Source organism: Urocitellus parryii, chromosome Y, assembly GCF_045843805.1.
Source record: "Urocitellus parryii isolate mUroPar1 chromosome Y, mUroPar1.hap1, whole genome shotgun sequence".
Taxonomy (NCBI): Eukaryota; Metazoa; Chordata; class Mammalia; order Rodentia; family Sciuridae; genus Urocitellus; species Urocitellus parryii.
The window spans coordinates 22,046,194-22,118,008 of NC_135548.1; the positions used below are offsets into that span (position 1 = coordinate 22,046,194).

Genomic DNA, 71,815 nt, shown 5'->3' on the forward strand with positions numbered 1-71,815 from the left:
CCTCTACCACAGTCAAGTTCAGAACTTTGTGTGACTTGCCAGAGAAACTCCACACCCAAGACACCACCAGCTGGGTCCAGTGCTGATCCCATTAGGAGCAGAAGTTCTCTTGCCTTGCCGGTGAAGGAGGGAGGCCGCAGGCTGATGCTGCCCGAGGCTGCCCCCTAGTGCTGTTTTCCGGGAACTGTCAGAGGATGTACTCAGGGATGGTCCTCATCCGCAAGAGAGCAGTTGCCCATTTCCAGGTCTGCAGCTGGGCAGTAGGGTGGGCAGTGAGGGAAAGGACAGGCAGCTTGGCTCAGGACAGACAGAGGCTCACCTGCTCTCCCTGCAGCCATGAAGTGGGAAAGAGAGAACAGGAAGGGGCAATGTCCCCATGGGCAAGCAGCAAGGTTGACACTCAGATACAAAGTGGTTCCTGTTACACCCCTGGGCCAGTACTCCCAAGCCCTGGAGCCCACATTCTCCCAGTCCTAAGGCACACTGGCCACACTGACCCTGAATGATCCCTCATGCCCAGTCGCTGGTGCTCTTTGTTTCTGTTTATTTATTTATTTGTATTTTGGTATCAGGGATTGAGTCCAGGGGGCACTTTACCACTGAGCCATATCCCAGAACTTCTTATTTTTTTATTTTGAGACAGGGACTCACTGAATTGTTTAGGTCCTCATGGAATTGCTGAGGCTGGCCTTGAAACCCTCCTGCCTCAGCCTCCTGAGCCTCTGTGATAATGAGGGTGCAACGTCATGCCCTGAGTTTGCTGGGGCTGTCTTGCAGCCACAGCTACTGCTCTCATCAGCTCAGGTCAGCTGACCTTGCCTGGCCCAATGGCCTGGCTTTCATGTTCCCAGTCTGGGTGATGGGCCAGGCACAGCAGCAGCAGCAGTGTCTCTTGCCCTGCCCAGCCCTCTCTGTGCCCATGTTTACTGCTGGGACTTGGGTGACCCCTCAGTCATGCCAAGAGCCAGACTGGCCTCATGGCTCTTTAGTTAGCAGACTAGTGTCCACGGGGGTCTCGAGCATGCAGCAATGCTGGGCACTGCAGGTGTGTCTGGAAGATGGAGACCTCATATTCTAGGGGAAAAGTGGGAAATAAATGCTGGGATCATGGAGTCCATGAGGCAGTGTCAAGGGCCCACAGGAGCGTGGGGGTGAGGCGTTGGTGAGGAAGGCCTCGCTGGCATAAGGAGGGGGTGAGCCACGGAGATGGTGGAGAGGACCTAGGCCACCAGGACCGAGAGCGTGAAGCCTTCCCTAGTGACAAAGAGCGTGAGAAATGAGGCAGTCCAGCCACTCGGGCAAGGTGGGGGCAAGTCCAGGACAATGAATTCAGGCCTGGGAGTTGGTCGCCCATGAAGCACCTGGGCTTGGTACAGGATGACACTGGAAGTCCTGTCCTGAATATGGGGACGCTTGCCAGGACGTGCACGGCTGCATTGCGGAGAAGCACACTGAGGAGAAGGGTGAAGTTGGGGGGCGGCCACAGTGATGCACCCAGAAGCCGCAGCCGTGGGCGGGAGCACTGAGTTTCTGGCTGGGTTTGCAGAAGAGGGCGCTGAATCTGTGGACAGTGAGGACAGGACGCCATACCTGAGGGGTTACATGACAAATCCTTCCAGTCCTAGAGCCTGGTTGTGGGGTCGCATCGGGCTCTTGGTGGGGTCTGCCACCTGGGGTGTAGTGGAACCAACTCATTATAGCCACACATGGCTGGGAGACTGAGGCGGGTCTCCTGTCCCTCATGTGGCCTCTGAGTCCACTTTCGAGGGCTCAACTACGGGTCCTTGCTTTCTCCCAGAGGCCCCCCCTCCAGAAGCCATCCCGCTGGGGTCTAGGTGTCGGCACAGGCGCTTTAGGGGACACTCAGGTTCAGATAGTAGCAAGGCGACTCTGTGCTCTGACTTGTACACCCTGAAGCATGAGGTGGTGTAAATTGGGATGGGGAAGATGGTAGGCAGAGAGGTTTTCAGCAGGAGGTGAGGAATCTGCTTACGCAGACTGTTGAGACCCCACAAGGGACAAGCCTTCCTCCTCCTGACAGATGGCAGCACCCTGTGCAGAGGAGACGTGACTTCTGTCACAATGCCCACCGGCTGGGCGTGAAAAATGCTCCACCTGAGGGTTTTACTAAGGTGTGGAACTACATTCTTGGAAATATGTGGATTCATGCTAGAAAATAAGATAGGAATTTGAACAAATCAATGCAAACCCAAGCCAAATCCCAGCCACCTGGGAAGGTGGCCTGAGAGCACCACACTGTGTCTGGTGGACCCAGGCTTCAGGGCCAAAGGCTCTTGCCCCCAGCACCCTGATTTAAAATTCCTCACTTGGATGGAAATGAAGACCTTTATGCTAAATGAATAAGCGTATGTTACCACATGAATACCGTATGTTACAATATATATACTGTATGTTACCATATGTATACCATATGTTCTTAACTCACACGTGGAACCTGAATAAATTGAACTCAAAGAAAGGAGAGAGAGGAGGGCGGGTCACCAGGGAGGGAGAGAGTGGTAGATGAGTGCTCAGGGCTCGGAGCCTCAACACACAGGCCAGGTATTCGTGTCCCTGAGACCTGCTGCAGCGCATGATGAGCATGGCCAGTAACACAGCGCGTATTTCAAACTCCTCATGCAAGTCCGTGTCAAGAGCTCCCACCACAGGACAGCGCAGGGCGACGCGGAGAGGGCTGTGTAAGGTTGCAGCTCAGGTAACACACGTGTGTGCACCTTAACTTCCCTTAGAACCTCCTAAGTGTTCATGGCCACAGCTTGTCCATTTTCAGCTAAAAAATACAGAAATGGGGAGTTTAAATGGAAGATCTACAGAGAGACGTTTGGATGTTGATTAGAAAAGGAAATAAGACAGATGATATAGTCTAGCTCTGTTAGGGCTCAGACAGGCTGGATATGGGATGGGCATAGGAAAGGTAGCAATGGATACAAGTTAGCAGACAGTCCGTAAGAACGTCAAAGAATTTTAATTTTGGATGACAAATTTTAATTCCTAATAAAGAATGAGATACATAAATACGTACAGCTAAAGGTGCACCTACATGTATGTCTATGAATTTCTGTGTGTACATGTGTACAGAAATTTACCCCAAATCTTGAGAGAAACTGTTTTCCCATGACTTCACTCTGGGCAGAGCATGGAGTCACTCTGTTCTAATGCTCTGCTTGCTATGAACGTGCTCCTCCACACAGGACCCTTGTGAGTGCTCCCTTGACCTCCGAGTTTCTCAGGCTGTAGATGAGGGGGTTCAGCATCGGGGTGATCACCCCGTAGAGCATAGAGATGAGTCTGTCTCTGGCAGGGGAATGTTGGCTGGAAGAGGGGCGGATGTAGGTGAAGATGGCTGTGCCGTAGAAGAGGCAGACTACCAGGAGGTGGGACGCACAGGTGGAGAAGGCTCTGCGCTTGCCTTCTGCTGACCGGATCCTGAGGATGGTGCAGATGATGTATACATAAGAGACCAGGGTGGTCAGGAAGGCACTGATTCCCAGTGTGCCTCCTACCACTAAAACAAGCATCTCTGCCATGTATGTGGAGGAGCAGGAGAGGGCCACAACCTGTGGGATGTCACAGTAGTACTGGTTGACCAGGTTGGACTTGCAGAAAGACAGGCAGAAGGTGGACACAGTGTGCAGGAGGGAGTTGAGGAACCCAGCTGCCCAGGTCCCACACACCAGCTGGACACAGCGCACCTTGGTCATGATGAGGGCATAACGCAAAGGAAAGCATATGGCCACGTAGCGGTCATAAGCCATGACGGCCAGCAGGAAGACTTCACTCCCAGCAAGGGCCACCAGGAAATAGAGCTGCACTGCACACCCGAGGAAAGAAATGCTGTTCTCCCCGCTCAAGAGGTTGTGCAGCATCTTGGGGACAGTGGCTGATGGGCAGAAGATGTCCAGGAGGGACAAGTTTGCCAGAAAGTAATACATGGGAGTGTGCAGCTTTCTCTCCGTGCAAAGGGCCAAGAGAATGGCCCCGTTTCCCACCAAGGTGATCTGGTAGATGACGGCAAAGACCACGAAGAGAGGGTAGCGCACCTCGGGGAGGTCGGAGAGCCCCATGAGCACAAACTGCGTCACTGTGCTGAGGTTGCCCACGTCCATCTGCACCATGCACAGGGCCTTCCTGGAGGGAAGGAAGCCAACAAGCTGGGTTATGTCTAGAGAGCAGGGAGCCCAGGGCTGGGAAGCTCTGGGAAGCAGTGGGCATGTGGTGGACATGACCTGTCAGCCCCGCTGACCAGGAGGTGTAGCTATTTGAACCAGGAGGTGCAGCTATTTAAACACCTGTTGGACACAGCTGTACTCTTGCCATTTCTTGAAATAGTCCTGCTAGGTTCCTTTTCCAGAGGACACTGCCTGAGCACCTGGGGACTCTGGTGCCAGCCTTCACCACCCTGAAGTAGCAGTGGAGCGAGCTCTGAGCAGGGCTCTGTTTTCTGCTAGGACACTTGCCTCGTGCTGCCCTGGGTGGTACTATCCTTGGTACTAGATTCCTTAGAAGGTCCTGGACATTCATATTACCTGTTATAGGTATCCATGTCTCATATATTATCATTCTGATAAGGGGTGCAATCATTGATACGTGCACTTAAATCAGAATCAGCAGACATATGGAGAAACATGAGCTGAAGGAGTGGGTTGCACTAGAAGTACCCAGACCTGGAAGAAGTCAGCAGGAGCATCCCCACACAACTTCCAGAGCAGCCTCCCAAGTCAGCATGGCCCTGCCTGGCCCACAGAAGCCCAGTGTCACCGCCTTTTTTACAGGAAGCTTCATTCAATGCCACAAGTAAGCCCTGTGGATTTTTTCCCTCTAACACTACATGCATGCAATGGAAAATTCAAAGATAAAACTGGTCAGAAAATAAAATCCAAAAGTTACTTTCTCTGGTCCTCATATGATCTATTTAGCCGGGTGGCAGCTGGGAATGCTTTCTTTCTCAGAGAACAAGGGTGTTACCACTTAGACACAAGGATAGGTTTCCTGCCTGGCAAGAAATGCTTTTAAGTCTGCTTTTCTATTTCCTGAAAGACTTGGGTAAGAATTGCAAGAGTTCTATTTTTCCCTCCTCAAGTATCACCAGGTTTGTTAACACTGTTCTTTGGGGAAAAAAAAAAAAAAAAAACAGTTTTTAGTGATCTCTTCAAATCAAAACCTAGGGAAGAAAATTGTTATAAGTCATGGATTGGCAGTGATTGTTCTTCATCTGAGGAGGGATGTGTAATGAGGGAGAGAATGGTTCAGGGAAAAGCCACCTGTCATCTCAACTCTTAGGTCTGGAATGTTCTCAATTCCACCAGGTTTAAAACTCCTGTTTGCATCTTTATGTATGAATATCTTTAAAATGTACTTGTATGTTGAGAGCCATCCATGGGCTGAGTGTGGATTGTGTTGCACATCACAGCCAGTGAGGGAATGGGTCTAGCACTGGAATGTCCCATGGCCCCCCACAGGGATAGAGTGCCTGGTGCAGGTGAACTTCCTCCTCAGCTCTGCCAAAGTTCCCACATAGCACTGGAGATGAGGTGACCTGCTGTACCCGCACAGCCCCTCTGAGATGGGTGTGACCGGCCAAGATGCCAATCAACCTGCGGACTGCAAGACATAAGGAAGCAAGACTCCACCCTGAAACCTTATCCCTGCCTTTGATGTGCCCCATCAGTCAACATGGGAGCCATTCCTAACTGTCTGGCTCCAGCTCCTGTGTGGACTGGACCTATCAGGGACTCCCCTGGTGAATCTGTCTTTCTGATCTTGTCTTTTGTTCTCCACTAATTATTCTAGGCTTTAATTTTTCAGGTGGCTTACATCCTCCTTGGCAGGAAGAACCCCCAAAGGAGATTCTGTTGGCCTGGCCATATTAGTATTTTCAAGTGAATAAATAAGGCACTTTTCTAACCCGGGGAGCAGTAACTTGAGAAAGTGAACATTAACTTCCAAGATAGTTACTAATTTTCTTTTTACATTTGCAAATTTGACTTTTAAAAAAACAACACTATGAGCAATGAGTATCATTCAGATTGATAACATGCTCCATTCCTTCCTCAAAGCTACATAATCAACAATTATCCTCCAAAAACTGTTGCATTTTCATTAAATTTTGCACTTGATTGTTTAAAACAATAAAATTTCTTGATTTGACATGTGGAACGTAGAACTTGCTCATGTGGTGGGGGAACTTGTGTTTGGAGTAGCAATCTCCTTCTACTAAACTTAATTAAATCCTGTTTAATCAGCCATCTAATTAGAAAAATAAGAGTCATATTTTTTTCAGTGTTTTGCTGAGGAAGAAGTTCCAGAACCTTCCTTGTCAATGTGAGGAATCAGGAGTTGATGGACTAGAGATTAAGAAGAGTGCTCATGAAGTGCAGCCTTATAGGTGCTCTATGTGGCCGCCTGGTCACACACACCATGGGAACCCACATGGGGGCTGGCGGGCATCATCTCCTTGGGAAATCACCCAGATGTCCCACCCTCCAGTGTTTGACTTACCCCTCTGCATATGGCCCAAGGCACGTACACCGCACAGGAAGCTTTTCTCTTCACAAAAGAGTTATTTCAAGTTTCCACTAGCTAGAGAACAAGAGAAGAAAATCATGAAGCATGAATAGCCCACATATAACCTAAACTTCATGCAATTAAAATGACTTATTTTACCATATGCATATCAAGGCAATATGACATTTAAGTATTCTTTTGTAGGAGGTTATATTACCCATAAAAATACTCAACCAGGAGGCCAGATGATCTGGACAGCACATCACATCAGGAAAGAAAAGCAAACTCATCGCTTGCATTTGGACGCAGTCAGGAATTTAGCCTGGTTTATATTGCACCCCTTTTCCCCTAGGAAAAATGACAGTAACGATAATGACCCTAGAGGGAATACTCTTCTCTTGCACATGATCCAAATTGAAACCAACTGACTAACAGAAACTCATAGCTAATCAATCTCAGGAAGTTTAAAAATGAGTCTAAATCTTGTGAGTGCCATCTTTGATTCTAATGATGGTCCTGGTTGAGGTAAAGCAAGACATTTCCTGCTAATGCACTTGTCATCAAGAGCAAAGGGTGTTGTTGTCAAGGTGTCTGTATTCATAGCAATCATCCCTCCAAAGTAGGATTATATCATCAGATACTGACACACATGCAGCTCCATGGCAAACTCCACATGTTGTCCATGCACCACTCCACGTCTCCTCTGTGAAGCTGTGTGCCGCCCACACGACACCTGCGTGTGCAGGGTCAGACCTGTGAGTGTTAGTGCACCCCGTTCCAATGGTGACCCCAACTTGATTTCCTAGTTGGGTATTGATTGAGCAATAGAAGAATCTTTGCCTGAAAGTCAGATAGATGGCAGACAGATGGATGACCGAAGGACAGATGGATGATAGGTAGAGAGTGTTTGCAATGACTGAATGTGGTGAGGGCAACAAGTAAATGTTAACCCATTTCACTGTTTCAATAACTCATTTCAGACTCAACAGGACCAAGTCAGACACAAACATCAAAAGGAACAGAAATACAAGACCCCACGGCTTCTGTCTGCTCTATGGGGAGGGAGCCACGGATGCGCGGACACAGCTTCTACCTGAAGCAGCCTGATTCCCATCACCATGGGGTGCACTGCATGGGCGCCACATGTGTGTGTCGGCCTGGGAACCCTCCTGGACTGGACCTCAGGACACTCCCTCTCTCTCTTCAGGTCTCACACTGGGATCTCTTGGTACCTCTTTCTCTCACAAGCCAGGGTTGTGACAAGAGTCTCCCAAGCTGCCGTGGACATTCCAGTACAGTTATTCCAGCTTTTCAGAAGGGATGTTCTTGTAGAAGAGGGTGGTTCTGCCGCTCCTGAGTGGAATGGTCTGTGGTTCCCCCTGGGTGCCTCTGCTCTCCGCAGGCCAGATGGCCAGATGGTCTTCCCGAACGGAAGGAAGGTTCTACTGCAAAGTCCCTCCCGTGTCAGCGTGTCAGCTGGCTTTCCTCAGCCGTCAAATACTGGCAGTCATTCAGCTTAACGAGAGAAAGGTTTTGTTTTGGCTCCTGGTGTAGGAGCTTTCCCCAATGGTCATTTGTCCCTGTGGCTTTGGGGCCTGTGGCGAGGTACATCATGGCAGGGCTTGAGGTCGTCGAAATGCTCACTCCTGGCATCTGGGAAGCATGGGGATGCAGGAAGGGACAGGGCCAGCATCTTCAGGGCATGTCCAGGGTGGTGACCCTGCTTCCACTGGCCCTCCTCCACTACCCAAGCAGGCCACACTGCAGCCCAGGCTCTTACCATGCAGGCCCTGGGGACAATCCAGGTCCAGTCTGAGCACCGACCTTTACTTCACTCCTCTTGACGTTTGTGTTCAGGTGTGTCCATGTTCCTACGCAGCCCTTTCCTGTAGTGGGTGCATGTGTATTTAAAATTGCTGTGCCTCCTCTTGTCCTCTGTCAGGACAGAAAGACGCTGTCTCCAAAGCCGGTTGTAATTCAAAGTCTGTGGTGTCCAAGGCACAGGATCACTCTGCTGTCCTGTATTCACCACTAGGGCATCCTCTCCTTCCACCTCTGTAATGGTGCCATACAGAGCTCAGGTCTCAATGTGTCCATCTGTCTGCTCACGGTCAGTTTCCCCAGGCCTGCTCCAGGTAATTAAGCAAAGTGGACACTTGTCCTTTTCTCCACCATGTTCTCCTGCAATGACCACATCATTCTACTCCTCAGTATTTATTGCCTGTAGCCTTTTTAGTGATCTGCTTTGGTCTTTTCCTCTTTCTCTTTTGCATATCTATTTAAGGTTTATTCTGTTTTCCTGACAATGTTGAGTTATCCACAAGTGTGTTTAAATATATCTCCCTTATTGTCCTTGGAACGTTTACTTTTACTTTCTGTTAGGCGGTTTGTCAAACGCCCCCCCCCCTTTTTCTGATTACTTGCAGGGAATTGCTGTGTTCTGGGTTATTTTGGTTGATTCCAGTTTTAGACTGGTGTAAGGGCCACGCAGTCACAGCTTCTGACCTTGTAGCCAGTGTCTGCTTCTTACTCTTTCATCACTTCTGGTGTGTTTGAATCACAATTAGAATTAATTTTTATTCATATACTTGAAATTATTTAATAAGGATAATAATAATTCATGGTAGTTATAGTATTAGATATAACGCATTTATTATTTTCAATAAAACATGGAATAATTAGATCAAGCTAAATTATCTATCATGTCAAATATTTAACCTTTGGAAGGGGACATTTAAAGAAATATTGGAAGACATAAAATTCAAATTTTAGCAATACTCACCACACTTTCCAATTGATCTCAACAAAAAAAATTGAACTTTTTACTCAAAGCTAACTCCAGCTTTGTGTTATTCCTCCTGTTTTGTTATTTTTGCCCATAATTTCCTTGGCTTCTCAAGGTTTTTGTGGTTTTATATAAAATTTAATCTATAAAAATGACATTAGAAATTTGTAGGGATTACATTGTATCTGCAGATTTTATAATATGGTAATTTTAACAATTTTTTTTTATTTTTTTTATTGGTCGTTCAAAACATCACATAGTTCTTAATATATTTCACAGTTTGATAAGAGGGGGTTATGAACTCCCAATTTTACCCCATATAAAGATTGCTGTATCACATCTAATTTTAACAATATTAATTTCTCCTTTAATTCACAGAACATTTTAATTATGAATTCCTGAACTCCTTCTCTGTCATTCCTTCTGCTGTGCTAGCCATGGGTTCGAATCACGTAGCATCTTGATTGGTTTGGGGCACTCTCTTCCCTTGTCTTTTCATGTTGCTGTTTGTCTTCCCTTCTAGCTCTGTGGATCTTATATGTTACTCTTTTACCCTATAGGCTTATCTCCTGTAGGGATACCTCTCCTTTGAGGTGAAGGACAGTGATATCAGATCCCAATATAAACAATATACACCCTAAAAACTGATGTTTGCCATTAAGACAGTTACAGTTTGGTCACAATGTCCAGAAATGGTGAATTCAATTGTTATCTACAATATTCTCAGTAGATTTGTAAAAGGGTTTACAGTTTCTGATGGTGGACAAAGAACCAGGGGCGAGGAGTAGGCTGATATGCAGAGGAGGTAGGGGATGAGGACATAGAGTTGTTGTATCTTAGGAAGTGTGCAAGAGAAATCTAAAGAGGAAGGTTAGTAGCAGGAGAAGGGAGAGGAAGTAAATTTGGGTAGACAAGTAAGTGGGAAGACAGAAGAGTACATAAAACAAACACGCATTCATATTAAGAAAAATAAAAATGTTAAGATAGTAGAAACTGATGGGAAAAAAAGAAATAAAGAGTATACTACACAGGTGTAATATGCTAGTCAGAAGTCCTAGTCCGCGGTATCCTAATTCATGCAAAGCACTTGGTTTCACATATGTTGGGGATGTGAGGGTGGGAGAATAGAGAAGGAGAGGAAAAAAAAATTTGAAGGAAGACACAGGAATTGTTTGGTGGAGATCAGTATCTTTCCTGCTTCCCTTCTCATCCAATAGGGGAGGGTCGTCTGTTATTAACTGGTGTCTCCACCCTCTGAATGGTGAAGAAACTGAGTAGAAACTGGGTCCCTGGCCAGCCAGAGTTCCAAACTGGGAGTTGCCCCTACTGAAGATGGTGATGAAGGTGACCCAAGATGGAGGCGCCTGCTTTCAGCAGTGGGCTGTCGGGTAATGTGGGGGGAGCCGTGATGGCATTGGACGACGAGTTCAGAAACGACTCTGTGGTGTGCAGTGTGTGGCTGTTGGCTGACTTCAGAGCCTGTGGGAAGTTCTTGGGAGCAGGCCACTACTTGTAGGGGACTATCTCTGCTGCTGCAGAGTTCCAAGTTGGTGTGATGGGGCAGCCCCACGTTGGTAGATGGGGGTCCACACAGGAGTGCTGGCCAGATTCCTGTGAGAAGCGGCCAGGTGTCCTGAGGGGGAGTGGCATCAGGGATTTCTGCTCGGGTGAGTGGCTAAGAGTTCTGTGCGGGTGCTGATGGTCCCACTTGGTTGCCCAGTAGTCCTGTGTGGGCCAGTAATTGGGAGACCTACTCTGATGCGGAGGCCTAGAGCCCTGTATGGGCATGGTGGTTGTGTTTCCCGCCAGGGAGCAGGAATATCGCTTGCAAAGAAGCAGTATTCTCACTACTTGAGACCTAAGTCAGGGAGCGACACAGAATGCTGCCTCCCTTCGGCCCACCATCTTGGATCTCGCCCAATATTAATTCTTCCAAGCAAAGAACACAGTATACTTTGCAATGCATTTTTTTTATTGTTAAATTTTATTTTGGGTTGACACATCACAATCGTACACCAGAACTTCAGGGAGACACCTCATTTCCAAACCATAACAAGTAGTCTACTTTTCTCTTTTGTGAACCTCCATAGTCATTCATAAGAGTCATACTGCTAATTTAATTTCTGAGCAGAGGCTGTTTGGGACATAATTGGGATGCTCAGAATTGGGAAAAAAATATTTTAAAAAATAAATAATTGCAGACCAAAAGTGGTGTAATTAACATAAGTAGTAGTCTGGAAAGAAAGCTTTCCTGTTTCTACAGATGACAGAAGGACAGAATGAAGCAGAAATCACAGCTCTCTAGTCGCAGCCCATGAAAATGCTGAGACTCAGGGATGGGGAAAGCATGATGACAAAGTCACACAGGCGCACATGGTGGAAGAGTGTGGCAGATGATGACCAGGAAGCAGAGAGAGAGAGAGAGAGAGAGAGAGAGAGAGAGAGAGAGAGACTCCACTTACCAGATAAAAATATATACCCCAAAGCCACGGCCCCAGTGCCCCATGTCCTCCAGCCACACCCACCTGCGTCAGTTACCACTCAATTAATCCCATCAGGTGATTGATTCAATGGTGGGGTTAGGGCTCTCAGAATCCAATCATTTCCCCTCTGAACCCTCTCGCATGTCTCCCACATGAGCTTTTGGTGGACAGCTCACATCCAAACCGTAACATGGAGCATAGCAGGGTGAGCAGGTGAACGGCCAAGGGGAAGAGATGGAAGGAAGACACATAGATGGATGGATAGGACAGATTCAGACTCAGCAGCAGGTGGAGGCTGAGGTACGAGTACGTGCACGGTGGGCAAGGGTCCAGGTGAACATAGGATAGCCCAGCTTTCGTCCTGTCCACCCAGTATCAACAGTCCTCCTTTCCTCTCCAAGACGTTCACTATTGGATGCCAAATGTTAGGGTCCCAAAGTTTTGAGTTGGAGATACACATAAATGGATAGGTCAGCTGAAGTTACATGTGGGTGCACAGACAGGCATTGTAGACATTGAGAGGCAACTATTCTATGAATTCTTCCCATGACTTCACTCTGGGCAGAGCATGGAGTCACTCTGTTCTAATGCTCTTCTTGCTGTGATCATGCTCCTCCACATAGGACCCTCGTGAGAGCTCCCTTGACCTCTGTGTTTCTCAGGCTGTAGATGAGGGGGTTCAGCATCGGGGTGATCACCCCCCCCCGTAGAGCATAGAGATGAGTCTGTCTCTGGAGAGGGAGTCTTGGCTGGAGGAGCGGCGCATGTAGGTGAAGATGGCTGTGCCGTAGAAGAGGCAGACTACCAGGAGGTGGGACGGACAGGTAGAGAAAGCTCTGCGCTTGCCTTCTGCTGACTGGATCCTGAGGATGGTGCAGATGATGTACACATAAGAGACCAGGGTGGTCAGGAAGGCGCTGGTCCCAAAGATGCCTCCTATCACTAAGGCAAGCATCTCTGCCATGTATGTGGAGGAGCAGGAGAGGGCCACAACCTGTGGGATGTCACAGTAGTACTGGTTGACCAGGTTGGACTTGCAGAAAGACAGGCGGAAGGTGAACACGGTGTGCAGGAGGGAGTTGAGGAACCCAGCTGCCCAGGTCCCACACACCAGCTGGACACAGCGCACCTTGGTCATGATGAGAGCATAACGCAGAGGAAAGCATATGGCCATGTAGTGATCATAAGCCATGACGGCCAGCAGGAAGACTTCGGTCCCCATCAGAGCCACCAGAAAATAGAGCTGCACTGCACACCCAAGGAAAGAAATGCTGTTCTCCCCGCTCAAGAGGTTGTGCAGCATCTTGGGGACGGTGGTCGATGAGCAGAAGATGTCCAGGAGGGACAAATTTGCCAGAAGGTAATACATGGGAGTGTGCAGCTTTCTCTCCATTCCAAGGGCCAAGAGAATGGCCCCATTTCCCGCCAAGGTGATCTGGTAGATGACGGCAAAGACCACGAAGAGAGGGTAGCACACCTCGGGGAGGTCGGAGATCCCCATGAGCACAAACTGTGTCACTGTGCTGAGGTTGCCCACGTCCATCTGCTCCCTGCACAGGGTCTTCCTGGAGGGAAGGAAGCCAACAAGCCAGGTTATGTCTAGAGAGCAGGGAGCCCGGGGCTGGGAAGCTCTGGGAAGCAGTGGGCATGTGGTGGACATGACCTGTCAGCCCTGCTGACCAGGAGGTGTAGCTATTTGAACCCCTGTTGGACACATGTCCTTTACAGTACTTACGATATTTCTTAAAATATTCACCCTTGGTTCCTTACCAAGAGGAAATCTTCTGTATAGATGGAGAAATTTAAAATCTACCTTCTCCATCAAACATTTGAGGAGTTTCCGTTGTTCTGGGGATTGTAGAATTCAGTGGAAATCCACCTTCTCTTTGACACCTGCTTTGTTCTGCTTTGTATTATTTCCAAGTGTTTATTTTTATAGTTTGTCTCAATACTAAGACCTTGACATAGAAGCTGTGCATTGTTCCTAGGTGTGTCCACTTCTGTAGACACTAGGAATTAGCACTTGAAAGGATGGAGAGAGGGTGGGGTGATAAGTGGTGCACGCCCTGCTCTGACAGGCTCTTCCCATTCTGAAGAAATCAAAGGAAGGATGCTTCTTTATCTACAAGTCATCATCACTCAAACATAAACTTAACTCAATAAAATTAAACTCACCCTGAAGACATAAACCGACTTGTTTGAAAGTGTCTGTCTGTCCCCATTCAGGAATTTATATATATATATACATATATATATATATATATATATATATATATATATATGTGTGTGTGTGTGTGTGTGTGTGTGTGTGTGTGTGTGTGTGTGTGTAAACACATATATACTCACATTGTTCCCACGTATCTTTTGAATGTAAAACTTGCATACTTAGCCACATGCTTAATATATTTAGGGAAATAAGGTGGTTTAAATTACATATTCTAGAACATGTTAGTTTTATTTATTCTTATTTAATTTTCTAGTTTCACTAGTGTGTCTCATCAGAGTTCACATAATTGCAATTCTTAAAACTATTTACAACATGACTTTAAATGAAGGTCTACGTGTTTACACTTGTGTGGGGTTTTTCTATCCCTTTGAAAACTGGTTGTTTTTTTTTTGTTTTCTTTGTTTTTTAATTAATTAATTAATTTTTAATATTTTTTAGTTGTATATGAACATGATACCTTTATTTTATTTATTTATTTTTATGTGGTGCTGAGGATTGAATCCAGTGCTTCACATGTGCTAGGCAAGTACTTTACTGCTGAGCTACAACCCCAGCCCCTTTCTTTTATTTATTTATTTATTTATTTATTTATTTATTTATTTATTTATTTAATTTTTTTAAAAAAATTTTTAATATTTATTTTTTTTTTAGTTCTCGGTGGACACAACATCTTTGTTTGTATGTGGTGCTGAGGACCGAACCCGGGGTGCACGCATGCCAGGCGAGCGCGCTACCGCTTGAGCCACATCCCCAGCCCCATCATTTATTTTTTAACACACACATTTGACTGGAAATTGAGAAAAGGCCACTAGAACACAAAGTGCAGAAGTCCCTGTCTGTGACCCCCCTTCTTTCTGCATTGCCTGATAAGACGATTGATGACTTCTTTGCTCAGGTAAAATACATAATTAAGGCAACTCATACACAGTGATTTATTTATACAAACGGAATGAAACTACCTCCTCACCCTTTCTCCCTGCAGGATTTAAACAGGAATCATGGATCCTACTTAACACATCAGTCCTCCCTCCTCATGGAGCATCCACAGTGAACCATACATACATAGCACTCTCCATGATGAGCTCTCTGTCTCGTGGAACATACTGAAGAACATTGCTGTGATAACCATAAAGTCCTTGGGTATCATTATGCAGTTTTGAAAAAAAAAGAATTCCACTAAATGAAAGAAAATGTTAAAACAGGAAACATCTACTGGCTGGGGTTGTGGCTCAGAGGGTGAGTACTTGCCTAGCACGTGGGAGGCACCGGGGCCCACCCTCAGCACCACATAAAATAAATAAATAAAATAAAGGTATTTGTGTCCAAATACAACTAAAAATATGTATTAGAAAAACAGACCATCTACTGTGACAATTCTAAAATTCTCCAATGTCCATGAGTCTATAGAGATATGTAGTTTCAGCTGGCCCACCTTTTTATATGTTACACTTTGAAAACAAAATAGAAACATAAAGTAAATGAAGTACTTCTTATTTCAAGAAAATTGGTGTCTTCAGAGAGTAAATATTTATTTTGTAATAAATATTTGTTTTTCTTTATATACACACTGAACAATTTGACTGGTTTTAAAACTCAGTATTATGAGACATGAGTCTATAATATCTTCATAACCATGAACCAACTTTCAGTTACACACTCAACTTGTCCTCGCAAAGATAATAAATCTCCTTAAATTTTGCACTTGAATGTTTAAAATGTGTTCAAGCTCATGATATAGAGTCCAGATTTTTTCCTGTGAGGATCTTCCTACTAAATTAAACACAATTCAATCCTAGGCATTTGCCATCTGATCAGAAGCACAACTGACAGGTTGCTAATAATAATGGCTGGGGATGAAGCTCCTTGAACTTTCCCACTTACCTGAGGATTCCAGAGCCCTGCACACAGAAGAATCGGGTTCGTCCTCAGGACAGGCATGCCATGTGTGGTCTGTGGTCACTTGGTGAAGCAGGGGCGGGCGAGAGTGTGAAGGACACAGGCAGAGATGAGCTTGTTGGAGTCAGAGCCAGGGGCGTGGTGACTGTCAGGGAGAGGACGTGCAGCCAGGGTCAGTCCACCAGGAGCTACCCAGAAGCCTGTCACCTTAGCAGTTCTCAGCCTGCCCTTGGGCACATGCGGTCAGAGCACCGTGAACCATACGTACAGCTTTTCTCTTCAGCATGGGGTCACTTTTGTTTTCCAATTTATAAAGAAAAGAAAAGCATTGACTAAGCACAAACAACCACTGACAGATGCTAAGATAATTTAAAACATATAATTTTTAGTATAATGATATCAGAAAACATTACATTTAAACTTTCTTTAGCAAAGAATAATTTTCTTTAAAGCTTTATTGCCAAGCAACAAGTTATATAGCTTCCCTTTTGACTCTGTGGGTTGGTACTCAGTAAAAAAAAATTTAAAACACTTCTAAAGGGTACCTGCCACCTGGTTGGTGGCATCTTGGTGCCTGTTAACTCTCATGGTCCCGTTTCACAGGGACACACACTCAGGATTGTGGGTCAGAAACAGCGTCTAGAGACTTCTGTGCCTTACATGCAAAGGTGGTGGGAATGCACAATGGGGGCATGTTTTATGAGCTGAGCTGAACTATTTTTACACATTTAGGTACTCTAAATAATTGAAAATGTTCTCTTTGCTTGTTTAATGCTGTTTTAACCGGCTTCTTAAATGTGTGCATTTTCACCCTATATTATCTTCACAAAATCCAAGGGCTTACCATTCAACGTCCAGAATTGAACACTCAATTTTCCTACCTTTCCTGGTCCACAGGTGTCTTCAGCAATACCAAATTTCAGGAATAAAGCCAGGTGACCAGAGAACTAAAAGCACATCAGTTAACCCAAGCCACTCCTCAGCTCTACGTGAGGCTCCTGTTCAAAGTCGCACTGCAGACCCAGGTGGGAATACCTGCACAAGTCCCAGTTACTAATGCAGTCGTGGGCACTCACAGCTGAGCAATTTCACATAGGTGTGAAAATGGACCTGAACTGTGGAGCAGTGACAAAGGGCTTGTTTTAATTGCCTAGAGTGAGAGAAAACAAAACTTTCCCAGCTGATTGTATGACCAGACAAAAGTGAAGAAGAAATTGATGTTTTCACAATAGTTTGCTGTAATCAGAGTAATCATTCCTGTAAAATATTTCACTGCCTAATTGGTATATATTTCATTCATGTCAGATAGGGTGAACTTTAATACAATCTTATGCACAAACATTTACTTTTATGTTGTTAAGATTATTTACCATAAGCATGGAAAACTGTTGTTAGACACAAAGTGGTTGGAATTTCAAATTGATTTAAGTCTGTAATCAATAAATCAATTTTCTTATAGTATACTGATTAGAAATTAAAAGAATCCATATGAATAAATTTTGTATTCACATGTATACAGGTAAATGCATAGAAAAATCAATATATTACAGTTAGTAAGTCCAGGTAAAGGAAATATAGGTGTTTGCTGTTTCATTTCATTTTTTAATATAACTTTCAAACTTTTCAAAATACAGTACTATTAAAAAATCAAACACAAACATGAAAATAATATAGGGAAAAATCTGTCTTGCATTCCACCTACATGTCCACATCCTTAGTAACTAAACTGCTGACTAGTGTGAAAAGAGCCCACTCTGAGCTCTATGCCATGGGTGGTGTGTGTGTGTGTGTGTGTGTGTGTGTGTGTGTGTGTGTGTAGAGACATATACACATGTATTTTATCCCACATGCTTTCCTTCACTGAATAGTCAAATCTCAGTTTTAATATTGGTCAGGAACTGGAAAATAATGAACTGTTCTGAATTATAAATTATATTCTGAATAACCTAGCCAAATTCTTAGCGACAGAAGATGGAGCAGAGGTTGGTGAAGGCCTGTGGAGGGAGGAATCGAAAGTTGTTGAGGGTTTGAGCTTTCTGTCTTGCAAACTGAAGAGTGTTTGCACTTCCCAGTGTGCATAACGCTAGTGATCTTTAGACTTAAAACTGACAAAGACAGAATGTTTTATTTTAGGTGCATTTAATCATAATTCAAAAATTAAATTGAAAACACAATCCACATAGTGGAAAAAATTTGCAAAATACCTGGCTGATAAGGGAATGGCAATTAAGGTACACGGAAATTCTCATAACTTATAGCTCAAAATGCCCAGCTAAAAGTAGGCAAAGATCTGAATGGGCGTTTTTCAAAGGAAGGTTTACAAATAGTTAAAAGCACATGAAAAGATGCTGCACTTGATTTACAGAGGCCTGCAAATAGAAACCAGGATGAGGTGTCCCTCCACACCCAGGAGAATGGTGAGAATCAAGTGAGATGACAGAAGCTCTGGCAAGATGTGGAGAAACTGGAACCACACCCTGCCTCTCACAGTGACCTCAAATAGCTCCTCCATTTGGGAAAACAATGTAGCAGTTTCTCAAATGATTAAATGTAGAGTTATCATGAAAGAAACTCAAGAAGTCCACTAGTGGTGAGGAATCCCACTCCCAAGAGGAGGGGAAAGAGGTCCACACAAAGATCCATACGTGAGTGTGTATGTACAGCAATGTCATTCACAGTGCTGACGACTGGAAAGCAGGCAAGTGTCAGCAGTAGATCAGTGGATAAACGAGAACCCTACATGCACACAATGGAGTAATGCTTGCAAGCTACACCTCTGATGAGGTATCATGAACCCATTCCTAAGAAAGAAATAATCCCACAAATGGGCTAAGGCCTGGCCAGCCATTTCTGAAATGAGACACTCAAATGGCCGACAGATGCACAAGAAAGAGAAGCTCACCACCACTGACAACGTCGGCTGCAAATCAAATCCCCCGGACACTCCCTCAAGCAGGGCAAAACTGCTGACACCAGGAGGAAAGAGCTTCCATGTGCTCAGAGGTGAGCACTTGCCTAGCACAAGAGAGGCCCTGGGCTCCATCCCCAGCACTTTGAACAAACAGAGAGACCATATGTGTCCTCAAGTGGAAGAAGGAGCCTGTTGGTGAGAAGACACCTTAAGACAGTCGTAATGGAAAACAGCACGGAAGTTCCTCAGGAAGCCTCAGCCAGGAGCACACAAGGTCCAGTAACCCCACTCCTGTGGGAGCCAGAAGGAGCTGAAATCAGTCTGGGAGGGGACGTCTGCCCTCCGCGCTCACCTCAGTGTGTTCACTACAGAGAAGGTACAGATGAACCTCGGCCTCCACCATCCAATAAACACGTGGACCTGAAGTGTAAACACACAGTGGAGAACCTCCAGCCTCCAAAATCAGGAAATCTGTTATGACAGCATAGTGACCCTGGAGGACACCATGCTGACCGAGGCAAACCAGGCACAGAAAGGCCAAGCTGTAGATTCTGCTATGTGGAATCTGGAAGCATCAGATCCCAGGAGAGGGTAGGACAGGAGACGGAGGGTGCCATGTAATGTGACATCCAGACATTTTAGGCAAGGTTTGCAAACACTCAGATGCATAAAACTTAACACCACACCATCATGAGACTTGACGAACAAGCCATCCTGTAACTAGTTAACTCCCCAGGAGAGTTTTATGCAAAATGCATTGCATCCAAGAACCAAAATTAGTAGAAGAGAGAGAAACTATTATTTTCTTCTGAAAATATCATTATTAATTTTTGCCTTAGGACAATACCATGAATTCTTGTATATTTCCCTTGCTCATTCTGCTATTCTGGGCTGGTTTGGCTGAATTATAAGAAAAATATTGCTTTGCACTTATACCCAATTCAAAAGGGAAGGACTATTTTAATCATACTTTTATAGAATTGCTAGCATTCTTCATTGATCCTATGCCAACATGCAACAATTATGATTTCTAAAAGAATGGTTGCAATTTGGAAACTGAGTGTGTTCACGATTAATGAACTTTCTGTGTTCTGTTTTAAATTTATTTAGCTTTTGAAACAACCCATGCAGAATAAAGAGAATAAATTAATTTTATAGCCAGACATGAATTGGAAAATTTATTGAATCTCTTTTGATATACAAAACATTTTTAGCACTTCCCTTTTTTAAGTGTCACACACAAAGTGTTTCTAAAAATATTAGGAATTTAATGACTCTCAGTGGTATGGCCACAGAATCCTTGCCAGTTAGCAGCTGGAGGAAACTCTGCCTCCTTGGAGGTTGAGACAGGTCTCCAGAGGTCAGCAGAAGCATGACCCTGGCTGTTCTTATTAAAGACCTGGTGTCCCTATACATCATTCAGCAGCAGGGCTGTCCTCGGGATCTGTGCATGAGTCTCACTGAGAAGCAGCTTCTATATTTCACTCCCTGACCTCATCCCTCTCCTTAAATTATGCAAAAGCAATATTTCTGCAAGGGAAGTCAGCTATGTGGTCCTGGTTCACAGGTAAGCTTGTGCCTGTCATTTGTGCACTTCTCTTGGCAAGTAAATGACAGAAATAGCTTGGTAGACTCCAAAATCTAAAGCATACTTAAATTTTTCCACTTCACAGATGTATGTGAGTTCACAAAATAGAGTTTTAGATTTCTGTGTTTATTTTAGGCAACTAGTTCTCTCTCTCTCTCTCTCTCTCTCTCTCTCTCTCTCTCTCTCTCTCTTTGTATCAGAGATTGAACTCAGGGGTGCTAGGGCCTCTTTTAGTTGCTAAGGCTGACCTTGAACTTGCCATCCTCCTGCCTCACCCTCCAAGCCACTAGCATTACAGGCATGCACCACTGTGCCTGGCAGAGGCAACAAGTTCTTAGAATGCTCCCTGAAGGCCTAGTATGTGCACTGTCCAGGCCAAGGGGCCTAAGCCAAAGTGATTGAAAAATTCCCTTGGAACAGAGCAGCAGGTCCCATGAAGGAAAAGTTTCCTGAGCTTGATTTAGAAGGTCAACCAGGAAATCTACATGCAGAAGAAAGTTATGATGCCATTTCATGGAGGTCTAGTCATACAAGCAAAAGTAGTGTTTAAAATGGCAAAAAAAAGAGATATTATTCTGAGGTACCTAGTGTGCTATTATGATGAATGATTTTTATAAAGGCTGGATTTATGAGGCATTAACAGGATAATGCAGGTCATTTATATATCCTGTTGTGTTCAAGTGTTAACAGTGGTGGGGAATTAGCAACCCGGTGTATTCTATTGCCCTTATTTTAAAACTGTGAACCAAGTAATTTCCAAGTATCACTGCACACATGCAGGGGAGTGGGCACCCTGAACTTTCTGTACTGCACAGTAGTCATGAGGCCATGCAGGTGCACCTTGAAGGGTAGAATGTGAGGTGAGGTTAGCACAGGCAAATGTGAGCATTCACCTGGACCAAAGAGACAGCGGACAATCTGAAGAACCAAGAGCATGACAAGACTTCAACTGGCCCCTGCTAGGGTGTCACCTGGTGAAGGACACTGAGAACAGAGTGTGGTTTGCAGCTGCGACCTACGGGGCAGTCAGTATCCACCTGGTCTCCCTCAGATCCACTCACCTCCAGGGGAAGCTCAGATCCACCCACTGAGCTGGCTATGGAACTGCTTTCCAGAGCAGCCAGCCACTGCTCAGGGGTTCAGGGCATGCTCAAGGCAGAGGGCGACCCAGCAGCTTTCGAGAATTTCTGAGATAACCCCTCAGATGGAGGGAAGGGGGATCCTAATCATGCCGCGCCTCAGGATGAGGGTTAGAAAGCTGTTCTACACCACAGAGTAGACGTATCAACAAGTGGAAGGGGCATGGGACTGGGTTTCATTTTGAATACTTCATGTGCTTGGTACTCTTATCCTAGGAGGATTAGAAAGAGTAGGGTATCAGTAGATTCGAGGAAGAAAATCCAGGCAGAAATAGAGCATTCACCTGACCTCAATGTCTTACTCCACCCACCTAGGTTGTGTGTCTTCAGCTGTGGCATCCTCTCCTTGGGCTGTGGCTCTGGGGACAGCTCACTAGCAGCCATAGACAACGTCGTCACCTCCTTCACCTACTTCCTCCTGGTGGGCATCTCCAGCTCCCAGGAGCTCCAGGTTTTGCAAGGTCTGCTACTCCTGGTGATCTATCTGAGAGCCTTGACAGGGAATCTTATCACCATTGCTCTTATTGTGACAGACACACGCCTTCACGCTCCGATGTACTTCTTTATAAGCAATCTGTCCCTCTTAGACCTTGGCAGCATCTCGGTGATTGTTCCCAAATCCATTGTTAATTCCTTGACAGGCCATCGGACCATCTCACTGCAGGAATGTGCTGCACAGATCTTCTTTTACATACTTTTTGCCACTGTAGAGTTTGCGCTCCTTGTGGTCATATCCTATGACCGATACATTGCCATCTGCCACCCTCTGCACTACGGGCTGGTGGTCACACCGCGCATGTGCATTCAGGCCGCGGGTGGCTCCTGGGCCTGCGGGCTCTTCTACTCTGCCATCCACACAGGCTCCATGTTCAGGCTTCCCTTTACAAAGACCAACCTGATCCACCAGTATTTCTGTGATATGCCTCAGATTTTGAGGCTCTCATCTCCTGACGTCCAGTTTTCTGAGTTTGTCATCATTGCTGCAAGTGCTGGCCTCGTGGTGGTGTGTGTCGTCTTTGTCTTGATGTCATATATCAACATATTCTCAACCGTGCTCAAGATCTGTTCGGCGGAAGCCCGCAGCAAAGCCTTATCTACCTGTGTCCCACAGCCGGCGATTCTCCTCCTGTTTGTGATTTCTGGGTCAGTGGCTGTCTTAGGGCCCATGGCAATGGAAGGATCCCTTAAAAATCTGCTGACAGCCATGTTCTACACCATGGTCCCCCCCTTCACAAACCCCATCCTCTACAGTCTGAGAAATAGGGAGATTAATGCCACTCTCCGTAGAATGTTCAACAGGCATATCGAGTTCCCAATCAAAGATTTTCTTAGCTAACAACAAATATCAATTTATCACTAGAAAGCAGTCTGACTTATGTTTGATTCTCGTCAGTTGTGTTATACGTGCTGTTTACACTTGTGATGGTGAACTACCTAGTTTGGTCTTCATTTTCTTGCTCAACGCTATATTATAAGTGCAACTTCCTGAAACACTGAGGCCCGAGGCCAGGCCTTGTGAATGCCCACGTGAGCAGGTACATGTGCTTTTCAGAGAACCCTGGGCACTGGGTATTGCCACCCTGGAAGAGCATGTAAGAGGCTGGGTGGGGAACTCCCACCGTTCACCCTTACACTGAGGCTGGAGCAGAGATAAGTGATTAGAGCAGGTGACGGTGGTAGGTCGACAGAGTGCCAGAGAAATGGATGGCGATGGTTGATCCAAAAGGGCACACTTGCTAACTCCCAGCTTGGTTTTGGTTTCTGATTGTCAGATAGTTCATATAAAGTCACCCTGATCCTGCTCTGACTCAAGGTAATGGGATGTCTGGCAATCGGTGCCAAGGTGCCTTGTTCTCAGGGTGGAGGAGCATTGGTCAGGATAATAACACAGACCTCCCTGGCCGGAGACTACAGAAGCCAACACCCTCCAGGGCTGGGTAGCTCGTCCAGTTAGGACCCGTGTGCACAGGCCAAGATGGCCCAAGGGTGCCTCTAGGTCCTCAGCATGTCACAGACTCTCACTGTGACTGTGAATCTTCTCCAAACCTGGGCTTTGTTCAGACACTTATGGGTAGAATCATATAGTAGGGATTTAGGGGTCTGATCCAGAGCTCAGAGGTGGTGCATAGGTGGGACTCCCCAGGAACGTCTCCTTAAACCCCAGTAAAACCTGGGACTCAAAGGAGTCAGAGCCATCAGTCTCCTCTCTGAGCCAACCTATGCTCTCCTTGCTTTGTTTCTTTCTTTTCTAATAAGCTTTGCTATACTGTTACCAACTCTTGTATCTTGGTCAAAATCTTCTCTTGTGAGAAGACAAGCACCCACAAAACAAAGCCCTCGCTGGTAATGCAGGGAGACCCCCAAGCAGGGAGGAGATCAACACCGAGACCCTTTCCAGACCCCTGAAGTGGGCTTCCCCCAGGCTCCCAAATCCATTTGCTCAATGAAAAACAGGACATAAACCACCCACCCTCAGAGAGATTGTAGTTGAGAAGCTTTGGTTTCTTCCTGAGCTCTGAATGAAAAGATGCCCTGCTCCCTTCATTCAAACATGTGAGTAATGAGGAAAAAGGACTCAGGACATAGAACAGAGACAGATGAACCCTGGGATTGGAATTAACCTGGAGAACAGCAGATAAGGAATGCTCGCCTGGCTGGGTGCGCTCTTCTCGTCAGGTGGGACACACAAATCCATGCTCTACAGATGGATGTAGTTCTACTTTTCTGATGCCCAAGAGCTGAGCCTTCGTCCTGATGACTAAAGTGCATATTAAGGACTTTTTGTTTCCAACTGAATCAGCAAGTGTCCTCTTTGTAGTTCAGAAGCATACGGAAAGACTCGGCATATAGGAACCCAGCTCAGTTAACGCAGCCTGGGACCTGACAGCCGGCCCTCCAGGACTGTGTTGTCTCAGAACTTATTCTTCAGTGTGGAAGCCACAGCAAGAATGTGGGCCTCATGAACCTCTCGGCATCCAGATGCGACCCTAGTGACCATCTGAGCTTGGTTCACACTCCTTTAATCCCTGAAATAGCCCCACACTTTCAATTTCATAATCGAGGATTCTACAAATGTTTTTTCTGCAGCTTTATTTATATATACGTGACAATTAAAATTGCATGCATGTGATTGTAGAACTTATGTTCATTGTGAAATAATCACCACAATCAAGCTAATCAACATATCCATATTTGTTCTTTAAATCCATTTGTACCTGGGTCATTTGAAGAGATTTCCAAAGAAAACACATCACTGTCAATTACAGTCAAGTAACAGTCTTACAAAGTTTGGGTTTTATCTTTATGATTCTTTGCATGTGTGGATTTGCATTATCTTTACCCCCATTTCTTCCTTTCTATTTAAATGTTTATGTAGATTTTTCCACCCAGGTTTATTCTCCTCCAGATATCTGAATATACAGATAGATGGATTTCTAATCCCCATGGTTAATAAAAAAAGAAAAATTATATTCTGATGACCCTTCCTTTTGACTCTAGCCCTAGGACGCAGTAGTATTGTGTTGGTGGGTTTGTGAAATGCCACATTAGTATTTATGATTGTGTTTTCAGTTATTGTAACATCACAATTTAGGTTTCATCTATGTTGAAATTCAAACCTTCTGGGGAAATTTTTCCTAGATATATTTTTTTTTACTTGTTTATTTAATTTTTAGTTGACAAATGGCAAGTATACATGTATTTGTGGGATGTGATTTATCCACCAAATCCTGCTGTATTTACCCTTTGGGGGAGTGAAACATTCAAGATGTACTTTTTCAGCAATTTAAAAATAAATTACAAATGAACCTGAATACATTATCTCATCAAAGTGACCCTTATTATCCACAAACCGTTGCCATCCCTCCCTCTGGCCACATAAGCCTCGGTGACACCCCTAGACTCTGTCCCCACAGGTGATCCAGGAGCCTCTTGTCCTATGGCTCCTGCCCAGCATGTGCCCCTTGCCTCCGTCCACAGCAGGGGCCACCTTCACCCTCCAGCCCTGGCTGTCCCTATGCGTGAGGTCAACCAAGATCCTAGCTTCTCTCCCATGATTCAGCCTCCCACGGATTTGGCCTCTAATCCAGCAGTGCCCACGGGAACCCGGGGTGCTGGGGGCCCACACCCTGCACCTCTCACCTGACTCCCGCTTCCCGGGACCTCGTCCTTATTCCTGGATGTGAGACCAGGTCTTTTTCTCTGCTTTCTCTCCTTGGGCAGAATCACCAGGACCATCCTGAACATGGGCTCTTTCCAGGGCAGCTCCCTAGAGGGTGTGGACTGGCAGCACTCTGCCCGGCAGGTCCCCTGATTCCTCCTCAGCTCTCCTTTTCCAAAATTATTGTGCAAGTTTAGCACTAAGGGCGGTGGCTTTGGAACTCAGGCACTTTTGGTTAAGTTGGTTTAGATTGGAGAATGAAATGCCCGGAACCTGTGTTACTTATTTATTAGCTGGTTTATGTTGCACACGTTTTTAGATAGATTTATTTAGTCATTGAATTACCACTCCAGAAACCTGTATGGAGAACATGCTCTCTTCCGAGTTTTTAAGATTCATATCCTAAGGTTTTCTCTTACAAAAGACTTTCAAAATAATCTCTCTGGACTGGGGAAAAAATATGTGGAAACCAGTTACTGAAGGGGTCAGCTTCACAGAAGAGGCTAGGAACTCGCTGCCCGGGGAGCTTCAGAGGCACCGCAGTGCCCGCAGGAGGAGGAGGGCAAAGCCCGCGGCCCGGTCCACACATACACACACACACACACACACACACACACACACACACACACACACACACCGTGCTCGAGAAGACCCTGGGCCGTGGGCTCAGTCAGTGGGAGAGCCGTGGTGTGCAGAGAGCCATATCCAGTCCTCAGGTGCACTCGTCATCTGTCATCTGTCGCTCATTCCTTTGTGATCTTGTATTTTAATGTTTGTATTTATATTATATTTGGGATATTTCATATCCCATTGGAAGAAAGCTCTATTTTCTGAGGTGTGGTGCACCAGGCAATGCTGTTAGCATCTCTGTTTTCCCCTACATCCTGACTTTTCAGCTGGCATCCAGGGCCTCACCCATCCTAGGCAAGAATGCTGCAACCAGGCTCACCTCCAGTCCTCCTCATTCCTTGTGACCAGCCCTTGGGGTTAGCACATTAGATTACACTGTATGTGGGGCCTGTGTCCCCAGCCAGCCTACCCACTCACTGCCCAGGTTTCCCCCAGCCAACCTACCCACTCACCGCCCAGGTTTCACTCCCTACAGGTGAGGACGATCTCCCTCTTGTTTGTGGCATCATCTTATCACTGGGTCAGTTGGCTTCAGGCTCTAAGAGCCCACCAGCCGGCCACCCCACCTTCTTCACGGACTTCCTTCTGGGAGACATCTCAAGCTCCTGGGAGTCTGGAACTTTTGCAAGGTCTGCTGTTCCTAGCGATCCGTGTGGGAGCTCTGCCTGGGAATCTTCTAACCTTTGCCGTCATTTGACGGAACATGAAGCCGTGGAGCTTGAGATATTCTTTATAGGCAATCTATCCCTTTTAGATTTTTTTAAAAAATTTTATTTGTTCTACTTAGATGTACATGACAGTAGAGTGTATTTTGACATAATATACATACACGGAGCATAACTTCCCATTCCTGTGATTGTACATGATGTGGAGTTACACTGGTTGTGTGTTCATATATGAACATAGGAAAGATATGTCTGGTTCACTCTACTGTCTTCCTATTGCTATCCCTTCTCCCTTCCCTTCATTCCCCTTTGTCTAATTCAATGAATTTCTATTCTCCTCCTCCCTTTTATTGTGTATTCGCCTCCACATATCAGAGAGAACATTTGGCCTTTGGTTTTCTGCAATTGGTTTATTTCATTAGCACGATAGTCTCTGGTTCCATCTATTGACCTGCAAATGCCATACTTTTATCTGTCTTTATGGCTGAGTAATACTCCACTGTGTATATATACCACATTTTCTTTACCCAGTCATCTGTTGAAGGGCACCTAGGTTGGTTCCATAGTTTAGTTACTGTGTATTGAGCTGCTATAAACATTGATGTGGCCACATTACTGCAGTATACTGAATTTAGGTCCTTTGTGTATATGCTGAGGAGTGGGATAACTAGGTCTAATGGTGGTTCCATTCCTGGTTTTCTGAGGAATCTCCATATTGCTTTCCAGATTGGTTGCACCAAGTTGCAGTCCTACCAGCAATATGAGTGTACCTTTTTCTCCCCCTTCTCATCAACATTTATTGTTACTTGAATTCTTTTTTTGGGAGGAAGGTACCAGGGATTGAACTAAGGGGCCCTTGACCCCTGAGCAACATTCTCAGCCCTATTTTGTATTTGATTTAGAGACAGGGTCTCACTGAGTTGCTTATCACCTTGCTATTGCTGAGGCTGACTTTGAACTCTCTATTCTCCTGCCTCAGCCTATGGAGCCACTGGGATTATAGGCGTGTGCCACCACAACCGGCAATTTATATTCTTATTTTCCCCTTTTTATTGGCACATGATAATTATACATAACAGTGGGAAACTATGGAGCCAACCTAGATGCCCTTCAACAAATGAATGGATAAAGAAAGTGTGGTGTATATACACAATGGAATATTACTCAGCCTTCAAATTAATGAAGTCATGACATTTGCAGGTAAGTGAATGGAATTAGAGAATATCATGCTAAGTGAAATAAGCCAAACCCCAAATCCAAAGGCCAAATGTTTTCTGTTAAACAGATGCTGATCCATAGTGGGGGGGTGGGGTAGTGAAGAATGGAGGAACTTTGGATTATGTAGAGGGGAGAGAGAAGAAGGGTGGGCTGTGGGGAGGGGAAGGCGTTGGAATGAGACAGACACTATTACCCTACATACACGTGGGATCACACTACTGGAGTAACTCTGCACCATTACAGCCAGAGGAAGGAGAGTTGTGCTCCATGGGTACAGTGTATCAAAAGCAGTCTACTGTCATCTGTAACTAATTAGAACAAATTAAAAACAAACAGAAGGGAGACCAGTAGGACAGAGGGAGGGGATAGGGGAGGGAGGGGAGGGAGGGAAGGGACTGGGAATGGAATTGATCAAATCATGCTGTTTCATTGTGTGCATGTATTATGACCAACCCCTTTAGGTGCTGGTCACATTTCTGTTCACCATTCCAATCAATCATAAACTCTGTGACAGGAAGGAAACAGATCTCCCTTCCAGCCCGTGCCACCCAAACTTGCCTATTTATCTTCTGGTCCTGGGAGTCCTCGCTGTGGTCATGTCCTGCACCACTACTTTGCTGTTTGCTGCCGGCTGCACTGGGGGATCACCATGACCCCTGTCTGTGTGTGCAGGCAGCAGGCAGCTCCTGGGCCATCCAACTGGGATGCTCTCCAGACTCCCTTTACGGAGGCCAGTGGGAGCCCCCAGTTCTTCTGTGATGTGCCTCGAGACTGAGCATCTCCTCCCGGGCTGTGTGGCTCTCTGAGCCGGTGGCCCTGGCTGTGAGTGTCCGCATGGCTCTGCTGCGTTCACCTCCTATGTCAACATCTTGTCAACTGAGCTGCAGATGTGCTCCTCGGAAGTTCAAAAAAGTGCTGCCCGCCTGCTCCCCCAGGATGGCCACTTCACCCTCTCGGTCATTTCTTCCCTGTCACTTATCTGAGTCTGGCACAGACTGGCACAGTCTGGCATCCACCCTCAGACCCACCCCGCAGCTTCGTCCTACACCCTGGCATCCCCTTCCTGAACCCCATCATCTTCAGTCTGAGAAACAGGGAGATCAAGAGCACCCTGGGAAGGACCCTCTACAGAGCCCACCAGTGCCTGGTGGCTCCAGCTGCCGGTCAGATGTGAGGGGGTGGTCTTCTAGTCCACACGGAAAAACCATGGAGAAAGTGTCCATACTGCGGTCCTTGGGTCATTTTGATAAGGAGACAGATGGATAGATGGACTGGCCAGTTAACCATTTGGAGCAAAAGCATAGCCTGGACAAAACGAGATAGTATCTCCTGCACCCACGGTTCCTGGGTGGTGAATGTGGTTCACAGTGGATTTGGCTGTTGTGCTGGTCCCACTGAGTTTTAACTGGAGACAGGCTGAGCAGCAGAAGTCTTTCCCCACATGCACCGTGACTGGATTCAACGGTGGAATGGAACCTCACTCGAATCTCACTCTACAGAGACACGTGACTGTCCTTTTTAACACAGAAGCATTCATTGTTTAATGTTCATTTTTATTGTATGAACAGAAATCATCTCTTTATATTACAATCGCGACGTGTCCGTCTGCTCCACCCCTGACTTCAGCATGTCCACCCATTTCTCTGTGAACATCCAATCTGCCATTTCATTAGATAACTGGGGAGAGGGCAGCTTCAGACAAACTCGTCCGCGTCCACAGCACCTGCAGCATGAACTGTGACAGCTGTAGTCAGCAGCTACCAACCCAAGGAAGGCGATGCCCAGGCTGAGGACCAAGGCTGGTGTCTGGTAGGCACCTGTGCACGAGGCATCATAATGCCAATCACAGATAGAGTGAGCATAAATCACACAGAGATGGAGGCTAAGAATAAGGAGGCTGTATTCATCTTCCTACACTTGGAATGGGAAGGAGATGGCAGGAGGCGAGGCACCTCCAAGGGCCACGGATGCTAGTGGGGAAGGGACCCAGCCAGGCTCTGGCAGAGAGAAGGCGAGGGCAAAATCCACAAGCAGTGCAGATGCCCCTGCCCATGAAGCCTAGTCACCCAAGGTGGCCACTGCACAGAAGACTGTGGCCAGCCCACCTCCAACACTTCTCAGTGAGTGGGCAGCCTGAGGGGCTATTCCACCCTGTTCCTCATCTCTGCCTCTCATCTCGGCCCCATTCCATTTGTTTATTCTCAAAACCTTGACTACATAGGCTGCACCCCGTTGAGCACGGAGCTTGGAAACACATCTCTGGTGTGAGGTGTGACCAGGTGCACCCGAGTCCACAAGGATGTGCAGGACTCCTAGGGAGCAGGGCAGGCCTCCAACCTGCGGACAGAACCTCTGGTCTCTGCAGTGAGTGGGGCTCAGCAGCTGTTGTCTGTTCCTCTGAAGTATTCATTTCTGCATCAGCCACAGGGCGTCAGCCGTGGAGCACTGACAACATGACACCATCTCCTACTTGTCATTGTTTTGTCTTTTTTTGTTTTTTAAACCACTCCCTCAAGGTTGGATTGACACATCAGAGGCCGTACTGATGGTGGGTCTGCCTCGCAAGTCTGTGCAGGTGGGAGCCTCGAAGGCAGAGCCTCCAGCGCACTTGGAGCTGGCCATCACTCCTGGAGTTTGCTGCTGGCCAGCTGGCCCCACGACCCCTCCTCTGGGGGATGACGACCTCTCGCCAGCTATCCTGGGAGCTGTCAGTGTGGAACTCGGGGCTGCTGGCCCCAGCAGGATGCCGTGTGGATGACCTCCAGGACTCACTGGCTGCAAGCCCAGCACTTCCATTCCTGGCTGGTGCCCCCTGTGGTGCAGGAGGCTGTGCAGAGTGGTGGTTTTGTTGGCTCATCATGAGCACACGGTTGACGAGTCCAGTCCTAGACCACTGCCCTCGAGGGGTCTCCCTGCTACTCCCTTGGCCTCCCTGTTTTCCATTCCCTTCCTCGTTTACAATATTTAAGGGAAAATGTGATACTTTTGTCTCAGTGTCTGGGTTATTTCACTCAGAATGATGGTTTCCAGTTCCATCCATTTTCCCGCAAATGACGTGATTGCATTTTTCTTTATGGCTGAACAAAACCCCACTGTGCATCCACAGGTTGTGCCTTCTTCATCCTCTCATCCGCTGACAGCGCCTGGGCTGGTCCCCTACCTGGTGGCTGTGAGCTGTGCTGCTGTAAGTCTGGGTGTGCACGGATCTCTGCAGCATGCTGACTCCAGTGATCTCAGGCAAATGCCAAGGAGTGGCCCAGCTGGGACTTGGATCATTTGTGGCTTTTTGAGGCATCTCCATGCGGATTTCCACGTGGCTGCACTCATTCGTGTCCCTCTGCGGTGTGTAAGAGCTCCTTTCCCCATGTCCTCCCCAGCAGATGCTATTCTTTGTGTCTTCGCTGGCTGCCACTGTAGCTGGAGAGAGACGGGATCACAGGGTAGATTTGATGGGCATTTTTTCCGAGGGCTCAGGTGTGGAGCAGGTTTTCCTGTTTGGTGGCCCTTGGTGCTTCTCCTTTTGAGAAGTGTCTGCTTGGTTCTTTTGCCCATTTCTAGATTGGGCTATCATTTCTTTAGTGTTATTTTTTTGGGTTCTTCCTACATTCTGGATGATAAACTCCTTCAGATCAGCAGCTGGCAAAGCCCTCCCCTGTTCTGCAGATGACACAATCTGGCTGGGCACAATTCACGAGCCACTTTTCTGACCAGGGGCTAAGAGCATCTTGCCAGGGCATTTGAGGGAGTGGTGGCCAGAGCAGCAGTGAACAGACTTCAAGAGAGAACAAAGAAGTTCACCATCTAGTGAAGAGGGGAGGAGCCACAAGGAGGTAGCCCTGTCAGGTCCAGGAGCATCCAACAGTGCAACATTTAGACCTGTAGGCGACAGCAGGGGGCCCCCGCAGCACGCACCGTCCACAGGGAAGGTCCTCTCGACAGAGCAGGAGGGAAATGGTGGGCTGGGACCGGGGCTTAGACCCAGCAGGTAGAGGCAGGACAGACGACTTCCCGAGGGAAGAGAGGGCCACTGTCCTCCAGGGTCACAGAACATTCTGCAGGCTGGATCCTGTGGCCGGCCACACATCGACTCCCACAAGATTAACAAGGTTGGAGTCCTACCAGGCATATTGCTTGGCCATAGTAGAATTAAGCTGGACATCAGTAATAAGAAACATTTTGGAAGATTCACAAATACATGAAACTAAACAGTAGGCTACTGCAGGAGTGAATGAAGAAACTAATAGAGTCTAAAAGTATCTTGAGAAAGATGGAACCAGGACATGCCCAGATCTTGAGATGTAGCAAACCCATTTCTAAGAGAAGCTTACAGCCATAGATGCCTCCACCAAAAGTGAACCAATAAATAACTCAAATAAACACTTTGATGCCTCTCATCAAGAAAGTAGAGGAGAAAGAGGAAACTAAACCCCAAATCAATAAAAGGAAATAATAATGACTAGAAAAGAAGTATAGACTAGAAAGACTCCTTTGAGCAGTCACATACCAACAAGTTAAATCACCTACAAGAAATAGGTAAATGCTCAGGAATACACAACCTGGAAAAACCCAATTAAGAAGAAACAGAAAATCCAGACAGACAAGTAGTGGGTACGAAGATAAAGTCAGTAATAAAATTCTCCCATCAAAGTGGAGCCTGGCACCACACAGCTTCATGGAAGAAGTCAGGAAAATGTCCAGGGAGACCTGAGACCAATTCTTCTCACTCTCCCCCAAAATTGGAATGAAATGGAGGACTTATACCTCGCTCAATGGGGCCAGCTTTGCCCTGATACCAAGGCCAATTAAGGATGCTACCAGAAAAGAGTAGCTCAACAACACTGAAATGCACAGATGCAAAAACAATCAATCCAGCAGCAGGTAGGGTCAGACACAGACACACTTTTGGAATTATCCTCCATGAAACGGATGTCTGTGGCATTTGCTTGATTTCCTTCTGAGGTTGGTTGCTGTGTTAACAAAGGAGAAAAGTAAGCCCAGATGGAGAGAAAGTGCTGGTACCGCTCCTATCTGTGCCATAGACGGATGTGGAAGCCTAACAGTTGCTGCTCTTGAGGGGTGGTCTGCAGCACATCTCAGCTTTGTGACAGTGAGAGTGAGTGGGTTCTGTGACCTTCGGTACATTAAGGGCAACCATGGTCAGCCCTTTCAGAGAGCACCAAATTCTTCCATGCCCCACCAAGGGGCACACCACAAGCTCCCTAGGCTCAGTGCCACCTCAGAAGCAGCTCCTGAACTCTGAACTTGGACATGGCATGTCCAGTGTCTTAGGAATCTTGAGCAACCCAGAGATGGGAGAGGCTTAACTCCTCTTTTATTTTTTGAGGGATGCTTTTGCTGGAGGTAGAATTCTGAGTGACAGATGTCAGCAGCATGGTCAGTGGGCAGACAACTCTGTATCCAGGGAAGGTTTACACAGAGCACCTGTAAGTGCTTCAGCTGTGGCCCATTGGACAGAAGACTGAGCATCCTGGGCATGATATCCCCAGGGGCCCTGGAACCAGACCACACAGACACCGAGGGAGTGTCAGTCACATTAACACACACTCACGTGTAAATCATGAACTCCAGGGAGCCACATATAACACACAGGCTCCCTTTCCATCACCTACAGAGGTCCTTGTGGGATGCAGCTCCTCACCAAGTCAAAGAACAGTGAAGACATTGTAAGACCGGAGATGATAAAGGGAATGTGTGGCCAGGCAAGTAAAGAGGGGTGAACTTTCAATGAGTAGAGGGCCAAAGAGGCCAGCTGAAGGAAAAGAGCTGGCCTACAGAGATGGGCTGTGCCTCGCAGGCAAGTTTATAATGACACTAGACATAGTTCATGAGGAATATAAAACAGCATCAAGTGTGCCTTGCCTGTTGTCAAAGCTCCCCAGACTGAAAATAAACACAGAAAAGGTGCTGCCCTTGTTGAAAAGTTTTGCCCTCTTCTCCTATGTGGTAGATCCACGAGGTCACTCACATCACAGAAGTTTAAATATCACTGAGGACGGGACTTATCCAATAAGAGAACGCCAGGTATAGTCATGAAAATGCAGTCTTTCATGAAAATAGAGTATTCGCCAAAACAGACCCTGTGGTAGGCCATAAATCATGTTTTAATCCATTTAAAATTATGGATCATTTGTAGAACATTCTCCCTGGCAGTAGCAATATTAAATCAGAAATCAGTATCCAGAGATCAGAAAAACTCCACAACATTTGCAAATTAAACATTATTGCTTCAGTGAACACTTGTAAACACGGCTGAGAGAAATTGAAGATGATGTACACAGATGGAAAGACCTGTCACGCTCAGTGTGAGCTCACTATGTTTAGAGTCCAGTTCTCCAGGAATTCCAAACAAGATATTCCAACAATCACTTAGAGAAAGTGACAAGCTGATCATCAATGAACTTGGAAATCCCTGCACAACATCCAAAACTGTAAGAAAATGGAGTGACCTGACATATTCTAACTGGAAGCCTTGTCATGCAGCTGTGGTTTCCCCGTCTTGTGAAATCAGCAGATAAACAGACCCAATGGCACCTGGCAGACCGAGGACCACACACACACATATGCCTCTGTTGGCAAGACAACAAAGAATTTACAGGCAAAAATCTATTCAACAAGTGGTGTGGATATCCACAGGAAAACAATTTAAAAACATACAGAGAATGTAATCATACAGCATGATTAGAAATGTATGTTGCCCTGGAAAACGTGGAGACACAGGTAAACATCCTTCACAGACTGGCTTTAGAAATCACACATTGGCCTCTGTCAGGTTCAGAACTAGCTGTGCAGTCTGCAGGCAGATTAATGCCTTCCTGAGCCCTGGTTTCCACAGTTTTAACTGTCCTTTGAAGGGGTAGAAAGCAGAGCAAAGCATTGGAAATACGTCAAGTACGGTGACGTCAGAGCCCTCTAGGATGTGTTACAGACACAATCCCTGCCACTCAGAGGCCTCGTGACCAATACAAGACACATTCAGAGCTGGTTGGTGGAGTCTCTCCCAGCTGGACTCCTGAGCCATATTTCTACCACCTTGTGAAGTGGCCTCAATATGTGGCCACCAAGGTTCTCAAAGGGGACAACAGACTGAAGATTGCATGAAGTGTTTGTATTTTTCAACCTTTATTGATGTATTACTGACACAAAGATCATACACATTTAAGATGGGCAGGATGGAGTTTGATGCACATATGCAACATGAGAAATGAATGACACCTGTTAGTCTGGTCAACATGCGGATCACATCATGGTGACCTTGCACATGTGGGTCTTAGGAGAAAGACGTCAGACCCTCGTCCCAACACATTTCAAGTACAAAACACATCCTAGTGGCTGCAGTTGGCATGCTGCATGCACCAGAGGCTAGAACTTTCCTCCTTCCTGGAGAACTGCACCCTCTGAACAGCATCTCCCTGCTCCCCCATGATACCTGGCAGCACAATGTTCCCTCAGCTTAGAAGCTCCTTTGTCCACTGTGTGCTCCTGAGAGTCCTGCCAGAGGTCAGCTAGTTCTGACTTGAGGATCTATGTTAGGGCTCTCGACTGTGGTCCCTTGGGCTGCATGGCTGTTTCTATAATGGTACCACAATGCTTGCATAACTCTAGTTTTGTAATATATTTTGAAGCCATGAATATGACACCTGCAGCTTAGGGCTAGTCAGTATTTTGTGGTTCTAGGTGAATTTTAGGATTTTTTTCTATTGCTATGAAAAATTGCATTGGAATCTCTGTATGGAAATTCCAATGCACAGGGATTCCATTAATCTCGGGTCACTTAGGCAGCATGGCCAATTAGTGATACTGATGCTTCCAGTCCCTGAGCACAAGCTCTCTCTCCATTTGTTTATGTCTATTTAATTTATTCATTAATGATTGCAATTTTTAGAGCACAGATCTTCCCTCCACTTTGTGAAATTTACGTAGTCTCTTTCACGTTATTGTAAGTGAAATTATCTGAGGTCCCTTCCCCTGATTTTGTTGTTAGAGATGTTGCTGGGTTTTTGTATGTGGTTTTGCGTGATGTGGCTTTCCTGGTTGTGTTTTAACAGGCTTTGGGTAGAGTCTCAGGATTTCTGTGCATAGCATCACGGCATCTGCTATCAGGGCAACTTGGTTCTCCCTCTCCTACCTGGAGGACAACATGTCCTTCCCTCCTGTTGCTCTGGCTGGGTCTCCATCTTAACCACACCAACAAACCCATCTTACTTAACCTGCTGTGACCCTGTTCCCAGATGAAGCCATCTTCTGAGGTGGCAGAAACCCCAGCACTCTGTTGAGGGAATACCACTCAGCACACAGCAGTTCACAGCTTTTCTGTAAAGCTACTTTTAAAATTATCTGCTGTGAGTTCTGTATCTGTTTCTCCTCTTTCATTCCTGACTTTATTAATACAAGTCTTCCTTCATTTTTTCTAGGTGACCTAAAGTAGTTTGTCAGTTTTTAAATTTATTATAGGAACAGCTTCCAGTGTTGCTCATCATGTTTATTTCTTAATGTCTTTTATCAATTTCTGCCATCACCTTTATCATCTGTCTTTCCTGCTGGTTTACACATGGTGTATTTTTCTTTTTCCGCTCCTGGGGTTGGAGAGGTCAGTCAAAGGCTTTCGAGTTTTCTTTTCTCTTGAGACAGGATTTAGCAGTCACCATTTCACCTCTGCATACAGCTCCTACCATGCACAGCTGCCAACTGGAACAGGCCCAGCATGAGGAGCAGGACTGACTCCACTCATGCGTGGCTCTGAACACCTGCCCACCAAGTGAGCAGGAGAGTGAGGGTGAGGACCAGGCTGGCAGGAAGGTGGACTGGTGTTAAGGTCTGTAAACAAGTCAAAATAACACCTGGTATTTTGCCAGGGGAATGTTAGAGTTCGTAAACAAGTCTGGATGGTGCCTGGCAAAATGCCAGAGGGAGTGGTTTGAAAAGTAACAAAAGTGAGCCATTAAGTGTGGAGATTCCTTATTGGTTGACTGATATATCTAGTTTATGCTAATTAAGATAAGCTGTGCAAAATGTATAAATAGCTCTGTTGTCCTACAATAAACGGGCTCCTACTCCTGCTGTATCAATGTACACAAGTTATTCATCACCCCCAGCTATTTTGCTGCAGCTGGACTGCGGCAGACTGGGGAAGAAGATGCCGGTCAGAGGTGCCATGTGTGGTAAGCAGGAGGAAGAGCTTCTGGCGACCTCTCACTGCATTGTGACCACAGCTAATGCTGCATTTTATGTTCCAAAATAGCTAAAAGAGAATTTAAACATTCTCACCAGAAAGAAACAATAACTGTTTGAGGTGATGGAAATATGAGCCTGATTTACCATTCTACGTTGCAAACTAGTCAAAACTTCACATTATGCTCCAAAAATGCATGCAACTTTCATTTGTCCAGTAAAATAAAACTTAAAGAAATTTTAAACATGGATATCAAGGTCATGATGCCCTTCACAGGGACACTTAAGCATGGACTCACAGAGGGAATGGTGCCCCGGGCTCGTGCACACTTGCAGACATTCACACACCTTTCAGCTGGTGCCTCCCCTGGGAGGGGATGGTTAGGGTCCGTGAGCCCAATACTATGTCATTAAAACAAGCCAACATGGACGTTTCCTTCTGCCATTTTTCCTGAGCAAATCATATACCTTGGGCTCCTCCTGATGGATGTGCCCTCAATTCACTATGACGACAACCCCTGAGGCTTTGGTCTGCCTGATCACACCTTCTCACATCTAAAACATTTTGAGTCCACCGGCTTTTCTTTGTTTCCCATCTGGTTCATTTTAATACTTGTGATCTTGTTCTACTGTGATTAATATATTTATTTATACATACTTAATTTATACTACACTTTCATTTTGTGATAATTGATATGTTAATGAGTAAAATATTAATTATGAAATCTTAGGAAAATAACACATAAAAAATGAATAAAGACCATAAGTACTAATATTTGGCACAGTCCAAGGTACCTTGAAGTGCCATCCAGGGTTCAACAAAATAAAATATGGAAAGTCTTGCTAGAATACAGTGGAATTTCATTAAAAAAAAAAAAAAAAACAAGAAAGAAAGAGCTCAGTGACCCCTGGGATCCCCGGTGGGGAAGCTCGAGGCTCCTGGCTAGACCAGGTCAGGCATAAAGGGCAGGCCCTGGTGGAGCCCCCATGGGACACTGCCTTCTCAGCCTTCTCAGGGCTGCCTTCAATTCCTTGTTCCTCAGACTGTAGATGACAGGGTTCAGGGTGGGGGGCACCACGGTGTAGAACACAGGCAGCAGAAGGTCAGAGATGGAGGGTGAGCTGGAAACGGGCTTCACATAGGCGATGCTGCCAGACACCAGGAAGAGGGTCACAACCACGAGGTGAGGGACACAGGTGGAAAACGTTTTCCACCTGCCCTCCTTGGACGGGATCCTCGTGACGGTAGAAAAGATGTACCCGTAGGAGAGCGTAATGAGACCGAAGCACAAAATCACCAGGCTGGTAACGAAGACCATGACTGGGACCTCAGGGAGGATCGCTGTGGAGTCCAGGAGGCTGAGCAGCTGGGGAATGTCACAGAAGAAGTGATGGACTTGGCTGGACCCACAGAACGGCAAGGAGAAAGTGGCCACCATGTGCATGAGCCCAGAGATGCCACCACTCAGCCAGCACAGGGACACCATCCTGACACAGGCACGCTGGCTCATGATGGCCTCGTAGTGCAAGGGCCAGCAGATGGCCACACAGCGGTCATAGGACATCACCGTTAGGAGGGCCATCTCAGTGGACGCCAAGTTCATGAAGAAGAAGGCCTGCAGGGCACACCCCCAGAAGGAGATGGAGGTGTCCTGGGTGAATGAACTGATGACAGACTTGGGGACTGTGACAGAGATAAAGCAGAAATCCAAGAAAGACAGGTGTCTTAAGAAGAAGTACATCGGGGTCTGCAGGCGGACGTCCACGGTGGTGACCGTGATGATCAGGAGGTTCCCCGTGAGAGCCGCCAGGTAAACTAGTAAGAACAGGACCGCATGTGTGGTCTGAACCGTCCAGGAGTCTGTGAACCCCACGAGGAGAAACACCACAGCCTCACTGCTGTTCCCACCTGCAGCTGCCCAGCTTCCTCCTAGGATAGAAGAGTGGGTTACAGCTCTGTCTACGTAGATGCCTGCAATGATGTCCCTGAAGCAGCCAGGCAGGTGACTGATGCATGACAAATCACACACATGCACAGGTGGAAACTATCTTGCTACCTGAAATCTCCACCACACAGCACAGCACTCGATACAAAGTACAACCTCAATAAATACAACATAGGACCTCAGGGGCCTGGAGAGATGAAAATGACACGGGATTTTAATAGGAATTGCATTAAATCTGTATAGTACTTCAAGTCGTAGGGCCATTTTGACAATATTGATTCTGCCTATCCAGGAGCATGGGAGAGCTTTCTGTCTTCTGAGGTTTTCTTCAATTTCTTTGTTTAGTGTTCTGTAGTTTTCATTGTAGAGGTCTTTTACCTCTTTTGTTAGATTGATTCCCAATTTTTTTTTAGGCTATTGTGAATGGTGTAGTTTTCCTAATTTCTCTTTTAGTAGATTCATCGCTAATGAATAGGAATGCTTTTGATTGATGGGTGTTGATTTTATGTCCTGCTACTTTGCTGAATTAATTGATTGGTTCTAGAAGTTTTCTGGTGTACTTTTTTTGGATCTGCTAAATATATGATCATGTCATTGGCTAATAGTGATAGTTTGAGTTCCTCTTTATCTATTTGTATCCCTTTAATTTCTGTCTTCTGTCTAAGCAGGCTAGAGTTTCAAGGATGATGTGGTATATATATTTATGGAATATGACCCTTGAAATTATGGCCTTTTCCAGTAAATGGATAGAGCTGGAGAATATCATGCTAAGTGAAATAAGCCAATCCCAAAAAACCTAAGGCCTAATGTTTTCTCGGATATGCAGATGCTAATTCATAATAAGGGCAGGGACACTAGGGAAGAATAAAGTTGCTCTAGCTTAGGTAGAGGGGAGTGAAGGGAGGGGAGGAATAGGAAGGTGGTAGAATGAAACAGACATTACTACCTTATGCACATAATCACCAATGTGATTCCACAACACATACAATCAGAAGAATGAGAAATTTTACCACATTTATGTAAGAAATGTCAAAGTGCATGAATGCATTTTACTATCATATATCACTAATTAAAACACACTAAAAAATTATAAAGTCAAAACAAAAAAAGAAAATTACAGGGGACCATGAAAAGAAAAGGATCTGACCACAAAGATAAGGCATAGTATTCACAGAAGAGAGAAGTACCCATAGGTGGGGAGAAATTAGCGGGGCTGCTCTCATCTGTGGAGCAGACGTATTTGGAAGTGTACATTTGTTGCTGTGGAAGGTGGGGGCTCTTCAGGGCTTCTCAGCTTTGGTGATAGTGGAGTGAGTGGGTTCCATGACCTGGAAGGCACCTGCCCCACAATGACTGAGAGCACTGCCCTCCTCGATGCCCCTCGCAGGGGCACACCACAGCTCCCGGGGCTCTGTGCCTCGCCAGAAGCAGCTGCTGAGCTCTGAAGGGGGCATGTTAGTGGAGGATGCAACCAAGCACAGCACCAAGGGGCATCTGCTCTGGTTGACAAGAGGGGACGAGGGACAGAGGTGGTGTCCTGAACACGCTGGCCTTGCTGTGTGCTGTTGGAGACAGGTGGGAGCTGCTCCTGGGTCAGGTCTTGATGGGTGTTTCGCTGGTTTTCAGACTGGCGTCTAGAAGACAGCATGAGGAGACAGGAGGAGGATCAGGGTGTGCCCACATCAGGGTCTGCTGGGCCGCAGCTGGGATGGGCCTTCCCTCTCATGCCCTGGCCCTCAGCTCTCATCCACAATCTCGGACCCAGCAGCAGAATCCTGAGCATCCGGCTGCACAGCTGAAGCACTGAGCAGTTTTGGTGACAATCTTCTCCAGCATCTGGCTCCCACTGTATTTGTTGGGTTAGTCCAGTGAAACGGCATCTGACCACATTCCCAGTCTCTGTGAGTGTGTCAAGCCACTCTCAATAGAACTTTGCCCGTAGCAGTTCATGATCAAGAATGTATGCACAACAAACTGACTCCCTGCAGAACTGCAGGAGTTCCAACACCTGTGTGTGCTTGTGAAAGCTCAGCTACCGTCGGCACCACAGCCGCTTAGGGCAGCTCCACAAGAACACCCAGAAGGAAACCCCAGGGGAGTGGGCCAGGGGTCTTTCCCTGGGAATCTTGTCTCTTCCCAAGTTCCAGCTCTCTCCACCTGCCCATGAGCCCAATGTTGGAGGGACACCGCAGCCAAGGGCACACTGGAAGGCTCCTGTGAGCTGGAGGAGCAAGCTCACGATGGGCTCTGTCTTCACTGTGGCTTACTGCAGCCAGATGACTTCTACCTTCACTCAAATGGGCTTCAAAGGACTGTATCCAGACAGCGATCATGGGGACAGAGATGGAGGACCCAGGCATGGGCTCTGCCGAGCAGAATTGGGCCAAGACACTGGGATTGCCTCATTGAAGAGGATGCTTAAGAATTCAGCCAATGTAAACACTTTCATCTATGCACAGAACACCCCTTCAACCTCACACACACACACATACTCTCTCTCTCTCTCTCTCTCTCTCTCTCTCTCTCTCTCTCTCTCTCCATAACTGTTACTGCTGAATAGTTCAAACCCATAAGTAGAGACTCTAGACGACCATGGTCCTTTTGCCCCACACTTTCGGCAATTATACACCGCTCATGCCAAGATCTGAAATAACTATCATACAAATGAAAGAAATGAATATTTATTCTAAAATTCATGGTCCTCCATCTAGACAGCAGATAAGGAGATAATGTGAAAATCCAAAAGTGCAACCTACTGATAAAGAAGTAAAATAGCATTTCTATCATTTTCCTCACCAAGTCTGGGATCAGACTTACTGCATGGTGTGGACTGATTGCTAGTGAACTGGATCATGGAGCAACTTCAGTTGTTCAAAATTCCAAACCTCTGTTCCTTTGTCTGAGATGGAACCTCAGCTTCTATTAGTATCTCTTAGGCCAAATGGAGAAATGGCTTGATCTCACAGTGTGGTGTGCTGCAGCCCTGGTCAGAGCAAGATATCTTAGTCTTTCCCTGATCTAGAGGAACACACCTGGTGAGCACCATGCCTGGTGTTCACCTCACAATGCCCAGTTTATGGTCTTTGTAAAAAAAAAAATGCTGGCCAATAAATGAAATCTAGTGAGAGAAATTTTGCATGACTCTGAGCTCTCTGGAGGTAAGTTTCCTTGCATTGAAAATATGTTCTTTGGGAGAAAGAAACCAAAGCACAACTTTGATTAATCCCAGTGGACAGCACTAGTGGGAAATACCTCCTTTATGTGGCAGAAGGTAGAAGACTGGAAATTGATTGTATAGTACTTCGCATGCACCCAGAGTTCAGTTACACGCAGCATTTTTCTGAAGCAAGGGAAGCTTCAAAATCATATGTGGACCACAGACATTAGCCCAAACATGGAGCCTGGGTCTAGATTTCTGTTCCTCTATTTTCTTCCTAAGCTTCAACCCAATAGGTCTATTCCTATGTCCTTCCTCAGCCCTTCCTGTCTCAAGTCAAATAAGTGTATGGAGAGGACGAGTGTTAATCTTGTGTTTGCATCTTCTGTGAATTGATCTTAAAGGTGGACCTTGATGCTCTGGCCCATACACCTGTCCTCAGTCTGAGTGATGCCCTTTTGCACCCACATCAGAACTGAGGCCACTGGATGTCTGTTTGGGGTGCTGTTAAATATTGCCTCATTTAAAATCGAGTTGATATTTAATTGTATCAGTTTGCATTAGTTTTCTATTAGGAATGTTGATTCTTTGTGGAGGAAATGGGTGGAACATCATTTTCCTGTTTGTAGTTTGGTATTTCTCTGCATGTAGTCTCTGAGGAATATACGTTATTAATTTTTTGGAGTGTTTCTAGCCTTCCTTACTTTTTAAAGCCGCTTAGTTTATTTCCTCATTTGTTGAACTATTCTCTTTTAATTGCTAAGGTTGTGGATTAGGACTTTCCAACACTCATCCCTTTCCAGAAATATTAACATGAACAGCCACTCATGCCAAAACCCAATCACTCCAGGCTGAGGAGCTGGAGAAGAAATGGTGGCTCCTGTGTGCAGCAGGAGAGGGAGGTGACAGCTTCCCTTGCCTGTGGCTCCTCTCCCACTCCACGAGGACCACGTGGAGATGGTCTCCGAACAGGAGAAACTCTAGACCTTGCTTTAGACCCCAGTGCCAGGCCCATCCCAGGGAAACCTAGAGCCAGGCTCTTCCTCAGGGCCCAAGGTCCAGGCAACTCTGCAGCCTTGGTGTCCAGTCTCGCCCTACCACAGGCAGCCTCGGCAGGCCAGGCTGCAGACACGTCCAGCTCCAGGCTGCCCCATGTATGGACTGGCACCAGTAGCTCTAGGCCCTCTGCCAGGACCCCTGGACCAAGCCTCCCAGCTGACCCCACAACCAGAGGGTTCCTCCTGACACCTACCCCTGACCCACCTAAGTCCTGAGCCTGTTCCACCATCAGGTCAGCCCATGACACCAGGCTACCCAGCCGTCCAGTGCAGACCAGACCCGTTAGTCCAGGCTTCAGTTCCAGCCCCGTGGGAGAGCAGCCCAAGATGGCTCCAGGTCCTGACTGTGCACACGCCTCACGGTCAACCTGGTACCTAGAGATCTAGTAGCCAGGCCTAGCCAGTGACAGGCCAGCCTTCCCTGCCCCCAACCTCAACCAAAGTGAATCCATGATCCTACTCCTGCCCCAAAGCGTCACCATGGACCCACAATCCAGGGCAGACTTCATGCTGTTGGAAGCCAGGTTGTCCCACAGAAGCCAGCCTCTGAGGTGGGGCCCACCCAGTGGTTTGTTGTGGTCCCATGGACACTAGCTCTAGGCCCACCCAGTGCCAGACTGTCCACCATGGTACCATGTTCTAACAGAACCAGGGCTCAGGGCTGTTACAGAAGACCTATCTGGGCAGAGCCCAGCACCAAGCCAGAGGCCGTGGCGCAGTCTCCAGGCCAGCCCCAAAGACCAGGAAGCCAATACGTCAGCCACACACAGCCTCCATACTGTCCTCCATGGACAGAGGCTCAAAGCCAGCTCTGGACCCAGGGGTCAAGCCCACCCCAGCAGAGCCAAGCCTCAGGCCTCCCTCCCCTCAGGAGCCATGTCCAGAATAGTTGTCCATTTTAAACTTGAGGAACATCAGCATGTGGCCTCGAGTGTGAGGGCCACTCTGTCTCCCCCACAGTGCCTCGTGTACACTGGCTGTGACATAATGTGAAGTCCTGTGTGATGGCCCCTTCTGCTCCCTCCTTGTTGAAGATGCGCTGGCCGTTCAGGGTCTGTGGCCATTGCTCTGCAGGCATGGTCGGCACTGCGGGCATTGTCCCTGGAAGCGGGTCTCTGTGTACTTGCAGAGCGATATGCCTTGTTTTGCTCTGGGAAGTGGTTTCTCCTCACTCAGGGACACACTTAATAAACCTATCTGTAAAATAGGTCACACACATAATTTAATGCCAATTTTGGAGAAAATCATTAACTCTCCCAGAAAGGCCACTGCTTTGTCTGAAACAAAACAAACTGTGGTGTCTCACTTCACACGTCAAAGCCAACACCGCAGGAGCCCATGTGCCGATTATCCAGCTGATGAAATCTGTCTTCTAGTATGGCCACATTGTCCCCCTCGCCCTGTTCTTCTCCAGCTACTACAAGACACGAATGCATACCTACCAACAACACACGCACGTGCAAAGCACTTGCTGCTGTCTGCACAGACCCATGGGCCAACATGTGGAGAGCTGGCTGTGGGTTCACAGGTGCGACCCAGTCTCACTCGGACTTCTCTACTCCGCAGCTTGAGCTGGGTCTCCTTAGACCTGACTCCACTACTCTCCTTGAGTCGTGAGAGTTAGAAGAAAAGACCAGGTGCTGCGTGAACAGAAAGGTGGTGGAGTAAGAAGCTCTACGCCCCACAGATATACCCCGTGTACCACGACACGTGGCCACACACCTCAGGAGACCTGCAGAGCCCCAGACACCCAGCAGTGATGCCAGGGAGTGAACGGGAGAGCAGTTCACCTCATCAGGGTCTGCCTCTACCCAGGCCAGCAGAGCTGAGAGGCCCTGAGGAGGAGGAGAGAGGTATGCAGGTCATGCCTGCCTGTCCCAGTACCACAGGGCTGTTCCCGTATCACCTCCCCAGCTCTGAGGGAAGTGGAGCAATGTAGGTGCTGGGGCAGATGAGAGGAAAGAAATGGCCCGGGCAGCTCTCAGTTGCTGGCAGGCTGTGTGGATTGAGTACTGCCCGGTGGAGGGCAGGGCTGAGGGCTGTGTGCACAGCTTTGGGACTGGGAGAAGCAGCGCAGCCCGACACTTCCCCCTGGGGGCTTGCACAAGGCCTCTGGAAAGAGTGGACAGTTCAGGATGGCCCCCGCACTCTGCCAGGCTGGCAGACAGAGCACGCCCCAAGACGTCTGCCACAGGAGGGAAGGGGAGGCACGGAGCCCGAGGTGGTGTCCCGGTGGTCAGCACAGCACTGCAGGGAAAGGGGCTGGAGGTAACACTAGCCCACTCGGCCCTGGGAGACGCCAGCCTGAGCATCCTTGCCGCAGTCTGGCTGCAGCAAAATAACCGGGGGGTGACGAACAACTTGTGTAGATTGATACAGCTGGAGTGGGAGCCGTTTATTGTAGGACAACAGAGGTATTTATACATTCCACACAGCTTATCTTAATTAACATAAACTAGATACATCAGTCAACCAATAAGGAATCTCCACACTTAATGGCTTGCTGGCGTTACTTCACAAACCGCTCCCTCTGGCATTTTGCCAGGCGCCATCCAGACTTGTTTACAGACTCTAACACGTCCTCACACGGGAGACAAGAGTGTGACACAATCCTACCTGGAAAAGGCCTGGAGCTGCCGGGGTCTCTCAGTGGCAGAACTGTGAGGTCTGACCCCACTGAAGCCAGACCTACATCCTAAGAGAGGGTCCGGCACAAAGCTGCAAAGGGCATGGGACATCAGGGCTCCCGAGCACATCTCCAGTCACTGACACTACGGAGAGAGACCCGTGAATCAAACCACCGTTCCAAAGAAGTGTCTCAGGGGCCCCGAGAGCAGACACCAAAAACGAAGCAATAACACATCAGCACAAGGACAATGTCAACAGAGAGGAGCCATAAAACAAGAAACAGAACATCTGTGGCTGAAGAACGCAACGACTGAGTGGAAGAACTCCATGGAGAGCTTCTATCGCAAACCCAGTCAAGCAGAAGACGTATAGAAACAGAAGGTGGCAAACATCAGCAAAGAGAGAGATTGACCCCTGCAGGGTTGGTGGGAGTGCGCATGGCTGAGCCACAGGGAGTGACCACAGGTGCAGCCACCAGCCATCAGAACACCCAGAAAAGAACCATCAATGCGGGCCCTGCAGGTCATGCCCCGAAGAACAGGGAAGTCCCCCACTGGCCACAGCGTGGGGACCTGGTGACTGTGTGTGAAGTGACCTGTCAGGCTGAGCCGAGATACACACCAGCTCCTGTCACAATCTAGGCATCTGCAGAGCCTTAGAAAGTTGGACCCACAAAGATGAGACCAGAACGAGGTGCGGGGTCTGTGCCTCACAGATGTGGCCCCAGGCAGACAGGAGGACCCAGGCCAGGAGATTCGTTGCACAGGGCCACCATTGTGCCCGAGAACAGTTTATCTTACACTTGAAAACTGCTAAGAACGTCATCTTACACGGCCTCAGCACAAAAGAGCAAAACACATGTTAGATAGTGTGGGTTTTATTTTTTTATTTTTTTAAATATTTATTTTTTTTATTTTACTTTTTGTTGGTGCTGAGGATTGAACCCAGGCCTCATGCATGCTAGGCCAGTGCTCTACCACTGGGCCTTAACCCCAGCCCCAGTGTGTGTTTTAATTACATGGACTTCACCTTTTCACAAAATGTAGCTATATCAAAACAGCACACTGTGTACACACTTGTGTGACATGTGTCAATTAAAATACGAAAAGAAGGGAGGGAGAAAGAGAAGGTATATCCACCTAATGGACTATCATTCTGGCTTTTAGTAAAGAGGACTCTGCCACTTAGCGGGAGGCAGATGCCCCTGAAGGGCTCTGCAGAGAGCTGGTGCAGGATTCCACTCCCAAAAGGTATCGGAAGTCATCCAGATGCACAAGTGCAGCTTAGAATGGTGGCTTCCAGGGTGTGGCTGGAGGAGGAGAAAACAGGGAACTCTCTTCTATGGATGCAAAGTTTCAGTCTTGCATGCTGAGGGGGCTCACAAGGAGCACAATACTACTCTGTACACTGAACAAGGTGTTGAGAGGGAGCCAGGCATTGTGGCCACACCTGTGATCCCAGCAATGCAATCCTAGTAACTCCAGAGGCTGAAGCAGGAGGATCCAAGCTTGAGGCCAGCCTCAGCAACTTCCTGAGACCCTGTCTCCAAAGATGAAAAGGACTGGAGATGTAGCTCAGGGGTAGAGCACCTCTGGGTCCAGTTCCCAGGACCAAAAATGTTGAAAGGGTAGATCTCACGCTGGGTTCTTACAACAAAAGGGAGGCACAAGCAAACTTCTAGAGGTGGTGGACACATTGAATACCGTGAACGTGGTGACCTTCTCAGGGTGTCTGCTTAGGAGACAACTCATTCAGTTGTACACGTTAGATATTTACACTTTCTGCATATCAGTCACTATTCAATAAAGCTGCTTTTCACAAACAGAAATGCTGTCGTTTGAGCTCTCCTTAGTCTTATTGATTTAATCATGAGATGGTCAGAACAGCAGTATTAGATCACCTTTTCTTTCAAAATAGTTGTATCTACCATGTGTGCAGGGACCTTCAGACCAGGAAGGAGATGCACCAGGTCATGAAAAAACATCTGACACTCTTTGTTCCTCTCACCCTTCTGAGAATCTTGACATGCGTCTGAGATAAGAAAGAACTGACGGAGAGGAAGGGCTGAACAATACCCACTGACCTGCAGATCAGGGGTGAGTAGGGACCTCAAGCATGCTCCCTTTCCCTCGGCTCAGCTCTTGGCCCAGCGAATACGTGACCGCTCAGTCCTTGTGAACCCTCATGAGGACAGAGGCAGGGGCAGGTCTGTGGGCATGGAGTGTGGGGCTTGAGCTTGGCTGGCAGAGGCTGGTGTGGGTCCCCACGCAGCTCCTGCCACATCATGTCCGCAGGGGACACAGTTTTCCTGAGAGGAGCTTCCTCAGCGCCCCCTTCACATCCTTATTCCGTAAGGTGTAGATAAGGGGGTTCAGAGTGGGGGTCACCATGGTGTAGAAGAGGGAGATGAACTTGCCCTGGTCCTGGGCATAACTGTCACTGGGCTGCAGGTACATGTAGATGATGGTCCCGTAGAAAATGACCACCACCGTGAGGTGGGAGGAGCAGGTGCGAAGGCTTTGTACCTGGCCTCCGAAGACCTGATCCTCAGCACCGCTCAAGTGATGAAGCTGTAGGAAATGAGGATGAGCACGGGTGGGATCACGAGGAACAGGATGCTCACAAGAAAGAGCACCAGCTCGTTCACAGTGGTGTCCACGCAGGCCAGCTTGAGAAGTGCAGGCACCTCACAGATGAAGTGGTCCAGCCTGTGGTTGCCGCAGAGCGGCAGCGGCAGGGTGAAGGTAGCATGGATCAGGGAGTTAGCCAGCCCGCTGAGCCAGGAGGCGGAGGCCAGCTGCTGGCACACCCGCGGGCTCATGATGACCACATAATGCAGGGGTCTGCAGACAGCTTCATAGCGATCCAGCGCCATGACAGCCAGGAGGATGCACTCAGTGGAGCCCAGAACCAGGGACACGAAGAGCTGCACCACACAGCCACCGTAGGTGATGGTCTTCGCCGGTCCTCGCAGGTTCACCAAGGTCTGGGGCGCCAGGCTGGTGGTGAAGCAGACATCCAGCAAGGAGAGATTGCTAAGGAAGAAGTACACGGGTGTGTGGAGAGCGGGGTCCAGGTACGAGATGGTCATGATGGCGAAGTTTCCCAGCAGGGTCAGGAGGTAGAAGAACAGGACAAACACGAAGAGCACAGCCTCCAGGCGGGGGTGGGCGGAGAAGCCCAGCAGAATGAACCCCGTGGGGGAGCTCCCATTGGCCCAGTCCATGCCTCCCAGGGAGCTGCCCCTGCAGAGGGGAGGAGGAGACCCAAGAGGGTAGGCCTAGGCCCTGTGAGAGCCCAAGGGGTCAGCAGACCCAGCCCTCTGTGCTGCTGGCCCTGGAGGCCAACGGCTTCTCCCTCCAGCCCACTGATTGTGCGCAGGAAACCTCAGACACCTTCAGCTTTGGATCTGGTGATTGATGACCAGAGACGGAGTGGGTGTTTGCCTGCGTGTAAAGACTGTGCAGTGACTGTCACGAAAACAGGCTTTCCTCAGATGAAGGGGTGACGGGCCTCTGCACTGTGCCAGCCACTGGCGAAAATCTTCACCGAAAACCTGATCACAGGTGCAGGTGGGGGTTGGGACGCGTGCACCTTCTTGGCTGCCCCCACACGTGCTCATACTCTGTCTGTGCCCTTCTCTTCACAGTCCAGGAGACAAAACCAGATTGAACACTTACATAACTGAAATGCCAAAGATGAAGATCATTGATAAAAATATACTTTATTTATTTAGGTATTATTTAGAAAATTTGGCTAAAAGTCTTCAAAGGTCAAAAAAAGAGAAATACTGAAGAATAATATATATGTTACTAGTAAAGAGTTAAAACGCATTATATCATTCTTATAAAATTCACTTAAAAAATACTTACACAAATCTATTAAAATTCCTTAACTTGAACCTGGTGAAAAATACCAATTAATTTTTTTTGAGAGAGAGAGAGAGAGCATTTTTAAATATTTATTTATTTATTTATTTTTAGTTTTTTCATTGGACATAATATCCTTATTTTTATTTTCATGTGGTGCTGAGGATCGAACCCAGCACCCTGCACATGCCAGGCGAGCACTCTACTGTTTAAGCCCCACCAATTAAATTTTAAGGAAATGCAAAAAGTATATGAGAGAGGCCAAGGAGCCCGAGGTCATGAGTGAGAGTTGGACAGGGGTGCAGAAGCCCCCTTTGAGAAAGGTTCACAAAGACCTATGCCTGGGAGAAATCAGGCAGAGTCTGCCTGACGGCCACTGAGCCAAGGGGCACCTCGAGCTCCCACCTCCACGCTGGCCTGAGATTCCCCAGGGCCCAAGGCTTCCTTCTCGGGTGGCCACTGACACAAAGACACCAGGAAGGGCTGACTGCAGAATGGTGTGGTGGTCCTCATGAGGTATCAGGCGCAGGGTGGGCACAGACTGAGAACCACCTGAACACACTCTGCCCTGACGGGGACCGTGGAGTGAAAAATGCCCAAATAAATCTAAGCTGGTTTCCAATGGAGAGGGGGATAAACCAATGGCACAGGATGAGTCTGCATTTTGTTTTCAGATGAGAAAAGGAGGGAGATGTTAAATAACAGAACACAATTATCATTCTGAAAAATTGTCTGACTGGCCACCACTCCCAATTCAAATTCACGTCACAACCCGTCACCCGTGTTGCCCGCTGCGTACCCACACCCAGAGCTCAGCGCAGGTTCTGAGGAAGGGATGCGCACGGGTGCAGATTTGCTCCCTGCATGGGAAGCAGAAGCAAGGACGTCCACCAACACTGCCCACACAAACCCATGAGAGGCCTGCGGAGAAACGGGCTTTGGACCCATCTGGAAGAGAGCCTTCTGCTCGTGCAGAAGGACGAGGGAGAAAAAGAAAGATTGCCAAGAGACTGCAAAGGACCTGGTTCAAGAACCTGGACACACTAGCGGCTGTGCCAAGGCTGATGTAGAGCCTGGCACTGCACAGACGGAGGAAAGAGATGCAGCTAGTAACATGCTCCTGTGAGCTGAAGAACCTTGTTCTCCAGGGTGGAGTGGCCCCTTCTTCAGGGTGGAGTGGCCCCTTTGCGTTCCTGTACCTCTGGGAAGCCCCCCACCCTGCAGCCCCCCCACCCTGGCTGCCCCCCACATGGCCGCACCTTCTCTAACCTGCTGCCTGTGACACCCACAGGGAGAGTGACTGTAAGATCCTGGATCTCAGGAGACAAGGTCCTCCTGGCTCTGGCCCTAGCCTCCCCTGTCCTGGCTCCCCAACCTCATAAGATGCATTTTGTGTCTCTTGTACCCTTAAATTATGTCTACCCCAAATCCAGACGCCACTGACCTCATGAAAACCTGCAAACACTATAGGCTGCCTGGAAAGGGAGGGTCATATTTACCAAGACTTGATGGATGTCAAGTGCGCGCTAAGGGGTCAGCATGCTGCAAAAGGCTGGCTGCACTTTCCCAGTGTCCTGGGTCACACAGTCACTAGGCTGTTCTGGACATCGAAGAAAACAGGAAGTGGGCAACCTCAGGAATGGCTGGATGGGGAGGTGCCAGAGAAGCCAGAGAGAGCAACAGGGACCCAAATGAAACTGCAGCAAAGCCTTTATTCACTTGCTGTGGAGTCATGAGGAAGCTCTGAGAGGTAGCAGGAGCCTCCCCTCCCACCCTCCTCCTAGGGAGCACAGTGTATGCCAGGTGTGAAGAGGAGCTGCCCCTGGGGGGACTCAGGAGGAGAAGAGGGGCTGGGCTTGCACAGGTGCTGACCACCGACTCAAAGACGGGCAGCTGTCCTTGAGATTCCCTTGCTGCATCTACAAGGCAGCCTCGAGAAAGACACAAGGAACACCTGTGCCCAAAGCATCAGGTGACAGGAATGCTCAGGACAGAGCTGGCAAGACAGGGACACGCATGACCAGCCAGGGACACCAAGTCCCCCCGTGACCCTTCAGTCTCAGGCACTGCTGTGCTGCTGGCCAGGCATGGGAGAGCAGCTCTCTGGGGCCTGCCCACCACACCCTAGAGGTTGCCTGTGCCCAGAACCTCATGTGGGGTTTCGTCCACAAGCTGGCTCCACACCCTGCACCATGGCACCAGCCCAGGGCAGCCTCCGGCCACCACAGGCAGAGAGCTGTGCCATGGGCTGAAGGGGTACTCATAGCCTCTCCTAAGGGGCAGAACCAAGGTTCCTGGCCTGGCACACTTCCCAGATGCACCGTTCCTCCAGGATGACTCTGCCAACCAGAGGAAAGAGCAATGGTTACTGTCCCCCGTGTCTGCTCAGGCATCGTAGGACCAGGTCAGACGATCACCTGTTGGTGAAGTGCCTGGCCTCGTGTTCAAGCTAGGTGCCCTGGACATGCAGACTTCAGTTCTTGCTGAACCTCAAGTCTGAGGAAATACAAGTGCTTCCCTGGAAGGACCCGGGAAAGGGAGACCAGAACCACAGGTCAGAAAGACCTGTCCTCCGCGACACCTCTGGTTTTCACCCAGCAGCATGTAGCCCCAAATCCATTTTATTCTTTTATTTAAACTTTTTCAAGTGTATTTAAAATTTTAAGTTATTATTTTAGAATACTTTTAGGTTAACAGCAAAATTGAGGAAAAGGCAGAATTTTGACCATTTAAAAAAACTGAAATGTAATAAACATTTACATTTTAATGAGGAGAGGGAGATCTCTCCTCCTTCTGTTTGTAATTTAACAGCAAAGATGCCTTCCAACCAGCAGCACTTATTGTGCCTGCTCATGAAGCCCGGATGCTCTGTGTAGGAGACACTTATGATGCAGCCCAGGTCCCCCCTCGTCGTGGATCTGCCACAGCCAGTGTGCCCCGTGACCACCTGAGAAACAGTGTCCCAAACAGCCCTTGGTTATTAACAAGAGGCGGATTGTAACACCTTTTCCCACATCAAGTCCTGTTCCTCTTGATTCACCTTTTGTCTCCTGGCCCATGAGAAGACGCCCTGACTCTCACGCCAATGCTGCTGCCTTTTCCCCTTAAGTTGGACCATTTCTTGTTCCCACCGTGAACTCTCCTGACTAGTTGCTGTGGTCTGTCTGCTCTGTGCATCGAGTGGCAGAGGCTGGAGGGGTGGGAGGCTCCAGTCTTGCTGCTATCCACCGGGACTCACAGTCCCATCATTTAAAACTCTGTCATTTTGATTGACAGATGCCACTCCCCTGCTTGAGCCAACAGCTCCCAGTTTCAAAGGCCTGCAGAGCTTCCCTCCTGGAGGAAGAAGCCAGGGTAAGCCATTCCTCCGCAGAAGTTCCGCAGGGTTGGACTGCTCCCCTGGGGTGCAGAGCCGAGGGTCTAGCTACTTGTCTGCCTGCGCACCTGTATGTCTAGTGCCTCTCAATCTATCCTTCTAGTCATCGTGGCCATCATTATCCGTGGTGTTCTTATTTTAATTCTTGAGGGTTGGTGTCATACTAAGCAATTGCATGACACTGGCTTGCATTTATGAGAAATTACAAGATACAATTCTGAATTCCAGACAGTTCTTCTGGCCCAGGCAACATCACCATCACCCTAGTGACAGAAGCAGCTGACTGGGATGGGAACTGTGAGCTTCGTGGACTCCATGACCCCAGCAAGACCCTGGACACCCGGGCTGCACAGACTGCCAGCCTACTCACTGTGAAGGGCAGAGCTCATGTTTCTCCTGTCCTCAGAAAGCAAGCCTTGGGGTCCATGTCCAAATAATTCCCAGACCACGGGTCACTGACTTCAAATCAAGGTCTGTTGAGATACGCTTCCAGGACCCAATCCTGGAAAAGCCACCTCAGCAAGACAGGGGCTCCTGGGTGGGAAACAGAAGCCTCATCAAAGGGCCCTTGGCTTGTTCCTGGTGCTGCATCTTCTGGGGAAAGCCACGTACCACGGGCAATTAGCTGAGGAGCTGACTAACCTCTGGGGGCGGTCCAGGAAGAAGAGGTTGCATCTCCCCAGTGTGAGGGGCCTTCCTCCTTGAGCATCACTCTGGGACCTTCTGCTTCATCAGGGAATCAGCAGTCAACAGGCTTGTCCAACACTTAACAAAACCACAGTAAAAAAATAAATAAATAAATAAAAATAACCCACTGTTATTTTTATAACGGTTATAGCTGGGAGTGAAGAGCAGGAGAATTCACCCTGGGAGAGTGAAGGAGCGGGTGAATGTCCAGTCCCACACAGAGCCCTCAGAATAAGCAGCACCATCGGTAACAGCCTCTGGGAATCACTCAACCTCAAAAGCCCTCCTCACACCACTCTGCCTGACACCCTGTCCCATGTCACGGATTCCACTTGTCATGGCCATCCTGCCTCTCTTTACATATGTGCTCTTTCTCTATCGTTCACCTCTCTATCAATGGCACCTGGACTTATGCTCAATGAGTATTGGCCAAATGAGTAAATTCAGAAAGAAACAGGACAGTAAAACACAGAAGGTATAATAAGAACATATTGAGGTTTCTGAGGCAGGCAAGAGCAAGCAATAATTCAGTATAACTTAACCTGCCACCAATATCCAGATGTTACGCATGGGATAAAAGTGCCCTGGAATCCATATGAATTTTGAAAGACAAGCTGGTGTCAGAAGGCTGGAGGGCTTGGGAACATATGGAAGACATGTCTGCTTTTTGGTACTAGAGCATTTTTATCCATCCAAATCTTATGTAGTCTCATCCAATTCTTAACAAGAATAGCTGTTTTCATGTTTTATGTATGTATGGTTTTCCATAATAATACCTACTTAATAACGGTTACATGGTACTTCTTATATGCCAGGCACTGTTCTGAGCACTTTATAAATTCTATCTGTGCATTTTTTTTTATCAAAACCCCACCAGGCAGTTATAATTATCATCTCTGTTTTACAGATGAGAAAGTGGATGTCAACAGCGATTGATTTTCATGCCTGTTGGAGAGTGTCGGGATGAACTCAACTACCATGTTTAACCATAATCTTTTAAATATATATATATATATATATATATATATATATATATATATATATATATATATATATATAAACTATCCTGGCTAAAAACACAGAGCTAGTGAATGGCAGATCCACGTCCAGGCCAGGAAATGTGGCTCCAGGAGACAAGCTCTGAAGCATGGCATTAGGCTGCTGCTTCTCTGGAATCAGCCAAACACCCCCCAATTTCAAAATCCACACTGGCATTAAAATGTATCCTTCTTCCCAATGCACCTTCTTGCTCTCCATAGCAAAATGCACACATATATTTGCATTTCAAAAATTCATAAATTCACAGCAAAATGCATTCTTGAAGGTTTTATCCTGAAAGAAGAGAACATTTGGGGGCCAGCAGATTATCCTAATAACAAATGGCTGATTTTGTGCCAAAATCAAATGGAGTCTGGCATGATTCAGAGAGAGAAGTTTTAATGGAAAGCTGGCACTATTTTTCAGAAAGTTTCTTTACCCCTTCTCACCCAGAATTTCCCCCCACACACACACTCTCTTTTCTCTTCTGTCCCTGATTTCCTGCATGCAATTGGATCCACCTCCTCCCTTATCCTAACTCCCCATATGCAAAGCTCTTTCCTTCACTCCTCTCCACTCTCAGGACTAGGTTCAGGCACTTATTTGTATGTCTAATACATATAAATCCTCTGCCATATACAAATCCTCTTAGCCATGTAAAAACTAACAATTTTTGAAATTGCAAATTTTTTTATTTTTAAATGTATTCAGGGCCTAACACTTCTAATTCTGCTCCCACAAGCAGAATAGAAGAATCTGTCTCCTTGTTATCTAGGACAAATAGGGGGAAGTGCTGTTTCTTCTTCCTTCCTTCCTTCCCTCCTTCCTTCCTTCCTTCCTTCCTTCCTTCCTTCCTTCCTTCCTTCCTTCCTTTCTTCCTTCCTTTCTTTTGGATTTATATCTAAAGCCAGATATACAAAGGGCTATTCTATGTTTTTCTAACCTGTAATAAAATTAAACAAATGTTTGATTTTAAATTTTTTAATAAAAATATAAAATTATTTATTTCCATACAGTTTTAAAATTGTTTAAAATCATGTTTTACATAATTTTGCCTATAATATAATTAAACAAATTATTTGTAAGAACTTCTCCAAATAAAACCTTGGAAAGGTTAGACTCCTCTGTGGAAGGTACTTTTCCTCTCGAAATAAGCAGCAAACATCTTTACAGAAAGGAAACAGCAGTGAGATCAAGCCAGGGTAGAGATACCAGGCTTCTACATCAACAGAGACCAGCTCTGTCCCCCAAATGCTAATCACAGAGCCCTTGAGACAGGCTTCCTACCTGCAGCTCTGTCAGCAGGGCTGCCATCAGGTTCCACAGGACAATCGCCCCTTTGTGAGGGGCTTTGCATGCAAGGACTACTGTGAACCCACAGAAATCTCTCCCTCAACTTAGGGCTCCCTGTTTTCTCCAGAGAACCAGAAAACCAGCCCTCCTGGTTCTCCCTATTTCCATGTCAAGTATTGACATTTCATATTGGAGTCCAGTTGCCAGGAACTCTGGTGAAAACGTAATTATTCATATGTTACTGGGAAACCAAAGTTCTATTATTTTAGGAAACCACAAACCTGAAAAAACGTATTTTAAGGGAGGTGTTCTGACAAGCCATGTCTTTGTATGGATCTTTCTGAGAGGGGTGTGGGCCCTCAGAATGAATGGCACCCCATTCCAGAGCTGGCAGAATATCCATGAAGCACACCAAAGAGGGTACTCAGCTGTCTGTATCTGGAAAATGATACAATTTACTTAACATGAAGAGGGGAAATTCTCATAATGACTCGCATAGCCATTGTATGACCCACTGTCTTCCCAAGGACCTCTCTAAATACTACACTAGAAACTGTGCATCAGAATCTCAATCAGTTCCATGTTCTGAGTAAAATGAATGACACAGTGTAATGGCACTGGCTAAAGTAAGTGACCTATAATCCACAATAGAGAAAGTGAGCTTTCACCAGTCAACACACAGTGATATGTGAATACCATGTTTGACGTTAGCCGTATCCTGGGTCAGTGATACCGAGAGCAGGGAGTCTTAATGGGGTGTGACTACTTTAAACAGTGCCCAGGGGCACATGAGCCCCAGTTCAGCTGCCAGGCACATCAACCATGCAACCGAAACCTGGTCCAAGTGTTAAAGCCTGTGCAGATTTTCTGCTGAGAGGCATCGTGCATGAAGGGATCCGATTCCATTTTATCACCAAGTTGCTGTGTAATGGAATCCTCTGAGTTATCTTAAACACTTGGAAGCTGTTGATACAGCGAACAGAGCACTCAACTGTCAGATTTCTGTATTTAAGGAAAAACTCATGCTGTATTTACTGAATTTCTGCCTGGGAGAGTGCTTTCCCATGTGAGCTTTACTTTATCATAGAAAGAGCATTTCATTTTTTTTTTTGATATCCTTCCATTTTGAAAGGCCAAATTCAGGATTGGTGTGAGGCTGACAGGCCAGAGATTAATTGCTAATGAAGAGGACAGAAGCAAACAGTTACTAAAGCACCCTTGTTAGAAGAGACATCAGCACGCTGTAACAGAAACACAGACTCAAAAGGATTGTGGAAATATCTTACTTGACAGGTACAGCTGCTAAGAAGTTCCCGCTGTGGCTACGAACAACTTCTTTACGGTATGGAAACACATTAGGGCTTTCTTCGGAGTTCCAGGGTACCATATTTTATATTCAGTCTTCTTACCAAATGCCATAGGAGTGGAGTCACTTGACAGATTTCAGAATAGTCACTATCAAACTTTTATGTTCCATCACTTCCCAAAGCAAACCAAAAAATCAAAGCTTCCTCCATTAAGAGGCACTAAACATTGGCCATTTAAATGACCATCTGACCAACCTCAGGCCACAGAGGATATGTGGGCATCTGGCTCCTGGCAGGACAGTGCCTACAGCTTTTGGTTCCACAGTCTGTAGGCGCAGCTGGTGTAAACGCCCCAAATTTACAGGTTTCAGTGACGATCGTATCATTTCCTTGACAAACACAGCTCACAGGGAATATGAAATTATCAGACAAAGGCTATACAAGTCCCACTTTGGGAAAATTTTTCATGCAGAATATCATGGCTCAGAATGATGTTTTTAATCAAAATGATGTCATCCTAGGCACTGTGTTTGGTCCTTAGAAAATAGCACTAGACCAGATAGATGTGGCTCAGTTATTGTTTCCATGGACCCTTCTATCTAAGGAACAACTGCAGGGAATTGAGTTTGAATCTCCACCTTTAAAGTAGGTATACCAACAGTCAAGTTGGACTGATATTAGCTGTTAGAAATATTAATAGATAGTGTCCCTTTTTGTGCACACTTTCCAATTTTTTTCTAGTATAGATTCTTTCCCATCAGAGAAAATTAGTAAAACAAAACAAAATAAATATAAAGATAGTTTGTGGGTAATAATGGCAGCATAGATGTCTTGATATTAGTTGAGAGAGTTGACATAATGGTGTGTTCCAGAGCAATGCATAAGGGTTTAAGTCCTGCTTCTGCTCTTTTCAAGATATGCAACTGGTAATTAATCTCTCTGTGCTTTTGTTTCTAGTTTGGAAAATAAAGATAATAATAGTATTTCTCTCCTGTGGTTCTCATGATCTTTGTGTGAAGTAAGATATATAAGAACAGTGTCTCGAACATAGTAACTACTCAATAAATGTTGGCCTTTATTGCTTCTATGTATTTTATCTCTGTTTTATCATGACACCAAGTGGGAAAGTAATTGAGCTGGTGAAAGTGTGCTGCCACCTTGAGATATAGGCCACTCATAATTAGCTCTTGAATGTGTTGCACCAATGTTTGGAGGCCCCACTCAGCACAGATCACAGATGGGCTGCACTTGACTTATATAGAGCAATGCTGTGAAATTTGGCAGGAAGGATATTTGCTGGTGATAATGATGGCAATTAAAATTGCAGGTAATGTGCTCACTAAGTGCAGTGCTGTTAGAGCTGCCCAGACAGGAAAAGAAGAATTTAAAAAGACAACAAAAAATATTTATACTTTGTTTGAAGGACATAGGAAAAAAATACAAAGGAAAATTTAGCGTCGGTCTTGGAAGGGACAGTTTACAATTTCCAGGATCTGTACTGTCTCCTCCCCACGCACCTCTAACATCACCTTCTTTGCTAATCATTTATGGTGGATATTCATGATAATAAAAAGACAATCGGAGCTGGAAAATATAGTGGTTATGAACCCAAGCCCTTGTATCTGAAAAACCTAAGTTCAAGTCATAAACTCACTACTTGAGGTGTTTTAACCTGGGACAAATTAAACTGGCTCCTAGAAACTTATTGCTTAAAATCCGACTTTGGTGAGGAATTTGACTGGTCTTTGTCCCTCTCTTCCTGGGAAGTAGTCTCCATATCCTTGGAATTTCACAAGTGAAGAAAGTGCCTTTGTTATTCTTTGGAGCCTTGAGACTTTACACTAAGGCCATGTGGAGATGATTCAGGAAGGGGACTGGCCCTCTTAGAAAGTCCAGCTGTGTGGTAAGAGGGTAGATTTTTTGGACCCTATGATATCATCCTTAGGGAAGAGGCAGCTAGAGACTGGGTTCATTTATGTGGCCAACGGTTCAATCATGCCAATGTGATGAGGGCCCAGTAAAGTCTCTGGACACAGAAGCTTGGAAGCTCATCCACCATCCACGCTGGTGAACATGTTCCACACTCACTGCGCACCGTTGCACATCAGGGTGCTGCCACTAGTCATCCTGAGTGCTCAGGGAAAGACGCTGGAAACATCTCAGCTGGGACACTCCTGGACCTCTCAACTGTGCACCCCCTGTTTTGGACTGTCCTGAGTTGTACCTTCTCTCGATATTAAAATTGTGGTCAAGTATGTCACTTTCCTTCATTCCATGTGTCATTCTAGTGAACTATTGAACAGAGAGTCAATGGGAAGCCCATATTTGTACCCAGTCTGTGGGAAGTGAGGACAGGCCTGCGAACCCCCAGGTTTGTGGCTGGTGTCTGAAGTGGGGCTGGTCTTGTGGAGGATGGTGACCCTAATCTGTGGAATGTGGCCTAACTCTGGGTAATGTCAGAAGTCACTTCAGCTAGTTCTTTCTTCATTCTGGTATTCAGAAAACATTTTAAATAATGTGGAAAGTCCGAGAATCCAATGCAGTGAGTCTCAAAGTGTGATTGCTGGAGAAGTTGCATCCAGAACCGGTTGGAAATGCAAACTTTGAGCCGTCCAGGGCCTGTAACTTTCCACTTTCACAAGATCTCCATGTGGTCTCAATGCACTCAAGTTTGAGAATAGCTGCTTCAACTGTCAGACAGAATCTAGAGACAGCCTGAGTTTGAATTACCGTTCCACCTCTTATTGTCTCTGTGACCTTCGGTAAGTTGCATACTCCCTCTGGTACTTGCTTTATGATCTATAAAGGTGGAAGTCATCACAGACTACCTCCTGCTGGGTTGGTATGAAGAGTAAGTGACTTAATACATGTTCAACATTGAGAGTAGAGTCTGGAACATGGACATTTCCCCCAGTATTTGCTGACATGATGTAAAAAGCAGAATATTGTCACTTATCCTGCGGTGCATATCAAATGAGACTAAGTGTGTGAACAGACAGTCCTGACATATGATGGTCTGACTTACAAGTTTTGGACTTTATGATGATGCAAAGCAAAATGCATTAAGTAGAAACTGCACTTCAAAATTTAAATGTGCATCTTTTCCTAGGCTAGTAACACAGGAAGTTCTCGTGCTTCTGGGCAGCAGCAGGTCACAGCTCCCGGTCAGCCACATGACCATGAGGAAGAATAACAGGGACTCTACAGAGTGCCGTGTGGCTACGTTGTGGTGTTGGGTGGGTTAGACGTAGTCAATACATTCTCCACTTACAATATTTTCACTTTTTGATGGGTTTATTGGGATGTAACCTCACTAGAAGCCAAGGAGGATCTGTACTTACTGGTAGTTACAACATGCTCCATCATTGATCACTATCATCAGTATCTAACTTAAAATTTTCTTTATGTAGATAGCAAATATTACAATTGCTTTCCTGAAAAGCAAGTGGAGATTATTTATAATCAAACTGGCTGGAATTTTCCAAAGAACAAACTGTCCTGTTCTGACTCTTTGCCAAGCCAAGGAGGTCTCTACTGTGTATTACTGAGTAATTACATTGAACTTGAGTATTTTTATTAGAAATGCTATCCTGGGTACTGATTTCAAACTAAAATTGAGAAGAAAACTGCAACTTATTCCTCATCAAAACCAAACTGACAGCTCAAGGTGAAGAGATCCAAGTGTCACTTCTTTAATCACCACTCACAATACTTTCATGACATTTCATGATAATTTTAAGTCAAGGAGTGCTCTGGTTCATTTACTGATGTCTTTCAATGAAAAAAAAATTGTTTTTTTTCTGCATGAACAAATGCAATGATTCTCAAAGACTATGTCACAGAACCATCAAAATCCCATGAGATGCTTCTTGCTAAAAGCCTTAGAAAACAAAAGATAGTCTCCATTTTCCACAAGGAAGACTTCAAGGCACACATATGGAAGTTTAGGGATAACGGAATATTCTCAAACAAAACAAAATGAGAAACTAAAAATCCAAGTGGTGTTTAGGGACAGATGGATAACACTGAATAAGATATAAATTCTCAAGGAAGTCATGACCCTGCGTGAGAACAAGTGCCAGGGACACACAGCCGCCAACCATGGACCTCGGGAGTGGCCGTCATGGACTTGGCCAGGGCTGTCTCCTGTTACCCGTGTGCACAGCCAAAGGTGCCTCTGCCTCTGACTGAGGTGTGCTGAGTCCATCTGTCCTTCCTTGGCCTAAATCCTCATAATCCTCTGATGGTATCTGTGCAGAGCAGGGCTCACCAGGGCCCTGCAAACCACTTATCTTTTCAAAATCTGTTCTGAGAGCAGCACATGCCAGAGCCCTGCCTGCCGGTTTTTTTCCCCTCCTCAGTTGTACAAAGGAATTTCCTCTTCCTCCAGGTCTCTAAATGTCAGGTGTGTTAGTACCATCCAGAGACAATAGTTGTTCTTCCTCATAGACAAAGATGATCTGTTGCTATTCTCATGGATCCAATAATGAGACTTTTTTCCCCCCTTGGACAGGTGCAGTAATATATATATATATATATATATATATATATATATATATATATATATATATATATATACGGAGAGACATACACAAAACGGAGAAACTTGTCTGTGCTAAACAGAAACAATCAGTTCTAAGCAATCCATAGTTAAAAATGGGAAAAACAGATGACTTGATCCTTAGATTGTTCACAAGCTGCTAAGAGTTTTACTACCACAAAACCTTTTCAATACCCTGTTGGGACTTGCCAGAGCTCATCTAATCCCCTTCTTTATCATTTCTCCCTGGGGAGCCTGGGTGAAGGGGGTGCCAGTGATCTATAAAATGGGACTATACAGAAAGGAAACTGTCACAACAATGCGCAAGATGGTGACTGGCATTGAATGAGTGGGAATTATTTCTGGGAAGTACTACCATTATAAAACACTGAGTGAAGACAAGACAGTAGAGGTCAAGTGTGTGTGTGTGTGTGTGTGTGCGCGCGTGCGTGCGTGCGTGCGTGCGTGTGTGTGTGTGTTGCTTGGGAACAGGAAGTGGCTAAAGTGGATGGAAGAACAGCAAAACTACTGTATACAGCAAGTTGGCCCATTAGGTAATCGAAGCATTCCTGCTAACAAAGCACCAGGAAATGTCGTATACAATGCACTTTGGCAACAAATATACTTTTAAATGCAGGGGTGAGTTTCTAAGATAGTAAGGGGAATACTCAAGGGACAAAAAGCAAGGAGAAAACCAAAAACAAGAGAGGTCTGCACAGCTTCCTTGGGAATTTTGACAAGCTCCATAACCAAGAAGCCTATATTCACTCATGATAAAAAGGGAAATCGTGGGCCCAGTCTAGTGTAGGACTGCACCTGAGAACCCTGGGCTGCTCTCAGACTTTGGCAGGGCTAACCCCCGAGGGAAGCCTTAAGTAAAGAGAAGCTGCTCATCAATAGAGGGAGAAACTGCAGACACTTATCAATCATTGCGGAAAAACATATCCATAACCTCTCTGACAATTTGGATTCACAAGTCTTCCATAAGGAAAAGTTTCGTGTACACACATATATTGCTTTATGATCCCAAACATTCCAAATGAAAAGGAAATTACAGAAGCTGAAAATACCACCAAGGTGCTTACAAAAAGCAATCACACTGATTATTTGGAGTCACACCTTCCTAACATACACAACCTATTGAAAATGTACTCAAATCCAAAATTATAAACCCTGTGAAGACACAAATTACAAAGATGAATAAACTTAAACTACAACGGGAAGTCATATCCCAAGGGATTAAGATAATACAATCAATGGAGATAAATTATCAACTGTTTAAGAATAACAATAATCCAAAATAAATAGCAACATGGAAATGAACCAGATACTGTCAGTCAAAGTTAGATACCACTGAGAAGAAATTGTTAAAAGGAAGCAAGGTGTCATTTGGGCTTCCTTCATGACTTAGTACTAGTGTGTGTCTTGGACTAAGTTATTTAATTTATTTCTCTACACAGTGACTGATTGGAATATCTGATCTTTATTAGACAGGTATTCTGTCTCAAGGCAGATATTACCAGATTTCTTTCTTATTAGGTTGACAGTCCAATGCTGCTGCTGCTGCACTTGGTACTCAACTATTCCTTGGAGAGAACTGACAAAGAATGCAGCTGTGATGGCTGGTGGCAGCTGGGATCCAGGTGGAGAATGGAGACAACTAGTTGAATTCATCCTTTTGATCAGGCCAAGCTTGCAGACCAGCAGGCCACTGGGAATTCTAGTTGGTATCATAACAACCAACCACCCAAATCGGCAAAACTCAGACTTGTTATTTCACTGTCTTTATATATTTTATATACATATATTAAAAGTATATATATATATATATATATATATATATATATATATATATATATACACATATATATGTGTGTGTGTATATATAACAGAAGAATGCATTACAATTCATATTACACATATATAGCACAATTTTTCATATCTCTGGTTGTATGCAAAGTATATTCACACCAATTCCTGTCTTCATACATGTACTTTTTATAATGATGTCCATCACATTCCACCATCATTGCTAACCCCTGCCCCCTCCCTTCCCCTCCTACCCCTCTGCCCTATCTAGAGTTTATCTATTCCTCCCATGCTCCCCCTCCCTACCCCACTATGAATCAGCCTCCTTATATCAGAGAAAACATTTGCCATTTGTTTTTCTTTGGGATTGGCTAAGTTCACTTAGCATTATCTTCTCCAACTCCATCCATTTAGCTGCAAATGCCATGATTTTATTCTCTTTTATTGCTGAGTAATATTCCATTGTGTATATATGCCACATATTTTTTTATCCATCTATCTACTGAAGGTGATCTAGGTTGGTCCCACAGTTTACCTATTGTGAATTTTGCTGCTATAAACACTGATGTGGCTGTGTCCCTGTAGTATGCTGTTTTTAAGTCCTTTGGGTATAAACTGAGGAGAGGAATAGCTGGGTCAAATGGTCCCATTCCCAGTTTTTCCAAGGAATCTCCATGCTGCTTTCCCTATTGGTTGCACCAATTTGCAGTCCCACCAGCAACATATGAGTGTACCTTTTTCCCCACATCCTCTCCAACACTTACTGTTTGTATTCATAATAGCTGCCATTCTGACAGGAATGAGATAGTGCAAGAATTAAAATCAAGAATCAATAAATGGGATGGACTCAAACTAAAAAGTTTCTTCTCAGCAAAAGAAACAATCTGTGAGGTGAACAGAGAGCCTAGATCTTGGGAGCAATTTTTTCCCCTCACACATCAGATAGAGCATATAAAGAACTCAAAAAGCTAAATACCAAAAACAAACAAACAAATAACCCAATCAACAAATGGGCCAAGGACCTGAACAGACACTTCTAAGAAGAGAATATACAATCAATCAACAAATATATGAAAAAATGTTCGCTGCCTTTTCTTATACACTTTCCACTTTCCGAATGTGGATTTCATTTGTACAGATTAAAGTACCTTGTTAACCATATGATTAAAAATTAGCACAATGATGGGCTTGGACCCTGTTTACTATGCAGCATAATTTCAGTGCAGATTCAGGGTGGGGCAGGTTGTAGAGGGAGGCAGAGCGCAAGCACAAACAAGATTGCTGAAGACACTGACTGCTGTGTAAGCCTTACCTGCGTCTGCAGGCGCTTGTCTCCAGGTATTTACCTCCAGGAAGTTACTGGAAAATCAAAGCAAATTCAAGCAATTTTCAAATGGGTAGAAATTAACCTGTGGCAACCCCATAGACGTATACTTATTTCTGGACTTTTTACTGCAGCAATCATTCTGGGAAAAGGAAACAAGAAAATCATGTCTTTACCCCATCTGTCTGTAATTAAAGCATTTAGTCATGTGCACGGGGACCAGCCACTATCAGCAGATGTGAAAAAGAGGGCTGGTAAATCACTTCTCAGGAAGTTCATGTTAGATGACAGGGTGCCTTTTTCTTGCTTGAGAAAATGACACTTCTCAGAAATGTGTAAAGACATGAATTGTCACAGGGAGTTACTTTCCTAGTAATTGCTGTCTTTGTGAGAGGTCAGCCTGAACGACTTTTAATAGACTCAGTCATGATGGGAGAAGATGAGGCTGAGAGGATTCAAACTAAGTCAATGCAGGATTTTATGAAGGATATTGTTGTGGGGTTTTCAACAGTGAATTGCTGGTTTGGATGAGCTCAACTCAACATCAAAGTGCATTAAGAGGGACTGGGTTGTGGCTCAGTGTTGGAGTATTTGTCTAGCATGTATGAGGCATTGGGTTAGATCCTCAGCCCCCACAAAAAATAAAACAAAGTTATAAAAAACAATGTTTATTTTAAAAAGTGTATTAAGAAAGGACATTGAGCTGGGCATGGTGGTGCACACGCCTGTAATCCCAGTGGCTTGGAAGGCTGAGGCAGGAGGATCTTGAGTTCAAAGCCAAACTCAGTAACCTTCAGGCACTAAACAACTCAGTGAGACCCTGTCTCTAAAGAAAATACAAAATAGGACTGGAGATGTGGCTCAGTGGTTGAGTGCCCCTGAGTTCAATCCCTGGTACCAAAAATATAAAATAAAATAAACATCTAAGAAATGGTGGGCAAAAAGAATTTCATTGTTTCTCATTTTTAGAGATATTCCTGGAAGCTGTTGGGGGAGTGTTGTTATTTTTTTAAAGAGGTTGAATGACTTTTTGAAACAGCTGGTGTTTCAAAAAAGTTCAAAAAAAATCTCTGTTACCTGTTTCTTAACTTTAAATGTTATGTAGCCTTTAGTCTACCTTGTAATTACTCAGACAAGATACTAAGTTTCAACAATGAAAAATACTTGTACTAGTATGCATATTTTTACTCCATATGAATTGTTTAAAATGGTTTGCATTGTTTATTATTTATCGAGCATCAAATAATTTAACAACTCAGAGGAAAATATCCATTCTGTGAATCTAGAAGAGAAAAAATTCTACTCTTGGTTCTAGCAGGGAGTTGAAGTGAGGAGTGAATACTGATATATTAGCTGCTGAGCAATCTGAACTTGATAAATAAAGATAGTTTGGTGGCATGTATCTCAAAACTACTATATTTCCTTAATTTTTTTCACCTGGGGATTTTTAGATGGTGCATTAGGGGAAGACTGCATTTCCAGTTGCTTGATGGCTGAAGATTCAAGCAGTGGGAGTACTGCCCCTCAGCCAGGTGGGTGAAAGAGAGAATTCATTGAAATTCAATATCAAAGAGTCTCTTAGAGAGTCAGAAATTCAGGTGCATTGAACAAAAGACAAAGAAGAGAACATTGGAGCCAAGCCAGTAGCAGCAGCAGTAGCAGTGCGGGTTCAACACAGAGGGAAGCGATAACACAGAGAAAGAAACATAAGGGAACATGAGGCACAGACCTACGTGGAGAACAGAAAGGCAGCCTCAACTTAGCTGAACCAGAGGGTACCTAGCTGGTGTTCAAAGAAGTGTTTCTCAACTGGCAACCAGAGAGCTGAGGCAGGAAGCCATGGTGAGGAGGCCATGCTGCAGCTTGCTGATGTGGGAACTTGGGAGCTAGGGACAAATCCTGCCCTACTGTCCAGCAGGTGCCTACCACATGACCTACTGAGCACGGACCGAGCAGAACAGGACTGACACAGGCAGGGGGCTTCAAGTCGGGGATAGAGAGGAGGACAGCTTGCTTTCCCTTTGAGTCCGGAAGCTCCGTGATCAACTGAAGAGGATGGGACACTGAGTCGGTGGACTTGAATACATTTGGGACCAAGCCTGGGAAGGCCATATTCATGGGCAGCAGAATGCATGTAGCTTTGGCTCCCCTGCCCCCTTGGGAGGTTCCTGATTCCAGACCCCCACAGAGAGCAGCAGCAACCTGACCCTAGGTCCCCCACCAAGTCCTGGAGCCCTGCTTAGAGCTTAGCTTCAGCTCCAGAATTCCCCAGTTAGGGGAAGCAGCCCCGTCCCGGGAGTGCATCCACCCAGACTATCCAGGAAACAATTCCAACTGAGAGTATTTCTCCTCCCTCCTGCGGTACATGGGCAAGAAGGAAAGCTGAAAGCTATTTCTACCAGCTTCGGTTTTAGTCCATTCAATCTGGAAGCTCAATGAGCAACACAAAATGAGGAAGGGTTCAACAACCCCCAGCCCTTGCTCCCTCCAAGGAGTACCTAACCCAAGAATAGAGAGAAGGACAGTTGGCACAGGCAATGACCATCCATTCTCATTGGCAGTTCCCACCCCCATGGTGGAGACAATTCTTTCACTTTTCATTAAGAATCCCTCCCAACAATTTGGTGTCCTTGCTATACTGATTGGTTCATGAATGTGTGTGAGTGTGTGTGTGTGTGTGTGTGTGTAATTGTATACACACATATAAATATTTTCTATTTTTTTCTCATTTTTAGCATTTTTTAAAATGATTGTTAGTTTTCTTTGTCTTTCTTTTGAGGGTTAGGGTTTTGTTTGTTTGTTTCTCTTTCTTCTTCCTCTAATACTTAAAACATTTATCTTTGGTTCTCTTTCTCTCTCTCTCCCTTTCTCTCTCTCTCTCTCTCTCTCTCTCTCTCTCTCTCTCTCTCTCTCTCTCTCCTTTCTTTTATTTATTTTCTCCTCTTTTAAAGCTATCACTTCCTGCATCTCCCCTGCATTCTCTTTGTTCATATTTTATACATTCAAAATTTCTTTTTACCTCCCCATCACATTTTCCTTTCTCTTAATAAACTGTAATTTTGACCATCTTTTAGAACTACTGTAGATGACATGATTGACACCTGCTATTTACTTTGATCCCAGATCTAGTGTGCTGTTATTTATCAATTTTGTTTCTGGTAATTGCTGACCCCACCATTTCTGTTTTTGTGGTAATTAGCATTGTAGATGTCACATTAAGCACTGGGTATTTATTTAAATGCTGTATATTGTTTGCTTATGTTGTTGTTGTTGTTTGTTTTCTCCTTTTTTTCTGAGGTGCTGGGAATCTCCTGGGACACTGCAAGGTCACAGGATAGAGACTTTGTAACTAAGTTAAACTCAGCAGAGAGAGCACACTTTGCTTCATGCACAAACTATGTTCAGATTTTCATAATACAAAAATAGAAGAGACAAATCCTGAACTTATTACCAAGCCCAAAGTAGGACTGGCAAGGAGTGGGAAAATCTCAGGTCTCACTCATGTATATCCACCCCTACAGCAAAAAAAAAAAAAAAAAAAAAAAAAAAAAAAAAAAAAAGAGAGAATTAGCACAAAGAGTGTGGACACACACCAATGAGGGGTCTAAATCTAGATCATTTCCACATCCCTTTAGACTAGAGAGTTATCAAGAGAAGACAAGCCATCATAGAGGGTATACCCCACATACCTTTCTGTATACAACACAATTCCTGGATCTAGAAGAAGAACCCCACATTTTTGAGACCAATTAGAAAAGCATAATTCTCAAACTCTGATACAATGAATACTGTATCAAAATATACTAATAACCACAGCAAATTATCGGGGAAACTATACTACAAAACCCACTTGGCAATATACTAAAAATACTTAACTACTATTTGATATTCTAGAACAATTTGGCAGGAGCAGGATGTGTCATAAAAAGTTCCAAATGTAAAAGTGGAAGATAAATCCATTCAAACAGATGCAAAAAAATCCAACAGAGCAATACAAAACACATGAAAAAAACAAAACAAAACAAAACAAAACAAAACAAAAAAAACAGGTAACAAGTCACCTTCTAAAGTTCATGATTCACCAGCAACTAAATTTAAAGTATTGAAATGAATGAAATACCAGATAAAGATTTTAAAAAAATGGAAATTCCAAGAGAAAACAGAAAAGCCACTGGACAAATTAAGGAAACCAGTACAAAATATAAATGAGCAATATAATAAGAAGATAAAGAACTAATGAAGATCTTGACAATGTCTATGCTGACATCACAGATAGCAATTCACATTCTGCATTTGTGTTCTAGACATTCCACACTGGCTCTCCTTCATGATTTCTACAAGGGTTCCACTGTATACTTGTAATGGTGCTTCTATAAAGCTTGGTAATTTTGACCTTTACAATCAGCCAATAAATGTGTTAAATCGTGAAAAAAAAAAAGAACTAATGAAGAACCAAACAGAAATCTTGGAAAAGAAGGATAAAATGAATCAAATTAAATGTTCAACTATAAATCTTTCTAATACAGTAGCCCATAATGCAGTTAAAAATTCAGAGCTGAAAGCCAAAGTGGCCATCCTTGAACATTCAGAAAGTATTAAAGAAAAGAAAATAAGTAACTATTACCAGAATATACAAGAACTCTGGGACAATAAGAGAACAAAATTTAAAATCATTAGAATTGAGAGTGTTTTGAGACAAAAGCAAATGGTGTGGATAACATCTTCTTGGAAATAACAAAATTTTTAAAATCTTGAGAAGGGGATAGGCATTCAGATACAGGAAGTGTCCAGAAACCCAAATAGGCAATATCAAAAAGAAACTCTCCATGATGCATTATAATTAAAAGGCCTAGCATACAGAACAAGGACAGAATTTTAAAAGCCTTAAGAGAAAAATGTAAGATCACATTTAAAGGGAAGACATCAGAATTACTTCTAATTTCACAGCACAAACCATAAGATCCAAGAGGGCTTGGAATCATATGTTACAGGCCCTGAAAGAAAATAACTGTCAAACAAGAATGCTATATTAAGCAAAGCTATCCTTGAAAATTAAAGGAGTAATAAAAAAGGAAAATATAACTCATTTAATAAACAAGCAAATGCACTTAACAGATACGTCTCAAAAGAAGAAATAAAATCACCAACAAATAAATATATAAAAATATGTTCAACACATTTAGCAATTAAGGAAATGCAAATCAAAAGGACACTGAAATTTCTTCTCACTCCATTTAGAATGTCAGAATACAAGAATACAGACAATAATAAATGATAGAGAGGATGTGGGGGAAAAGAAAAAATTTTATACTGTACCTGAAATTGTAAATTAGTACAAAAACTATGGAAATCAATATGGAATTTTCTCCAAAATATTCAGTCATATGGACCACCATATGATCCAGCTATACCACTCCTTGGTATTTATCCTAAAGAATCAAAGTCATCATATTATATATTTATTTTAGCAGCACAATTCATGATAGCCAAACTATGAAACCAGCCTAGTGTCCATCAATGGATGAATGGATGAAGAAAACATGATACATACAAAGTGGGGTTCTATTTATCCATAAAAAGGTATAAAATTATGTGTTTGCAAGAAAATAAACGGAACTTGAGAACAAAGTCAAAGGCTATATGTTTTCTCTCCTATATCAAACTAGAGAGAATAAAGGAAAGAAAAAGGAGGGGGCAGGGGAGATCTCATAAAAATCAAAGGGAGATGAATATAGCATAGAAAAAGTACCTGTGGTAGGAAGGAGGGGAATAAAATGGAAATACTGGGGAATAATATCGGCCAAATTATATTATTATTCATGTGCATGTACAAATAACACTGAAACCCTCCATTATGTATAATTATAAGGAGCCAATTTAAAAAATAGAAAAAAGTTCTTTCCGGCTTATCCTGCCTTGTATTTAAAACACTTCTTGTTAATATAGTGACTTATGGGTCAATGGTAATAAATAGCCCTCTTTAGCCCGTGTCTCCTCCTGGCCCTGCAGAACAAAGTACTGGGGGAAAAAAAAAAAAAAAACAACAACTTCCCAGCTGAAGTTCTGATAATCCATTCTCTACCAACTAGCTTAGGAAAAGTTAAATAAGTCCTCTAAACCCCATTGTAACTGTAAGGGTCCCGCGGAGCGTCGGAGGGAGAGACCACACAAGAGATCAGCCTCATGCAATTGCAGGGGGAAGTTTTATTGAACCAGCATGCTGGGGCTCAAGGCTCACTCAGGAAGGGAGAGCAGCCCAGAGCCCAGAGCAGAGGTCAAGCAGAGCTTAAGTACACTTTTCCGAGAGGGCGGGGGGCTTTACATACATCAGAACAAATCATCTTGAGGAGCAGGAAAATTGAACAACA

The 71,815-nt window shown here is 45.6% G+C and overlaps 4 protein-coding genes and 1 pseudogene across 4 annotated transcripts; 1 reads left to right on the forward strand and 4 right to left on the reverse strand.

Annotated features, from left to right (window-relative positions):
• Positions 1-3,188: 3,188 nt before the first annotated feature.
• LOC144250973 (olfactory receptor 5V1-like) lies at positions 3,189-4,127 on the reverse strand. The gene has a single exon (XM_077794125.1). It carries the CDS (start codon positions 4,125-4,127, stop codon positions 3,189-3,191), a length of 939 nt encoding a protein of 312 aa, XP_077650251.1.
• An 8,360-nt stretch (positions 4,128-12,487) lies between these two features.
• Positions 12,488-13,336, reverse strand: LOC144250921 (olfactory receptor 5V1-like). Its single transcript, XM_077794094.1, has one exon. The coding sequence runs from the start codon at positions 13,334-13,336 to the stop codon at positions 12,488-12,490; it is 849 nt and encodes a 282-aa protein (XP_077650220.1).
• A 5,996-nt stretch (positions 13,337-19,332) lies between these two features.
• On the forward strand, positions 19,333-22,890 carry LOC144250974 (olfactory receptor 14I1-like). Its single transcript, XM_077794126.1, has 2 exons — positions 19,333-19,418; positions 21,870-22,890. Exons 1-2 carry the CDS (start codon positions 19,333-19,335, stop codon positions 22,888-22,890), a joined length of 1,107 nt encoding a protein of 368 aa, XP_077650252.1.
• A 15,478-nt stretch (positions 22,891-38,368) lies between these two features.
• On the reverse strand, positions 38,369-40,815 carry LOC144250975 (olfactory receptor 14L1-like). Its single transcript, XM_077794127.1, has 2 exons — positions 40,701-40,815; positions 38,369-39,345 (listed from the first exon to the last, which is right to left on the reverse strand). The coding sequence occupies exons 1-2, from the start codon at positions 40,813-40,815 to the stop codon at positions 38,369-38,371; spliced, it is 1,092 nt and encodes a 363-aa protein (XP_077650253.1).
• Positions 40,816-48,486: 7,671 nt separating this feature from the next.
• On the reverse strand, positions 48,487-49,430 carry LOC144250976 (olfactory receptor 2G3-like; annotated as a pseudogene).
• Positions 49,431-71,815: the final 22,385 nt, after the last annotated feature.

Bases quoted from the DNA above. Each gene is read 5' to 3' on its own strand.
- LOC144250974 (XM_077794126.1), top strand. From the start codon at position 19,333: ATGCTGACCGAGGCAAACCAGGCACAGAAAGGCCAAGCTGTAGATTCT. The intron at 19,419-21,869 runs GTAGGACAGGAG...CCACCCACCTAG, and splicing joins GCATCAGATCCCAGGAGAGG to GTTGTGTGTCTTCAGCTGTG.
- LOC144250975 (XM_077794127.1), bottom strand. From the start codon at position 40,815: ATGCCCCCTTCAGAGCTCAGCAGCTGCTTCTGGCGAGGCACAGAGCCC. The intron at 39,346-40,700 runs GTGCCTTCCAGG...CTTCTATCCTAG, and splicing joins TCTCAGTCATTGTGGGGCAG to GAGGAAGCTGGGCAGCTGCA.
- LOC144250973 (XM_077794125.1), bottom strand. From the start codon at position 4,127: ATGGACGTGGGCAACCTCAGCACAGTGACGCAGTTTGTGCTCATGGGG.
- LOC144250921 (XM_077794094.1), bottom strand. From the start codon at position 13,336: ATGGACGTGGGCAACCTCAGCACAGTGACACAGTTTGTGCTCATGGGG.